The sequence below is a fragment of the Bidens hawaiensis genome, unplaced genomic scaffold (assembly GCF_021521415.1).
Source record: "Bidens hawaiensis isolate Kalapana, Puna unplaced genomic scaffold, B.hawaiensis_p1.1 tig00055775_1, whole genome shotgun sequence".
In the NCBI taxonomy this organism is placed as follows: domain Eukaryota; kingdom Viridiplantae; phylum Streptophyta; class Magnoliopsida; order Asterales; family Asteraceae; genus Bidens; species Bidens hawaiensis.
Genome location: NW_027506345.1, coordinates 505 through 72,593, shown reverse-complemented (window position 1 = coordinate 72,593; position 72,089 = coordinate 505). Strand labels below are relative to the sequence as shown.

At 35.0% G+C, this 72,089-nt stretch overlaps 3 protein-coding genes across 3 annotated transcripts; all 3 read left to right on the top strand.

Annotated features, from left to right (window-relative positions):
* The first annotated feature begins 22,180 nt into the window (after positions 1 to 22,180).
* Positions 22,181 to 27,200, top strand: LOC143617595 (digalactosyldiacylglycerol synthase 1, chloroplastic-like). Its single transcript, XM_077090106.1, has 7 exons — positions 22,181 to 22,268; positions 23,092 to 23,124; positions 23,196 to 23,283; positions 23,710 to 24,155; positions 25,000 to 25,266; positions 25,345 to 25,697; positions 26,612 to 27,200. The coding sequence occupies exons 1-7, from the start codon at positions 22,245 to 22,247 to the stop codon at positions 27,105 to 27,107; spliced, it is 1,707 nt and encodes a 568-aa protein (XP_076946221.1). The 5' UTR covers positions 22,181 to 22,244; the 3' UTR covers positions 27,108 to 27,200.
* A 2,797-nt stretch (positions 27,201 to 29,997) lies between these two features.
* On the top strand, positions 29,998 to 32,280 carry LOC143617596 (aluminum-activated malate transporter 8-like). The gene is made up of 6 exons (XM_077090107.1): positions 29,998 to 30,229; positions 30,719 to 30,859; positions 30,960 to 31,232; positions 31,327 to 31,424; positions 31,547 to 31,690; positions 31,789 to 32,280. The coding sequence occupies exons 1-6, from the start codon at positions 29,998 to 30,000 to the stop codon at positions 32,278 to 32,280; spliced, it is 1,380 nt and encodes a 459-aa protein (XP_076946222.1).
* Positions 32,281 to 42,469: 10,189 nt separating this feature from the next.
* LOC143617594 (aluminum-activated malate transporter 8-like) lies at positions 42,470 to 45,983 on the top strand. The gene is made up of 6 exons (XM_077090105.1): positions 42,470 to 42,701; positions 43,669 to 43,809; positions 43,892 to 44,164; positions 44,239 to 44,336; positions 44,903 to 45,046; positions 45,338 to 45,983. The coding sequence occupies exons 1-6, from the start codon at positions 42,470 to 42,472 to the stop codon at positions 45,794 to 45,796; spliced, it is 1,347 nt and encodes a 448-aa protein (XP_076946220.1). The 3' UTR covers positions 45,797 to 45,983.
* Positions 45,984 to 72,089: the final 26,106 nt, after the last annotated feature.

The following is a 72,089-nucleotide window of genomic DNA, read 5'->3' as shown; positions in this document are numbered from 1 at the left end:
TAAAAACGGATCATTGTAAATAAATTTTGTTATTTCCAAATAAATACAAACAATTAGATTCTCATTGCTTTTAACCACCAGGTAAAGTGAACTTAAGAAAACAGAAAAATATAAACAGCCCACATGAACATATGAGATCCTGGCAAAGTCCCACACTAGCAAAACTTTCCAAATTATCAAAACATTAAAAACGTATTACTAAACATCATAAACATCTTTCACATTGGTCGACAAATCGGTCCAACCAGCGACCTAAAACACCCTTCGACAACTTCATCATAAACACAAAAGTGAAACTCCGCCTTCACACCCTTCTCATTCGCTTGCATGCAATCCCCACACAATGCTCGAGTTTCCAACACGGTTGATAACCTCTCAAACATCGGATACCCCTCGTTAACACTTTGACAATTCGCATCACACGAACCAAACTCATCCTTCAAATTTTCATGCATCATGTTATTATTTTTTTCTGTTTCCATCTCCAACTCATCATGATAGTCAAAACCATAATCAAACAAGTCCCCGGGCGATGATAACTCAACGTAGTTTTGGCGATAACTTTTCCTCCTACGGTCTCTTCTTGACCGCTTTAGTACCACAATGAAGTATGCATTCTTTTGTTGCATTAAAACCATGAAATCAACTTTACTTGTGATGAGAATCTTGCGTGGAGTCTCCAGTCTGCGGTTGTCGACTAAGTACGCGGTGAGATTATTATAGGATACACCAATCTTCTGTTTCAGCATTGTTCGGAACTCTTGAAAGCTAATGGTGGGATTGATCACGATCTTGCCGATGTATACTTGACGCTCGCTGTTGTATAACACGACCGGGAACTCGACTGCATTGTCTTCTTGATCCATGTTTTCGGATGAATATCTTGTGAAGAATTAGGATTGAATGGTTTGTGAACTGTGATGGTTCCTTAGGGGTTTATGATATGATATATATAGACATATAGTGTTTGGGTTGGTTTTAAATTTTAATTTAAGGTTTTAAACTTTTAAATGGTATTGAATTTAGCCTCTGATCCTTGGGGCTCAAGTTTGGTTAATATTATTTTCATTTATTTTGTTAGTTAACTAGTTTTTATCTCCCGTATTACGGGGTTGTTTTATATTGTTTGTTCTAATATTTATTTATTTTTTAAATTTATATTTTTTATTGTATGAAATTTATTAATATACTTATGGTTTGATTATAAATTGTTTCACAAATAAATGAGATGTTATAACACGGTTTAAAAGCTATATGGTTTTGGTGAGACCCGTTTATTTTTTTACTATGAAATTGGTTTTTTAATTATAAATAATATTTATGAAAGTTAATAATATACTTTTGGTTTGATGAGACCCAAGATCCGTTTATTTTTTTTACTATCAAATTGGTTTTTTAATTTAAATAGTATATATATATCTTTTTTAAAATAAATAAGATATTATTTTTTATTATATCCTATTTTATAAGATTTTTACATAAATAATTTGGTAAGAATAATTTTTAATTTAATGAGATGTTATAACCCGTTTAAGGAAAATCTGTGTTTGGTAAGACCCATACCCATGAATTCGGGTCAAATGCATGAGAAGCCTCCATTTAAAAATCAAGCAAATCTGGTGACTCCAAAAAAAAGGGGGAGCGACCACATCACGACACGTAGGATTTTTATGTCTTCGTTTATATACTAGTTTTAATCCCCCGTATTACGGGAGTTGTTTTATATTATTTGTTCTAATATTTATTTATTTTTTGTATTTATATTTTTTTATTGTATGAAAAATAATAATATACTTATGGTTAATTGTTTGACAAATAAATGAGATGTTATAACTCGGTTTAAAAACTATATGGTTTTGACGAGACCCAAGACCCGTTTATTTCTTTTATTATAAAATTGGTTTTTTAATATAAATAATATTTATGAAAGTTAATAATATACTTATGGTTTGATGAGACCTAAGACTCGTTTATTTTTTTACTATCAAATTGGTTTTTTAATTTAAATAATATATATATATATATATATATATATATCTTTTTAAAAATAAATAAGATATTAATTTTAGTATATCATATTTTATAGGATTTTTACATCAATACTTTGGTGAGAGTAATTTTTAATTTAATGAGATGTTATAACTCGTTTAAGGGATATCTGGGTTTGGTAAGACCCATACCCATGAATTCGGGTCAAATGCATGAGAAGCCTCCATTTACAAATCAAGCAAATCTGGTGACTCCAAATAAAGGGGGAGCGACCACATCGCGACACATAGGATTTTTATGTTTTCGTTTATATATATTATAGATATATTAAGTTGCTGCTATATATTTTTTTTTGAACGACCAACTAAGTAACGTTGGGTACTTCATACGCGACCCCTATTGGCTAAATTAAGTTGCTGCTATTAACTTTATATAATCGAACTTGAAATTATTTAAATTTGTTATGGTTATTATTTATCTACAATTTTAATAATATTGTTACCCAAATTCTCGCCTTGTTGCTTTAAAATTACAAAAGTGGATAAAACATGTTTGTTATGCACTTATGTAGTTATGTATCAACTTGATTTACATATTTTTGGTTGGGCCCGGGGATTAGTTGGGCCCAAACACCAGGACTTTTATACTATTAAGTAGAAGTGAAAAAAAACCTGAAATTGGAATCGGACCCGAAAAAACCTTAAACCAGTTTTTTTAATACTCGTACCCGATTCTATCCGTAGGGTATGGATGTGGTATGCATTTCAGTACCAAAACCTGTACCCAGAACGGGGTTTCTCCGACGAAAATAGGGTTTTTTTAATACCTGGAAATACGGTATTCAAATACCCGATTTTAGAATACCCGGTTCTATAACCGACCTGAACCTGATGCATAGGGTATAATTTTTAGTGACAATACCCGGACCCGAACCCGACCCGGGTATTACAACTACCTGATTTTCTAATACCCGGTCATACCCGAACCCGATTCCATACTCGAAATGAGATATTTTAAAACCCAATTTACGCACATCTACTATTAAGAAGTACTTTTACCATAGAACACCCTATAAGCATTACCAACTAACATTTCACGCACAAATCAGTTAAAAAGTAGATGATGAAACTTCCTTTGAGCATAACCATTATTGATTAACAATGTAGCATTTATTAATCACAGTATTTATAAATAATTGATTAACAGTTTTTAACCGTGTTAAATAGCATTATTAATCATAGTATTTTCAATCATAGCAAAAATCATACCAAAGTTTTAACTTATAATAATATATTGATGGGTAAACACAATAGCTAATATTTTATTCGGTTCGATATATAATTCAACTTAAAGTTGAAACTAGTTTAACTCCACTACGTTCAAAATCAACAGTTAACCATATTGTATCGAACTGTTTTCTACGTATAAGGTACAACTTTTTAATGAAGATCATAAGTAGAGTTGTAAATGAGCCGAGCCGAGTCGAGTCGAGTCAGAGTGTGCTCGAGCTCGGCTTGTTTCTTTAACGAGCTGAAAAATCGAGCTTGTTTAAAACTCGAGCCGAGCTCGAGCTTGTTGAGCCGGACTCCTTTAATTATTATAAATCTTTTTATTTTTTATTTATTATTTTTTATTTTATATTTTACAAATTTTGATAAAAATTATAATTTTAACATACATATTATAAAAAATTTATGAACTAGAAAATTTATACATTTATATGTTTTATTTAAATTATTCTTTTATAAGGTTTTAGGTATCGAATGACATAATATATGTATAATTTTTATTTATTTATTTCTTGATACGCTATTATTATATATAGATATCAAAATTTAGGGTTTAATCAAACGAGCCAACGAGCCGAGCTAACGAGTCAACCCAAGACCGAGCAACGAGCCAAGCTGACCCTGTCTCGAGCTTGGCTCATTTAGTAATCGAGCCGAGCTCATTTAGAATCGAGTTTTTTTCGAGCGAGCCGCGAGCTTTTTGAATAACCCTGATTATAAGGCTTTAAATCATAAACAACAAATCAAGTTAATTCCAATATACGATTTAAGCCCAGTTGATCACCAATTATGCCCAGTGAATTAGATTAATTTTCTTGGGACAGGCCCAAAACAACATTAATAAGTCGAAGTTTGTGGGAAAATATTAAGGGTTTCATTCTTTTACGCTTAACTATGATAAAAAATAAATAAACAAATAAAAAAAAACAGAATAACAAAATATAAAGAATTAGTGCATATACTCTGTTAACATATAAGAGCCAAGCCAAGTCCCATAATAACAAAAGTTTCCAAAATCATCAAAACATAGTTAACACAAGTCACCAAAATCACATTTCACATTGGTCGACAAAATCGGTCCAGCTGGTGACCTAAAAACCCCTTTTACAACTTCATCATAAACACACAAGTGAAACTCCGGCTTCACACCTTCCTTACTCGCTTGCATACAATCCTCACACAATGATCGAGTTTCCAATGCGATTTCCGACCTCTCAACCTTCGAATGAGTTTCCAACGGGGTGTTCGACCTCTCAACCTTCGGATGAGTTTCCAACGGGGTTTCTGACCTCTCAACCATCGGATACGCCTCATTAATACTAGGAAAATTCACATCCATCGAACCAAAATCATTGTTCACATTCTCATGCATCATGTAATTATTATTATTATTATTATTATTATTATTATTATTATTATTATTATTATTATGTTTTCCTCTTTCCATCTCCAACTCATACAACCAATATGCAACCTTAGAAGAATGATCATAATAATCAGGAACATGCGTTGTAACCGTTTCATAAGGATAATCATAACCATAATCAAACAAGTCCGCGGGTGATAACTCGACGTAGTTTTGGCGATAACTTTTCCTCCTACGGTCTCTTCTCAACCGCTTGAGTGCCACAAGGAAGTAAGCATTCTTTTCTTGCATCAAAACCATGAAATCAACTTTACTTGTGATGAGAATCTTGCGTGGAGTGTCTGGCCAGCGGCTGTCGACTAAGTACGTGGTGAGATTATTATAGGATATACCGATCATCTATTTCAACGTTGTTCGGAACTCTTGAAAGTTAATGACGGGGTGGATCGCGATCTTGCCGATGTTTACTTGGCGCTCTCCGTTGTATAGAACTACCGGGAACTCGACGGACATCTCTTCTTGATCTTTGTTTTCTGATCGATTACTATTATGTGAATTAGGATTTATTGGTTTGTTGTGATTGATGATTGATTCCTTAAGGGTTTATGATATATTTATAGTGTTTGGGCTTGTTTTAGTTTGGTAAGTTTGAAATTTCAAATGGTAAGATTTGGGTTTAATTAGCCTCTAGGGATCGATCCTTGGGGCTCAAGTTTGGTGGTGTTATTAATATTATTTATTTATTTATTTATTGATATTATTAATATTGTTATTATTCTTTTGGATTTTTGTTATTGTTACCAAAAATACAAAACATTATACAATTCCAATCGTTCCATGTAATAGGATGTGCACAAAATCGAAAAAACGAATCGAAGCCGTAAAAATTAAAAAAATCGAATCGAAAAAACCAAACCGTATTAGAAAGCAACGGCTCGGTTTTGAACTTTAGCAAAAACCGAAATATTGGTTTTGGTTCGGTTTTGTATTTTGTTAAGAACCGAAAAAACCGAACCGAACCGAAATAACCAAAAATTGAAATAATCATAATATCTTAACCGTAAGTCCATAACCTTTAAAGCAAAATCTACTGATAACTATATGTTTAGTTTTAACATATGGTTAATAACAAATATATTTTGTTTCTATATCAGGCTAATAACTAAAGTACTTGGTTTTGTTTTTGAATTTGATTTTAATATTATATTTTATTAGCTTTTAATATTTGAAGTCCAAATATTCAATATTCTATTAATCATTAGTTTAAAAATAAAATATCATGCCCAATTTCAATTATCTTGGGTTTTTTGCCCACAAAGTTTTGGTTCGATTAGCAAAACCCAAAAACCGCAATCAAAACCAAACCGAACCCAAAAACCGAAAATTGAAAAAACCGAAACCGAATGGTTTTAAAAAATCATAAAACCGAAAGTTTGGTTTTTGGTTCGGTTAAGTCAAAAACGCACCGAACCGCACCACGCACGCCCCTACCATGTAATCCCAATCTTTCTTCCCCTGTTATGCAAAGAAAACATAAAACTTTTATCTCTTCCACCAAGCCTGAAATTTGAGCCGGAATTCTCCCATAAACTAGTTCATTCATCCTTTTCCATAAGCATCACGCCGCAATCACACACACCGCATGAAACATCATTGCTTTTTTCATCCCAAACGACACGAACTTGTGGAGCTCCAACACGTACATCACGAAAGCTAAATAAAAATATTGAAGGCAATTTACATCATTGAGTGAGCACACTTCACATAGAATAAGCAAAAAACAACATGAAACCAACACATGTTCCACCGTCTTCACAACCTCCCCACAAACCGGACACACATTCGAGGCGACCCGGATATATTCCTTATTCCCAATGCAACAAGAGTAGGCAGCCGGCCCAACATCACGCTCCATGCCATTAAACTAACTTATTTTGGCACCAACCAGTTCCATTCGTACTTGTGATATGACTTAACCATTACGTTGGTCATATGATTACGTTCATCCAAGTGTTAATTTAAAATGTCTTTGGACACTAAAATTAATGTTTGATTAAGTGAACGGTCGGTGAGTGGTTGTCGTTTCCATGAAAATCTTGTTATTTTTAAAATACTTTATGTACATATAAACACATGTAGGTAGATACTAAGTATGAAAACTTATGGTCATTATATTAGAAGATGTCCCATATGCACCTTTCGTGTGTCAAAACTATAAGCTCCGATCCTCTTCACATTTTTTATTTTTATGCGCCATACAACAAAATTGAGCTTTTGCGGCGACAAAATTCGTCGCTAAAGACCCCAAACGTCGCCGCTAATTCCTGAACTTTTGAAAATAAAATTCAATGCACATGAAGAAAATGCTATAAAAATAACCAAGATGAACTCAAGTCTTGAGTTACTGGAAGTAAATTGACAATAAAGAACAAAAGACAAAAAAATATGTTATTTATTTCATTGTTGTTTTCCATCTTCTATTATGTATTTGAGTTACCCTGTAATTGTAATATGTAACATGTAATGTTTCTTTTAGGTATCCAAATGTAATCAAAGTATCTAGTTGTAGCAAATTCAAAAAAGGTACTAAAGTTACGTAAACAAATCACGAGTATGAAAATGACACTTAGCTCCTAAAAGAAATAAACAAAATTACCAATTTACCCCTAACTTAATGGGAAAAATAGACAGAGTTAGAAAAAAATGTACTAAAATGACAAATTTTAGAAAAGTGAGGTAGTCATTTCAATGAATTCAAAAACGGTACTAAAGTTGCGTAATTGGAAAGACCACATGTATTAAAATGACACTTAAATCAAGAAAGAAAGAAATAAAGAAAGGAACTAGGGGTTGTTTTAAGGATGATAAACATGGACCTTAAAATGAGATGAACGTACAATGTTGCCTATACTTAGTGGTGGAAAATTGAGGAAAGAAGGGCTGAGATGGGGTTCATGTGTTTGTCCAGATTATGGCTATGTTTGCTGTTAATCTTGGCGACTCAAACTAGAGTGTACTTGTGTGTTAATTTGTATCAGGTTGAATGTGTTTGTTTTGGGTTGTGAAAGACAGCTAATCAAGTGCTGGTTATATAAGCTTAAGTTTAAACTAAGGCTATTGGTTAACTAAGTGGGTTAAGGATGTATGTGTGATGAGAAAATCTTTGGGCAGATTTGTAAAGATTTAGCCTAGTGATTATGAGTTGTCATATTACTAATCCTAAGGGTTTTTGGCAGAGATTTATGGCTGGATTTAGGGGAAGAAGAGATTACTAATCTTACATTTAACTACCATGATTAAAAGTTATTAGTTACATAGTGCAAGGGTTAACCATGGAATGTGGTGAAATTTAGCATTTAAGGAGTGTATAATGATGTAATTAGATGATATTTGTTGTGTACTAGGTTGTCATTATTATTTTTCTATAGATTTATATTTATAAAACAAAACCATGATTATATATATGATGGGTGATTTGGGAATGAAAGGCAACATAAAACGAGTTCAAGTTTTATTGAATATCGAGGCATTTCGTGAGGCAAAAATGATCGGTTTATATGGATTTTCGGGGCTGGTTTGGAGTGGGAAATTTACAGGTTTGAGGGTTAATTATAGTAGATATATTGGTCTTGTGTTACGGGTTGTCACACTTAGAATTTGTGCCATGCACGATGGGTTTGCATTGTTGGCTTGGGTTCAACCCACTTTTGAGGCTTCTCTCTATTGTTTTCTTTTTGTATGCTATTGTCGGGGCCTTCTAGCCGTCTATGGCGGCTACGTATGGCTTGAGTCAATTTGGATGATAAATTACATATATGAATCTATTTTATTTATTTCTACTGATGAAACATAGATATTACATCAATATAGCAGGTAGGCGGGCAACAAGCTGCGCCGCCACCCCTTTCTGAATTGCAAACCCTAACCTGCTAAAGACATACCCCTGCCCCTTTGGAGTCGACACATTGCTATGCACAACCTGTTGGACCCTGGTTAGAAAACGGATAGCTTCCGGTGCCAAGGAGCCAAATGTATCAAAAGAAACATGTTGGTTCTCTTCGCAGGCTTTAGCATGTTTCTCCACCTTCTTCGTTTCAGCCCTTTTTATTGCTTGCCCAGCTACAAACCCATTATCCCTCAAACCAGCTAAGGGAGATACCCCTGTGAGGTCAACACAAGCGTGTTTTCCCCCGGCCCAACCAAAGACGAGCAAATCTGCCGGTCGTAGAGTGGATCTCCCTTCCGTGGGGTCTGTAAGGAAGTTTACGGGGGCTTCCTTTTTAGCTGATATCCCAGCTCGCCTTAAGATGTCCCAAAGAACGTCCCGCACCCAATCATGTCGGTATTTGAACCCAGGCATCTCCTTGCAATGAACCGCATGCTCTCCGAATTTATCCAGGCAGGCCTTACGGCAGATCGGACATGTTTCGTCTTCGGGGTACATTGGGACCATCAAACGGTACTTAAGAATGGCCCTATACTCAACCGCAGACATGCTTTGGCCCAAGCCATCAATCGGGATAACGGTCAGAAAATCTTGGGCATGAGGACCTTGTAAGCATTCAAAAACCGCCTTCTGTCGGGGGGACAATCCAAAAACTTCTCCCAGGCTCTGAGCGATTTTTCCAAAAAGGGCAAAAATGTAAATAGAATCTATTTGTGATTCTATTTCTTAAAGTACGGCGACTTTGAGTCAGTTTAGGTGATAAATACTATGATGATTATGTACATGAGCCTATTTGTGATTCTATTTCTTAACATACGACTTTGAATTCGTTTAGATGATAAAGGCTATGGTGGTCGTATTTGAGCCTATATATGTTTCTATTTCTTAACGGCCTTTGATTCTTTGTTGGGTTCTCTTTTGTTTGATGAGTGAATTACATTTGTTGACGGTTTGATGTCCCCGTCGCAATGCAGGAGGCGTCAAACCTAGTGACTTTACAATATACAAGTGTTGATACGTTCTTAAAATGTCAAGCCTTATACAAAAAGAAAAGCCCACCGACCCCACCCAAAGAAAAAAAGAAACAAAAACTTGGTCTCACATGAAAAGAAAAACATATCCAAAAAGAAATGAAGAGTAAAAATTTCGCGTGAGGTTCGAACTAGAGGCGGGCATAAAAAAATTGATTAGTATCGTAAACTTCAATTTTAATTCAATTATTTTCCAGTAGTGAGACCAGATTGTCTTGATCCAGTTCTGGATACGATACGTTGCTTTGGGACTGGTTGATGTAGTCGTTATGCCTAATTTTAGAATCGCCTTGGGAGATACGAGTTGATAAGTCACACCACTTAAAAACAATTTGATAAGTCCTTAAAAACCGAAAGATGCTCTATAATCTATCGAATTGAGAAAAGATCTCAAAATATTGTTAATCACAATCTTTGGCCAATGTTGGATCTTCGTCAACCAACTTAAGGGTTGTTGGCGGTCTCACGGTGCAAAAACTCGCTTATAAAGAACTACAACACAACGTTCTCGATGACTAAACTCCTAAAAACATCATTGCCTATTTCAATTAGAAAAGGTCCGGTTATGTTTTTAAGCTTAACATGTGGTGAAAATTTATTATTTTCCTTTTCCAAAATTTTGAGAAAAAAAAGGTTCTCTTTTTTCACATGGTCCGGTGATTAATCGGATCCAAAGCAGATCTTACCAGTGTGATATGTTATAAACGCAGTCCGATGTTGACTATCGTTGACCAAATTGGCCCACATTTTGATTTGTGCGCCTCTAGTTCATACGCACATACTTTGATTGAGGAGAGACGGGTAAACCAGTCTACACAAGTAAGCATGTATCAACCTATAATCTATCGCACAAATTATTTAAAAGAAGATATTTTGTACAATGTCGACTACATTTCGGTATTATATTCACGCATTAAAAATACATTGGTCATTTTCTAGTGCCGTAGGCCCTAGCCTTAGGCCACCTTCTTTTAATTTCGTCAAATATGGCTTCTTCTAGTTGTTAGAAGATTAACTTTTCAGAACTTGTTAAAGCTTAGAGTTATCTTAGTCTCTTAATGACTCATAAATGATGATATTCTCATGTATTGTACTTTTAATGACTCTTGTAAATATCATATTCAAGTTTTAGTGTCATATTTTGATTGTTATGCTCTATAATCTACAAAAATAAATATAACAAAAAATATAAAAACATTTTTATCTTTCATGATGCAAGTTCTTATTTGGTCAAGAACAATGACTTGTATTATTAAGTTTGAGATTCCTTCATAAATGTCGACCTTGTACATAAAACAACCTCCTAGTATCAGGAAACAATATATGCACCGAGTAGCATTTACCGAACAATTATATATTTCTATTTTTGAATAACAACTCACATATCCATCAACTTACTCTTCTAAATTACACCCAAATAATCATGATATCCATTTCAGGATTTGAAATATAGTCTTCTTTTCAAAAGTTAAGGGTCTTTACCACCCAATCAAAACTATAATGACATCGAAAGTGATTGATAGCCGTTGATCATTCTCTCTCCCGCTGTATATATGATCGACACTACATACAAGTGATATACATATATATATATATATACAAGGCTTCATAATCCGAGTCAATTGATCAAATAATTTTGGAAAAAAAAGTTGATTTTTCCCCTAATTAGATTAATGGAAAAAATTTATGGTTCCAACAGTATATCCAACACGTTATAACAGCCACCCTTAAACCACTTGTAATTAACATTATATAAGTAACTTCGTCTTATAATTATAAAAATGTTTGCTTCACACATTGAATAAGCCTTTTATCGAAACCGGGGCCTATACAAATGAATGTGACAAGAACACGTCAAAGAAGAACATGGTTTGGAACGAATGTTCGGCGATTCCTCTATTAGGAGGTCTAAATCCCCACCAAGTCTTAGGTAAGTGTCAATGCACATGTTTCGTCTTTCCTTAACAATTTTATTTATTTTGCCTTGTCATACAAGATTGTTGTCTTCCAAGCTAACACTAAATCATCCTAAAAAGTTAAAAACCGTATCACTATCTAAAATTCATACATAAATCTCACAAAAAAATATTTGAGGTTCTCATTTACTTGTCACTTTAAAGTATTCATTTTGATAATTAAATTTATTTGTAAGTTTATTTTTTAATCATTATTATATCTACAGTATGTACTTATACTTATTGTTATTGTAATTGTGGTTCATCTATACTTTTACTTTGGGACGGTCATGGAGGTTTTTTTAAAAAAATTTCTATTTAAAGAGATCAGAGGTTCAAGTCATGAAAAAACAATCTTTGCTCTTTATCTATTGTTGAACTTACATCTTTAAGTTAGTTAACTAGCTATTTGCATCATTTAATGTTACTAGGATATAGCTATAGAAGTTCTAGGCTTATATCTTTATCATGTAACCCCTTATTTATTTTGCGTAAACAATTATTAATGCATTTGTAAATGCATCCATTTTTATTATTTTCTTAACCACCAACGAATCATTCAAATTGACTACTAGTTAAAATTTATCACGTTGGGATACACTCGCATTTGGATCCGGAGAAACTCTCACCTTAGGTCAACGCCCGTGAACACTCGCCTGAAGGTATAAAAATGCGGTGAGATAAAACCCGTTCAGTTAAAAGATCCAACTAGTAAACGCCACTTATTCGCCTAACATTCCAAAATCAGGTGTTGCTACCGAAACTAAATAATAGGAATCAAACATGAGTTATATGAACACACCAATCTATTCCTTATCACTCCACCCATACTTATTGACAAATGCATCCAATTATTCCCTTACTTATTTGTTTTACAAAATGGAAAAAGAAAGATAAAAATAAGAAGAGAAAAAGAAAAACTGATATTTTAAACCGAACTCATAGTCAAACTAAGAAACTAGTTAGTTAACTAACTAGTTTTCAAACCGGATACGTCAAAAGAATCCTTTGAAATTGTATGAATCTCGAGACGAAAAAGAACAAAGAAAAATCTCTACATAATCAATAACCAATAAAAATATGTGGATGAATATAATTGGTTAGAAAAACATTTGACCCCATCTTCGCTTGCCCTCACACTTGTCATTGTGGTGGCATTGGCACCTTCCTTGTTGAGGAGTGCAATGATTTTTAACCCCATGAAATGCTGAAGCAAAGTGGAGTTCATCGCTTACGCCCACTACATTCAGCCTTAAGCCATTTGTAATTTAGCATCTTCACCATGTTCTGGCACTTCCATGAAGCCTAAACACCACTACAAAGGTTTTGAGGAGGGGGCATTGCCCACTTGCCCCCTTGACTCCTTGAGTCTTCTTGGTGATTACATTTCATATATTTTTTTTTTGTATATTGTATAACCAAAATACTAATTTATGTATACGAAATAGATGAAATTATCGCGCGTCTTTTTAGTGGTATGTATTTCACCAACATGGCAGCGACATAACTAGAACATATTTCAATCTTTTTATAAAACCACTACAAATGCCCTTACAAACGTACGCAACCCGACAATGAAAACGTGCCACCAATTTTTTATTTTGCACAGTCAAGAAATCCTCTAATGAGCTACTAACTAAATTTACCATATCAGGATAGTTTTCCGACTATAATATAATATCCAATATCCGACCCGTCATAGTTATTGGGTAATTTTAATCAACGAAACTTCACATTTATCGAACTAATAATATTTTATTATTATTTGTTTACTATAGTTATTTGTTTTATATAAATAACTTTCATTTATATGCAATTTACACCATACAATATACTTTAACCCCTTATTGTTTCAACCACCATACTACAAGGACTAAACTGCAAACCATGTTAAATATATTCACCCAACCCTTTAACCCATCAGTCAAACCCGTATCCATGATCCAACATCAAACCCGAAACTCGTTTTGATTAACTTGGCCCTTAATTCTCGCGTTTAACTTGGAATTGATTTAGGGGTTTTAATATAGACGGCCTACCGACACAAATAATTTGGAAACAAAGACCAAAGTGATACGAATTTTGTAATAGATTAAACCGTCTATGATATAATCATCAATATACAAAATCAGCTGGTAATATTACAATTAAACTCTGCCGCACCCTCTTCTCTACCTCGAGACCAGTAACCCTAAGGTTAATTACGTTATAACAGCCCGTCGACGTCAGTTCGTGTACGTGTTCAGGCCGGCGATGTGGATTCGTCGTTCTCCATATAATCGCCTTTTTATCTGGAATCCTTGTCGGTGTATCCCGAAGGGTTCATTCTCGCGTCATCATTTTTAACTCCGTTCATCTTGTCAGGTGAGTAATCACTCCCCTATTTTACTTGTTTTCAAATGTTTTGGGGACACTTGCATACCATTTATCATATTATTTATCTTATTATTTCTCAAACGCAAACTGTGATCTTTGTGTCGTGTATCAATTGAATGATTGCCTGTTACTTGCTATTTTCTTACTTGAATCGCAATCGGAGAGGTCCAACATAATCTCATTATAGTATGATCATACGACCGTCGTAGTGGCCGGAGCCCAATCGCATTGGCAATGGTTTCACCGACACCTCATTTTTGGTAACCAATGCCCATTCGCATGGCAACGGTTTAGCCCTTTCTTTATAGTTGATTGTTTATGTATGTGCTATGGTTTAATTGGTTATACTCACAGATAACAGTTTTGCCTATTTTTATTCACTTATATCATTATATATTATTACCATTTTTGTTTGTGTCAAAACTGGTGATCTACTCACTCAACATGTGTTGTTGACAAAAATTATATTTTGTACGCATTTGCAGGTTATAGATTTGGATTGCTTATCGAACTGAAGCTCACATAGAGATTACTTTAGGATAAAACATATACAAGAATAGTTGGTTTTGTATTTGTAATTTTCTTTATTTTTGTTGTATATGAATGTTGTTTGATAATTAATAAATTAATTAGATATTGTCGCTTTATAATTTCATGATAGTAACCTTGTGAGCTGTGGCAATCAGTTCACGCCCTGCATTTCCGCCGTAGGTTGGGGTGTGTCAGATTGATATCAGAGCCGAAGGTTTAAGATAGGTCGTTAGTGGTGCCTTAATAACATGCTTAGGAACCCCATACGTGCTTATTTGTTTATCTGATGTGTTTTATTTGTTTACAGCTTACGTAATTACTTGCTAGATTAGGTACGTATTCAACTGCTTAGTTAATTATTTATTTTATTGTCATACACACACAACTCCGAAACTATGCTTCACTCTCAAATTATTTTATTACTCTGAGACTGTGTCTCATTATCAAAATATTTTTATAACTCCGACACAATGCCTCATTCCCAAGGTATATATTTACATTTAAATTTTTGTTGATTGCCTTCGTTGACGGGAATTTCTTTTTGGATTTCCTAAGTTTTATTTTTACCTTTTAAGCATTTAACGTAATCAATTAACGATTACATCTTTCCATTGTGTTTTATTGTTATTATTTTATTACTTTTAAATGTCTAGTCGAGTGAAAAATCCATGGGACGCCATGAACACGCCTACTATTCATTTTCACAATTATTATATTTACGATATTTGGTTGGAGCATTATCACGCTTGGTGATTCATCGATAAACTTACGTTATTTTTATTATTTGTTTATGTATTTGATTTTATTTGAAACAAATTATCAACTGACTTAATTACTTAATTGAAACTTTCGTTACTTGTTTGGTTGTTTGTACGTTTGATTTCATTCGAAACAACCTATTACATGATTTAGTTACTCAATTACTTAATTATTCAATTACATTGGATCAAGACTTATTGATTCAATTCATTCACATACTCACAAATATTTTTATTCTCATGATGGAGCACAAATCATTCACTCACTAGGACTCTGTTATCACAAGTCTATCTAAACAATTTACTATTTAATTATTTAATCGGTTATCTTGCACTCATATTATCACATTCACAAATTATCAAGAGCAATTAATGATTATTTTCTCATATGCATATTATAATATTATCAAACTATCAAATATAATAAAAATCATTATTAAATACCTTGCTAATTAAACAATATCCCTCATATTCACGATTATCACGTTATCAATTAACAAACTTATCACAAGTAACTCAATACCCCCAATAACTATCAATTACATCTCATTTATCACCCTCAAATTTTAAGTATTAACATTTTAATTGTTATGCATCGATAAAATCTCATATCAAATCACCTCATTGATTATATCATCTACATAACAAATCATCGTATAGATTATTTCATTTAAATTCTGACTTATCCTTAAGTCATGATTAACGCTAGCACAACTCATGTCGAATTTCATTTTTTTTCCCTTAATAACTAATAAAAAATTTACATTCTTGTGCTAGAACTTTAGCTCGTAAGCATAAAAGTATTGTACGTGCTTTTTTGAAAAGATTCGGTTCGCAATTATTGGAAGAATTCTTTACAGAAGAAGAACAAGTTTTTTCCTTAACCTTTCCAAGAGTTTCTTCTATTTCGCGAAGGTTATCTAGAAGGCGTATTTGGTATTTGGATATTGTTTGTATCAATGATTTGGCCAATCATGCGTTATGATACGTTGTAAATAAAAATTTGATCGCTAAATATTCTAATACTAATAAAGAATTCAATAATGAAATGAAAAGCTAAAAAAATGGATTTTTTTCTATTCTGAAATGTTGCTGTAGTATGTTGTAAGACTTATTATTTATACTCATTTAATCTCATAAACAATATAGATCATATATTATCTACACCCGCTTTATGACCACAAGTACAGTCAAGGAGATAGCTCCTACAATCTCTAGGGTATAAATCCTAACTCAAAACACTAATATAATCAATTTAATATTGTTCACTAATTTCTTTCAGAGAAATTTCGATTCATTTACCGTTACTCACCCTCATAACAATGATAATAACAAACGCAAGCTTAATAATCGAGTTTAGTATTAAGTAAACCAATTATCAATCTCAACGAAATCATAGTGTCCCAAACAAGAAACCTTACACCGGAATATGCTCATTACGTCTTATTCGCGACTTTCGTCATCCAACTCAATTCTTGTGTCATTCTTACACTCACTATAACAGTTATGGTTATCCCGTTAACACTTGTCGTTACGCTGCCTACGACACAAAGACATCCCACAACGGTCTATGCTGTCGACTTAGCTTTATACACCTGCTACCCGTGCCTTCTACAATTATGGAGAACCTAATCACCTACGCAACGCATTGTTCTTTACTCATTCACGCCGAGTTCAAATTATATCGGCACCGTACCATACTGCCCATGCTCATTTAGCTTAAACCAACCAACTCTATGCCTTTAAGGCTTTCTTCATGTAACAAGGTCGTTCTCGCTTACTCGATTCTAGACCCGCAAGACTTAATTTCATCAAGCTTACCTTAGTCAAACCTCGTTTTCACAAACCTATTCGAGGTGCCCCAAATCATTCGATCTCAATTATTTAAGATTTCATAAGGTCAATTAACAAAGGTGTTTTGAATCAAACCAATCGTAGTTAAGTTTTCACAAAGAAGATTTTTATTGTCTTCATCATTTTCGTCTAAACGTATTTTGTATTCAGTTATACCTTAAACGATTAATTGTCTAAATTAGTTATTTTGGAACAAACCCAACTTGGAAAATCCATCATTTTAAGTATCTTTTTCGCATACAATAAAATTTTTCTTATCTTTCCAAAGATCAATATCGTTGGTTGCCGTACTTATATATACGTTTGGTTTTACTTAATCTAAATTATAGGATTTGGTTCATTAACATTTCATCAACGAATCAAAATATTTAGATTCTCATAAATCGAAACAAATTTTTTTTTCTTTTCTCAATTATGAAAGACACAATTTCGACAGTCAGTTATTAGTTGACCATATTATTCAATTTGTCTTTTCTCATCTACCTTATTTGCTTATTAAATTATTGACAATGTGTCAATTTCTACTCTCAACTTTGATTTTTAACATTTGTGTACGCTGTGTACTTATTGATCTCATGCATTACAATTTACCTTTCATCTTATAATTTTTATCGTTGAAATTGAATTGTTATAGTTTTATTATTAAATGAACTTGTCATATAATATTAAACAAAATTATTTCCGCTATGGAATTTTATTTTCCATTATTTAAGTTAATTTTCACTATAAAAAAACGAATTTTATTGAATTCCCATGGTGATTTAATTGGAATTTTATTATTAATTTTCACTATTATGTAATGACGTTTGCACGATTGTTGTCGAAAACCTGCGGTGGTTCGTGGTACCTCAACAATCCATTTTAAAGATTAAATTGAAATAGGATTATCTCGGTGATTCGTGAATATCCGCTTCCCAATCTCATCTATTTACAATTTGTTTGTATACATAAATTTTTGCATTAATATTTTTGCATTCTCAATTACTACTACCGGTACTTTAAAATTTTAATTTACCTCATCTTAAATACACAATTGCGATATTTCAATGTTATATAAAGTTCTCTTTAAATTTCTTGAGTTTTTCATTTAACTAAACTAAATCCCTCAAAGTCTTCGTTTAATCTTGTTCAAATTTGTACTCTCGATCTTATGAATTATACCTCAAATGTTGCAATATTTAAAAATTTCACAGGTTATTATTCGTCTACAATTATCAATTAATTCCTTCATAAACTTTTGTTGATGTTATCCTTGCAATCAAAGAAATTTTGTTAAGTTCACATAAATTTGTTAGTTGGCTCGTATCCCCACTCTCTTTCTTCACAATCGATCTTGTCGACGCATCATCTATCCCAACTTCAATGTTTCTGTTTCTCGTAACTTTTAAGTTACTTTAAAATTTTCACAAATTACATTAATCAAACTCGAAAGTTCACCTAAATTGCGTTATTAGAAATATTTTATATAATCTTCTGATTTTACACTTATAATAAATCAACTCCCAATGGTCTTATAATATGTTAACACATTCCTCATATCAATAATAAATTAATAACTTTTCTCACAAAATCATGTCTTTCAAATATTTTGTAAACAACACGATGGGACGAGTTATGTGGACCATTCGACGACCTAAGTAATTATGGATGCCTACATAATTATCGAAGTCATCGCATGGAAATCATAATGCGTACAATTGTGTGTCATAATATATAATCGAAAAGTAGTTTGGGATAACGGCACAAATGTAAAGATGATAAGTACGTGGTGGATACGTTGTTGTTACATCCTATATATAAGTGTCCTTATCGGATTTTCATTTGGAGCGTTGTTTTGACTATTCGAAGTTCTGTGTTATGATAAATTTTAAAAGCAATCTTTTAAAAACTTATTTTCCTCAAAACTTAAAGATGTTGTTATTGTGTTCTTTAATTTCGGGACGAAATTCCCTAAAGTATGGGAGACTGTAACAACTCGGGTTTTCCGACTATAATATAATATCCAATATCCGACCCGTCATAGTTATTGGGTAATTTTAATCAATGAAACTTCACATTTATCGAACTAATAATATTTTATTATTTATTGTTTACTATAGTTATTTGTTTTATATAAATAACTTTCATTTATATGCAATTTACACCATACAATATACTTTAACCCCTTATTGTTTCCACCACCATACTACAAGGACTAAACTGCAAACCATGTTAAATATATTCACCCAACCCTTTAACCCATCAGTCAAACCCGTATCCATGATCCAACATCAAACCCGAATCTCGTTTTGATTAACTTGGCCCTTAATTCTCGCGTTTAACTTGGAATTGATTTAGGGGTTTTAATATAGACGGCCTACCAACACAAATAATTTGGAAACAAAGACCAAAGTGATACAAATTTTGTAATAGATTAAACCGTCTATGATATAATCAACAATATACAAAATCAACTGGTAATATTACAATTAAACTCTGCCGCACCCTCTTCTCCACCTCGAGACCAATAACCCTAAGGTTAATTACGTTATAACAGCCTGTCAACGTCAGTTCGTGTACGTGTTCAGGCCGGCGATATGGATTCGTCGTTCTCCATCTAATCGCCTTTTTATCTGGAATCCTTGTCGGTGTATGCCGAAGGGTTCATTCTCTCGTCATCATTTTTAACTCTGTTCATCTTGTCAGGTGAGTAATCACTCCCATATTTTACTTGTTTTCAAATGTTTTGGGGACACTTGCGTACCATTTATCATATTATTTATCTTATTATTTCTCAAACGCAAACTGTGATCTTTATGCCGTGTATCAATTGAATGATTGCCTGTTACTTGCTATTTGCTTACTTGAATCGCATTCGGATAGGTACAACATAATCTCATTCGGATAGGTCCAACATAATCTCATACAACTCGGGTTTTCCGACTATAATATAATATCCAATATCCGACCCGTCATAGTTATTGGGTAATTTTAATCAATGAAACTTCACATTTATCGAACAAATAATATTTTATTATTTATTGTTTACTATAGTTATTTGTTTTATATAAATAACTTTCATTTATATGCAATTTACACCATACAATATACTTTAACCCCTTATTGTTTCCACCACCATACTACAAGGACTAAACTGCAAACCATGTTAAATATATTCACCCAACCCTTTAACCCATCAGTCAAACCCGTATCCATGATCCAACATCAAACCAGAATCTCGTTTTGATTAACTTGGCCCTTAATTCTCGCGTTTAACTTGGAATTGATTTAGGGGTTTTAATATAGACGGCCTACCAACACAAATAATTTGGAAACAAAGACCAAAGTGATACAAATTTTGTAATAGATTAAACCGTCTATGAATATACAAAATCAACTGGTAATATTACAATTAAACTCTGCCGCACCCTCTTCTCCACCTCGAGACCAATAACCCTAAGGTTAATTACGTTATAACAGCCCGTCGACGTCAGTTCGTGTACGTGTTCAGGCCGGCGATATGGATTCGTCGTTCTCCATCTAATCGCCTTTTTATCTGGAATCCTTGTCGGTGTATGCCGAAGGGTTCATTCTCGCGTCATCATTTTTAACTCTGTTCATCTTGTCAGGTGAGTAATCACTCCCATATTTTACTTGTTTTCAAATGTTTTGGGGACACTTGCGTACCATTTATCATATTATTTATCTTATTATTTCTCAAACGCAAACTGTGATCTTTGTGCCGTGTATCAATTGAATGATTGCCTGTTACTTGCTATTTGCTTACTTGAATCGCATTCGGATAGGTCCAACATAATCTCATTATAGTATGATCATACAACCGTCATAGTGGCCGGAGCCCGATCGCATTGGCAATGGTTTCACCGACACCTCATTTTTGGTAACCAATGCCCATTCGCATGGCAACGTTTTAGCCCTTTCTTTATGGTTGATTGTTTATGTATGTGCTATGGTTTAATTGGTTATACTCACAGATAACAGTTTTGCCTATTTTTATTCACTTATATCATTATATATTACCATTTTTGTTTGTGTCAAAACTGGTGATCTACTCACTCAACATGTGTTGTTGACAAAAATTATATTTTGTACGCATTTGCAGGTTATAGATTTGGATTGCTTATCGAACTGAAGCTCACATATAGATGACTTTAGGATAAAACATATACAAGAATAGTTGGTTTTGTATTTGTAATTTTCTTTATTTTTGTTGTATATGAATGTTGTTTGATAATAAATAAATTAATTAGATATTGTCGCTTTATAATTTCATGATAGTAACCTTGTGAGCTGTGGCAATCAGTTCACGCCCCGGCATTTCCGCCTTAGGTTGGGGTGTGACACGTACGCAACCCGACAATGAAAACGTGCCACCAATTTTTTATTTTGAACAGTTAAAAAATCCTATAATGAGCTACTAACTAATTTACCATATCAGGATACACTCGCATTCCAATTCGAGGAAAACCCTCACCTAAGGCCAACACCCGTGAACACTCGCTTGAAGCATGACATTCAATTAAAAGATCCAACTAGTGAACGCCACATACTTAAAAACCATTAAAAAGAATCAAACCTAGATCATATAAAACACCAAGTATCTTTTCCATGAGAACTCATACTAGAACCGTTCACGAGTCAAACATGAATCAAGCCAGCTCGAGCTCAAAATTAAACGAGACAGCTTAACTAGGCTCTAGCTCGATGTTGAACTTAAATGGCCTAACTCATACTATTTATATTACAACTAATAAATAAATAATTAATAATAATAATAATAAATAACAAGAATATATATAGACATGTGCGTTACTCTGTTTCAAACCATAAACACAACGTGCCACCAAAAAAACATTAAAAAAACCAGACACACATGAAACCGGAGTCTTGCGGTTCGATGACCGGAGCGATGTCGTTCATATCGAAAGGCTGGCGAGAAGTCAAAGACTCAACGGAAGCCGATATTCGATTAATGAAACACCGAGCCAATTCTTTTCAAACATTAGCCTCTTATTATTTCGTACCAGTTTCCGATTTTACCCCTGGAGTAAACTTACGCGTCGGCGTAAAGAAAGCTTGTGGTCGTGAAGGGTATTTTGGGGATTTTAAGGTGGGGTTAAAGAAGTTGGAGAGGAAGAATAGTGAGTTTATGGTAAAAGTTAAATCTAGCCTGGTAAGTATTTTGAATTTTACTGTCGGTCTGGACCCACTTTTTAAACCGTACTATGTGTAACAATAAATTCAGTATGGTATTTGGTACCCATTTTTTTAGAAATTTGTCAATAAGACGGTTTTATCCTAAAAAACATTACATCGTGTGGTTTTATCATTGTGCCTGTTGAGCTCGGCTTGTTTTGACTTGCAAGAGCTTGAGCTCGGTTCGTTTGAAGTTTTTTTCTTAAAGCTCAAACTTGGCTCGTGAGTCGTTTTTTTCAAGCTCGGACTCGACTCGGGTCGTTTGTTATTTATTAATTAGTTATATACACTTTTAATTATTATTATATATATTTTGAGAATACCTTAAATGAGCCAAAGCTCAACTCGAGCTCCGCTGTGCAGTGTGAAACTCATATATAGAAGTCCAAAAATGGTAAAACTTAAAATACACAAGACTCGAGCCCTGTCTCGATAACTAAACAAGCTTTATTTGAGCCCCGAGCTCGTCTCATTTCTAGCTTTTCATCATATCGAGCAGCTCACAAGTAGCTCGACTTGTTTTCTAGTTCGTGGCTGGAACTAGAAAAACCAGATTATGGTGGGCCCATTGTACTTTTTATATATAAAACATATATACCGAGATAAATGGTTGGTTAAAAGCAAAAATATTGTGATGATATGACAATGTGTTAAGAACTCTCTAGGCTTATTTTGTTGGGTGAGTTTTTGAAGAATTAGTGTTTTTTTATGTGACAGCTGACTATGCACTTTTTTTTTGGTGTTTTTGGGTTTTGTTATCGTCGACAGTCTTATAACTTTTATTTTCCTAATTTTCGCAGAAATCAATTTGCAAGGAACCAGACAACTCAAAGGTACGAATTTAGTTTTAAGTTGTAACATATAAAATCACTTTCATTATAGTCATGATGTTTTTATGTCACAGGACATTCCACCATTGGACTTCCCAGAACTTGTTGCATATTTAGTTAGGCAATCAGGACCACTTTTAGATCAATTAGGTGTCAAGAAAGGTAATTAGTTTTATATATTACAATATTATTTTGATTAATAATATCTAAGCTAATTAATGCGGAAAAATATCGAATATCGGTCGTGGACCGATATATGATATATCGGTTGTCACAGTGGGATATCAGTAATTTTAGTATCATGCAGAATTTATATATATATATATATATATATATATATATATCACTTTAACACTAACATTAGACATTAAAAGTTGAAAATTAAGTCTTAAAACACTGATATCGGGAATAACAGTGAAATATCTGTCAGTATCGCTGATATTATTGTTAGTTTGTTACTGATATTCTGATCGATATTTTGACTGACATTTCACATGAGGACTAATAACAGAGTTACCACCGATATTGACTGCATAGCATAATATTCTGATTTAAATTCTTAAGCATATATTCTGTTGTACAATACAGATGTTTCTGACAAAATAATCCAAAGCTTATACACAAAAAGAAAAAATCAACTTATGTTAACACCTATTCGTTCCCGCGAATCCTACAGTCATGAAAACGATACATTAATCGAAGATTTGGATACACGAATAGCTAGTGTTATTCATAGTACAAGACATGATCATGAAAGTGGTAAAAGGCATGTAGCCATTGTTACAACTGCTAGTCTTCCGTGGATGACTGGGACAGCGGTAAATCCTTTGTTTCGTGCGGCGTATTTGGCAAAGTCTAGGAAACAAAGTATTACATTGTTGGTTCCTTGGCTTACAAGGAAAGATCAAGAGTTGGTTTATCCTAATAATATTACTTTCACTTCACCGGAAGAACAAGAAGTTTATATTCGGAGTTGGCTTGAGGAACGAATCGGTTTCAAAACTGATTTCAAAATTTCATTCTATCCAGGAAAGGTAATTTTCTCTCATGTATTCAAAATATTTCGTTTACATTCACACTTTATGTCGATAGCTTTGACCATGTTGACTTTTTAACGCGGCGTCTAAAACAGGCCAACTTACAAGAGTATCATAAACGATAACTTTTTATCATACTTTGGGACTTTTCATTGTTAAAAACAAACTATGACCCGATATATCATTTAGAATAAATTGACTCGTTATCAGGTCACACTTTGTTTTAGAGTAATCTGACTCGGTTAACTTGTCAAAATAAGGACATGGTAGCAGACATGATGGTAACTTTGACCATGTTGACTTTTTAACGTGGTTTTTAAAAACAGTCAAACTTAAAGGCTGATATAACTGACAGCTTTTTTTGGAGAGTTTCAAAATGTTACATTAAAAATGACCCGCTAAGCCAACCAAAACAAGGACACATGTCGGTAACTTTGACCATGTTGACTTTTTTTAAGGGCGGTCTAAAACCGGCTAACTTACAAGACTATCCTAAATGAAAACTTCTTTCAAAGTTTGAGCCTTTATATGGTTAAAAACAAAGTGTGACCCGATATATCATTTATAGTAAAAGGCCCGTTTTTGGGTCACACTTTGTTTAAACCATAAAAGGCTCAATCTTCCAAATAAAACTTCATTTCTGACCCGCGTGCAGACATGTTGGTACTTTGACCATGTTGACTTTTTTAATGTGGCGTCTAAAAACCGTCAAGCTTACAAGCTAACCTAAATGAAAACCTTTTTTACAAAGTTCGAGTCCTTGCATGGTTAAAAACAAAGTCTGACCCGATATCGAAATCAAACCAGATGTATACTATACATTTATTTGTTTCTATTTCAGTTTCAAAAAGAAAGACGCAGCATTATACCGGCTGGAGATACATCCAGTTTCATTTCATCTAAAGATGCTGACATTGCAATTCTTGAAGAACCCGAACATTTAAACTGGTATCATCATGGTAACCGTTGGACCAACAAGTTCAATCATGTCGTTGGCATCGTTCACACAAATTACCTAGAGTATATAAAGCGGGAAAAGAACGGGACCCTCCAAGCATTTTTCGTGAAACATGTAAACAATTTGGTCACAAGAGCATACTGTGACAAGGTACTTATTATCTACTTATTACAACTTAAAGATTTTTATTATAACTCAAGTATCTGGTATTTAATGTTATATTTTAAGGTGCTTCGACTATCGGCTGCAACCCAAGATTTACCTAAATCTGTAATATGTAACGTGCATGGTGTGAACCTGAAGTTTTTGAAAATCGGGGAGAAAACGGCTGCAGAAAGGGAAAACGGGCACCAGTCGTTTTCGAAAGGAGCTTATTTTTTGGGCAAGATGGTTTGGGCCAAGGGATACCGCGAGTTGCTAGATTTGTTAGATAAGCAAAAGGTTAACCTTAATAGTGCGTTTAAGATTGATGTTTATGGTAACGGTGAGGATGCTAACGAGGTAAAACACGCAGCCAAAAAGTTGAAGTTGAATGTGAACTTCATGAAAGGCATAGACCATGCAGATGATTCACTTCACAGGTAACACTTACAAATTATGATATTCATAAGAGGGGTCTGCATGGGTCTTTTTTGGACGGTTTTGGGCTTGACCGAACAAAAAACCGAAAAGTCATATTTTGAGTTTTTGAAAACTGTTTGGTTTCGGTTATACCATTTGGACTTGAAATATTTGGGCCAAAAAGAATTGGCCCAAAATAAGGAATTGGCCAAAAGGAGGGGGGGGGGGGGGGTAAACGAGCCAAGTCACTCGTGAGCTTGGCCTTGCTAAAAGTTTGAATCAAGTTTAATAAACGAGCTTGAGATAAAAATAATCTTTTTAATAAACGAGCCTTAGCTTCACTAATCGAGCTTGAGCCAGCTCACGAGCCTAAACGAACCTATTGTTTATATGTATTTTTTAATATTATATTTAATTATTATTATTATTATTATATATAAAATTATAATAAATATAAAAATACAAATTTGTTATCTTATATATATATATATAATTAGGATTAAAAATTATATATCAATATGTATAAGTAAATTAATTAAATAATAAACGAGTCAAGCCCGAGCCAAGCTCGAGCTTGAAAAACTACTCACAAGCCGGGCTCGAGCTCTCTGTAGGTTAAATGAGTCAAACTTGAGCCTAGTCGAGCTCGTGCTTGGTTTGGCTCGTTTACACCCATAGGTTACACTACTTACTAAGTTCTTATAAATTACTTAATATTAAAAATTAAAATCCATAAATTCGGTTCGGTTATTTTAGTTTTAATTAGACACAAAACCGAAAATTCGGTTTTGACGAAAACATCAAGCCAAACCATCGGTTTTTGTTTGAGTTCAGTTATCTCAGTTACACCCTTAATTCATAATTTGTTTATACACTCAAATAATAAAAAGAAACACTTAAATATGTTTATAATAATTTGTATATATTTTCGCAGTTATAAAGTGTTCATAAACCCGAGTGTGAGTGACGTGTTATGCACCGCAACAGCCGAAGCACTCGCAATGGGAAAATTTGTAGTGTGTGCAGACCACCCTTCAAATGACTTCTTTAGATCATTTCCCAACTGCTTAACTTACAACTCACCACAAGACTTTGTAGAGAAAGTCAACTTAGCCATGACCAACGAGCCGCACCCTCTTACATCAGACCAACGGTTCAGTCTTTCATGGGAAGCCGCGACCCAACGGTTCATGGAATATTCTGACCTTGACAAGATACTAAACAAGACTAGCCGGTTGACCAGGAAGTCAAACTCGGTTCCTGACTTGATCGATGGAACCTTAGCTTTTGCGCATTATTGTTTTACTGGAAACGAGTTTTTGAGGCTGTGCACCGGTGCAGTACCAGGTACTAGGGATTATAACATGCAGCACTCTAGTGATCTTCGGCTTTTACCGCCATGTGTCGAAAAGCCGATTTATGGTTGGTAAATATAGGTATAGAAGTAAAGAAATAACCATATTCTAAATATTCTTTATGTATAAAGTATGAAATAGTTATTATTATAATTAAGCCTTATATGGTAGTTAAGTTTTGGTTTAGCACATATGACTTGAGTGTTGTGTTGGACTATTGGGTAATTAAATTTTCTTTAAAAAGCTTACTTATATAGAAGATATTTTATATTTTAACCAGAGTACGGTACAAGATATGCAAAATTAATTGCACTCTCTTTTGTAATACACTTGAGTTTATACAAAAGTAAACGAGAGTATACTATGTAACTTTTTTTTTCTTTCGTTTTTACAACCGACAGGTATATGAAAACCAGGATCATATGTTATTTTTTGTTTCTTTCTTTTTAGAAATTACTTTTTTTATTTGCTTATGTCGCTCTTGGTTTGCCTGAAAAGTGAAAACACATTGACATGTTCATGAAATTACATGTACAGTGAGTTCTTTCCAACGGGGTCCTCTTTTTTCGGTGTTAGAAATTTTCACAACCAAATACTATAACTTTTTGGACCGGTCGCCATTCGAGTTGGGTTGGGGGCGAGGAACATAATAAATTACAATATCATATAAATTTTAGGTGTATTACTTAAAGAAGGTGATGACTTATAACTTTCTTTTTAATAGTCCTTGCATAATTATCCGCTTCATCGTCATTTTCATTCTTCTTGGAATCTTTAATGTATTATGAGATTTGGTTCGCCCATGTACATGTGTATCTTTGTCATCATGTTTTCAATGTTTTCGCAGATGTCTAACAACACCATATTCACATTCCCCTATATAAAGTGTTTTTCCTTAGTGTTTTGTAAAATAAAATGTTCAAGTACAACGATTTAAGATTAATAATGTAATTAAACTGTATAGAAAGATACTTTTTTGAAAGGCAAGAGTATACCATATATGGGAAAAAAAATATAGCAAACTGTTTGAAGATATTTTAGATAATAAAATTCTAAAACAACTGACAAACGATTTATTTTGCTGGTTTGATTTTTTTTCCCTTTTACTTTTTATGATACCTTGTAGCAGCTAAATCTTTGTTTTCTGATTAATTTAATTCGAAGTAAATGAAAGTCTTTTTGTAAATAAATAAATAAATAAAAAGCATGTTTACGAAGACTTTCTTAACTTATTTCTGATTTTCAATGTTCCAAAAATGCCCAACATGTTTAGCATCAACTAAACATGGTGAAAGTGTCCCACATTACAACTATTTTCAAGGCTTTACTACTAGAAAATGACCATTCAAAGGTTTGATGGTTTATTTTAGAGATATCTCTTAATATTTATAATACTTACAAATTAAATTCAAGTTTCAATAAAATTCAAGGTTAAATTCACCTTCACCACCACCATCCACCACCCACCGTCGCCACCACCACCCACCCACCGTCCGTCACCACCACTGTCCACCACCACCCATCGTTCACCACCACCCTTCACCGCCTTCTACCACCATCACCAACAACCACCGCCTTCTACCACCACCACCACCAACCGCCCACACTATCACCATCCAGCACCACCATCACCCACTACCACAGTTCGTACACCACCACCATAGCAATCTACATACGTTAAGAAACGAACAGTTTTCTTCTTGCAGACTTCATAAGTTTGGTCCACCTCTTCTTCTACATATGTCTGTAGATATGGTCTGCAGACTGCAGACATTTTACCTATTAAAAAACAAACAACACCTTAGGTCTTCATATTTAACGATTTATTAAAATTCCGAAACTCAGTGATTATCGGTGAACCTAGGAGTAGGACCTACATATGTAGCTAAAACTTGTTGAACGATATTAGAAAAACATCTAAATGTTTAATGCATTAGAAATTATTTTGAAAGATCAATATTTAAGGCAACTTCTGATAGTCAAATGCTCCTAACTTATTTTTGTATCATATTTAGAAGCTTCGTTTTCCGAAATCAAGTACAAAGAGAATTTCCTCCGCAGATAAAACGAAGTCTTTGGTTGTCATGTCACATGTGAAAGTCATCACCATGGAATGAAAGATGAGGTAGTACTTTCTTCTCACAATTATATTATAGGTTATTAGGTTTTGTCGTTTTATATGCTTATATGCGTAAAAATAACATATTTATGTCGCATTATTCGACTACAATAGGAGCATAAATTATTACGTTTTATATGTGTAAAACAACATATTTTATGTCACATTTTTCAACTACAATAATGGCATATGTTATTACGTTTCATATGTGAAACAACATATATTTTATGCCACTTTTTTTGACTATAACAATGACTTACGTTTTACATGCGTAAAGCAAAGTATTTTATTTTATGTCGCGTTTTTCGACATCAATAAATCAATAATGGCATATTTATAATTTTTGCTTATGATATGAAACGATATCCCTAACTAAAATGAAGTTGAGCAAATGTTCATGGATTTAAAATGTCGAACTTTCCATTTCTATAAAGATATAAATAGATATATATGTAAAATTTGCCGTTAAAAAAACATGGCCGGTGATATTCATTTATTTTGTAGTGCTTAGAATGGTTACAATTCCAAAGTCTTCTAATGAGTGTCAATGATGCAATTATGATTTTATTGCCTTGCCTGATGTACTTGAAACATAATCAATGTGAAAACAAGTACAATATCTATTTTTCTACATAGAATGGTTGAAACTAGACATGCATTTTGTTTTAATTTTACATGTAAAAAAAACCTAGCACTTAGTTTTCTGGTTTTATTGGTTTTTTGTTTGTCTGGTATTTCTATTCACAAAATTCAAACTACTTATATAAGACCAACCTCATTTCACCTGCAAGTAAACCGTTACTAACCACCTTTTATATACCTTGCTACCTAGCTGCCATATTAATCATGGTCATGAAGAATGCTTCTTCAACTATCAAACATGCCATAGTCGATTTTGCGATCAATATCAAGAACATTGGGGTGGCGGATCCGAGAAGGATTACACACTCGTTGAAAGTGGCACTAGCCATCACAATGGTCTCTATGATTTACTTTCTACAACTATTTTATAACAACATGGGTGATGCTGGAATATGGGCTATCTTAACTGTTGTCTTGGTTTTTGAGTTCAGTGTTGGTGAGCAACATTTTCATATCATGATGAGAGTATATACATATATATAGTAGTTTAGGGGAAAGTTAATGTAGAAATTAAATTAACATGTTAACTATGAGAATCAAGTAGTGTAATTATATATACGAATAGTGTAATCATGTAATTACATTGTATTGATGGTCTCACCGGAAGCAGTCTCTCTATCCCTATAGGGTAGAGGTAAGGCTGTCTACATCTTACCTTCCTCAGACCCTACCATAGCTTTGCTATTGGTGGGATTTACTGAGTACGATGATGATGATGATGATGATGTAATTACATTGTAGTGTAGTTGCACTATGCTGTAATTACACTACACTATAATTACACTATGTTGTATATATAATTACACTATTTGATTCTCATAGTTAGTACGTTAATTTAATTTGTATTTGATCCAAACCCTAGTAGTTTAATCAAGTAATTATTTTCGTTCTTAAATTAAACTTTTTTTATTTCATTTTGTACTAGGGGCAACTTTAAGTAAAAGTTTGAATAGAGGGTTTGCGACTCTCGTGGCAGGTGTATTAGGTGTTGCGGTTGATTCGTTTGCTAGCATATTCGGATCAACATCTAGACCTGTTATTCTCGGTTTCTTTCTCTTTCTTATAGGTAAAATCCATGATTCTGTCTTCACTAACAAACACTCGTGATACAATCGATGTATTCGTTGGTATGTTGATATTTCTTGATGTATAATTTTTAACCGCAGTTGCTCTTGCTACTTTTACAAGATTCGTGCCCAACATTAAGAAGAGGTACGATTATGGGGCTCTGATATTTATACTTACTTTTGCCATGGTATCTGTATCGGGTTATCGAGTTGATAAAATCATAAAGTTTGCTCATCAACGGTTAACGACCATACTTTTTGCTGCCACAACGTGTGTACTCATCTCCATATTTGTTTGTCCGGTGTGGGCTGGTGAAGATCTTCATAACCTCATTGTTAATAACTTGGAAAAGCTTGCTAGTTTCCTAGAAGGTGCGTTTTAAATTTATTTCACACTCACATATTAATTACTTCACTTAGTTATAAATCATTTTGCATCTAACAAAGATTAACAACCCTTTTATAGGATTTGGAGATGAATACTATAGAATTTCTAACGGTAACAAATCGTGTATTGCCGCTTATAAAAGTGTTCTTAATTCTAAAGGGACAGAAGAATCGTTGGTGAGGATACTCTATTTTTGTTAACTTTTAGATAAATTTTTCTTTGTATTTGCGTGTTCTGTTAATGTACATACGTATATATTACATATTTCCTAATTTCTATTGAATTATATTTGAGACAGGCGAATTTCGCATGGTGGGAAATAGGTCATGGAAGATTTCGGTTTCGTCATCCATGGAAAAAGTACATTGAGATTGGGGTTTATACACGACAATGCGCATCCCATGTCGAAGCTCTTAATGGATATCTCAAAGCAAAAGATGAAGTACTAAATTCATTTTATTTATAATATACATTTGCCTATATGGCTATATACATGTTACCAACTTACCATCATTAGTAAAGTTTCATCTTTTGTTATAGGCACCTTCAGAGTTTCAAAATATAATCAAAGAACCATGCATAAAAATGAGCTCGGAGTTAGGAAAAGCGTTGAACGAATTAGGATTATCGATGAAGCTAATGATTTATCCTTCTAGTTCGACACTTCATATAGAAAATTGCAAAAATGCGGTAGATGAACTCAAGACCACATTAAAAGTCACAATGATAGCTGAATGTGATATACTAGAAGCCATACCGGTTATTGCAGCCACTTCGATACTTGTTGAGATCATAAAATGCGTTGAAGCAATATCCGAAGCCATCAAAGAGCTTTCTAAACAAGCCCACTTTAAAAACCCGACTGATATAACACCGGATAAGGCCGAAGAACATAATTTTCTTAATTGTGGTTCACATTTAAAAGTCGCCGGTGCTGGAGAAGACGAAGAATCCATCATTGTTAGTGTCTTGTCAGATGATAAAATCCCTCAAGAATTGGATCTTGGTAAAAGCAAACGAGAAATCAACTAAGTTTTTTTTTTTTAAATAAATTTCAAAGGAAATGTGTGAAATAGTAATTTTTTTATATAGTTTTATGCATCTTTTTGGTTAAACATGAATAATCATCCATACCAAACAATAAATCAATTGTGGTGTCTAGGGTTTGTTTTATCATATGCATTTATTTTGAAAACTTTAGCATTAAGATCGAAGACAACATATAGCTGCGATAAGATCTGTCGCTTTATTATACGTCAGTTAGGACACCAACAGTTGATAATCTCATTGAAATCAGGTGGAAATTCATTCATATGCAAAGGTTTCACTAGACGGCCGTAGTACTTAAACAACAATATATATGAACTGATCATGAATTCTAAACGACGATAAGTATATAAATCTTCGATGCGGTTATATGAGACTTTGTTTTTCTCTTAGACTTTTTATATAATCATAAAAGTCTAATAAATCTCTTTTTATATGTTTTTGCTAAGACATTTGAATCCCATGTAGGATGTTTATGAATCCTGATATTAAGACAATATTATGTTGTTTGATGAATGATGTACTAAACTAAGTCTTGGATTGTCTTATTGTGATTTAAGAGTACTGATGTTCATGGATGAGTTTTAATTTTTCCTATGCGTAAAAATATGGTATCAGTCGGTCATGTATAACCCGGTCGCAATAGGATGTGACAGTTTTATCATATTAAAGTTGACGACCTCATCATAGTTTGTCAACAACTCCCATCTATGGATGATCAATATTCGAATCTGACTCGAAAAACTTGAATTCCAATTTGAATTCAATAGTCAAACATCAAATCAAATACACATCCAATTTCAAAGTTTTAAAATTCAAATAATTCTATATTCGATTAATTCGAGTATTCAAAATTTGATTTGTTCAACACCCCTACCATCCGTCCCTTCCCTCTCCCCACGCCCACCTTATCATATGATATGGCTTGATTGAACCCATTTGTGTACCCGGATACTACAAAGACCCAAGATCAAAACCGCAATCAAGACCCAGAAAAGAACACGGCAACCTAGTGGAACCTTTATCCGTCACGTCTGTTGTATGCATGCATTTTGTATTTTCCTCAATGTTCCAGTTAAAGTGCCTTTAAAATATAGGTCATATTAGAATTTGCATTTTTATGCATTTAAGCATTTGTATATGTCGATGAAGATTGTGAATGAAAACGATGATTTAAGAATCAAATCTTTATCAAAAGTTTCTATCTTATATTCTTATATCTGGCAGTGGCGAAGTTTGGACGAATACACTGTGGTGGCCGTACTCAATACGTATAAAAATTTTCATAAACTAGCTAGGGTGATCGGGCTCAAAATTTTTGGACGAAAACAAGTAAATTTACACTACTTATAAAAGTTTTAGGACGAACACATAATTTTTACACTATTAATGTTCATCTACATTAATTACATCAACGATGACCTTATTAGCACATTATGTTAGCTCGTATATTCTTTTGGCTTCGTCTTGATAATAACCCCATTAACCTTTCAACTCCCATGTCATCTATGAATGAAGTGCACAATACACTTGCTCTACCTGTGATGCTATAATAAACAGATCATCGGTTCTTATCCTTAACTTGCATTTAAATTTATATTGACTTAACAATGTTATGGCCTATCGTCAAACCATATAAATTTGAAGAGCGCAATGACACAATGACGTCCGACACATTAATACTCCACATATATATAACACCTAATCAGGCAATACATTGTAACATAGTTCTCTAAAGTCATCATCAAAGTATACATGACTGTCTTATTTACACCCCTAAACTCTTCACTTAATCGTTTCTAGCACGTTAATAAGTATTCGCTACTCCATCGTTGGTTATTTTTGTGTTATAGTAATGTGAGCTCTATGAGAACATAAAATAATGTTACCAACAATTTTATACAAAAAATATTGATTGTTCATTGATCTAATTAATTGAATTTGCTGTTATAAACTATTTGGAGTTAAATGGTTATTTAAAATATGCACCTATAAGTCTTCTAAGCGTCAATACTGCAATAGTCATTTTACTGGCATGTACAAGAAACCTAATCAATGTTAAAACAAGCCATAATTATTTCCAAACTTTGATTACATTTTTTTTAACAGCGAATATTTTTTAATCTCGTCGTTTGTGTGATTTGAAACCAAGACATGCTCCTCTCAAACCCAAGTGTTAAAATGCTTTGCCCTTGCCATGACGGACCACCACCCCATTGATCCAAACTTCGATTACATAATTAACATAATTTGGGCTAATATGATATACTAATAATCAGGTTAATAGGTGTTACTTTTCGTTATCAAACGTCCCGACGTAAGACTCATATTTTTCCAATATGCGTTAATATCAATTTGGCAAGTTATAATAGTTTATGTGGCACATTTTAAGATGAAAATCACTTGTTTGCTAACGTGGCGTCACGTAGTCGAAAATCGTTTCCATTTTGTAACCATCCACCACACGTAACCTTAGGGTACATAAATTAAGTAGTGCAAAAGGGTACTGGTACCCAATTAGTAAAGAGGATAGAATGTGTGCTAGTGGGCTCTCAATATTTGCTACTCAATCATCCATTCTCTTTATAATTATTTTCGTGTATTTATTACATTGATGTTAGCTTACATGTTCAATTTGTCACCTTTTAAAAGCAACTATGAACTATCCAGAGTGTCTTAACACTATTGTCCATGCAACTACGTCAAAAGACTTCATATTCAATTTATCTCACTTTTAATTTTTAAAAGAATTTTTGTGTGGATACGAATTTCGACACTGTAACCTACTTGTTATATTCAGTCAAACTAATTTATAAGCTATCTATGATCTTTTTTTACATTTGACAAAATTCTCCAAACCACACACAAAATACATTGTGATAAACTATTTTTACAAGAGAAAACATACAATCAAGAATCAACAACTCAGAATGTATGTAAATATCAAGAACATCACGGTGGTCTCCATGATTTACTTTCTACAATCTTTTTATAAGGGTATAAGTGATGCTAATATGCGGGTTATTTGGTGTAATGAAACAAAAGGTTAAATGAATGTGGAACAAATTAATTATTCAGATTTTTCAAATATGATATTTTTATATTTGATGCCACACTTATGAAGTAGTGGTGGGATTGGAGGTGGCGGTGACGGTGGTGGTGACAGTGAGAGACTGAGAGTGGTGCTCCTTACCAAAAATCCAAGTAGACATCAACTATTCTATCAACTATTTACCCTTATTATTTGAGGTTACATTCTGTAATGGAACACATTTTAAATGGGATAATGATTAATATGGTCATTTTTATCAACACCATTACTTGATTAACCCACTCAAACCAAAAATACTCAAAATGACCAATTTCTAAACTTCCGATCCAACATATTATAATTGGCATCTGACAAATCTATTTCACACCCTTTCGTTTTTTAAACAACCACATCTAGACACATATACACTTAAACGGTCGGACATAAATCTATTCAGTCGGGCTTCGTATCTATTATGCCGGGCCTCTATATCTATTCCGTCGGACTTCATTTTCGTATGTAATATTATTCCGTTGGTTCCGACAAAATAGATATGAAGCCCAAGAGAATAGATATGAGACCCGACATGATTGATATGAAGCCCGATGGAATAGATTTATGGCCGACCGTTTAAGTGTATATGTGTCTAGATGTGGTTGGTTCAAAAACGAAATTGTGTCAAATAGATTTTACGGATATCTGTTCTAACATGTTGGATCTGACAGTTAGAAAGTTGTCATTTTGGGTATTTTATTGTTTTAGTGGGTTAGTCAATAAATGTTGTTGATAAAAAATGTTCATTTTTGTCATTCTCTCATTTTAGAACGAGTCCATTTACACTGTTCAGTTCTAAGTTTAAACGTTTTAAAACATATTCACACATAAAATATTCATATAAAAATTATGAAAATTGGGTTTCAATAATCATAATTATTAATTGTTGGCAAATTTCAGTCTCAACTAATGACATGGCTGACGACAGTTTCATCTTTTAACATATTTATTCCCAATATTTCGTGACTAACAGAATCTTAACAGCGTTAATTGTAGGTTTCCGAAAAAACGTTTTTGGTTGGAAAAATCACATTTGTCACCAGAAATCTCAATCTTTTTGTCCAAAACCTCTTTGTAACATTAAAAGAGACCTTAAGGAACCTTTTTTCTAGTAAACCTCCGGTTATTGAGGTCTTCGGAACTCTAGAATCACCGTCAAAGCCAGTTTGCGGTACTCAAGTGGTGGTGATTGGTTGGTGGTGAGTCATTGGTGGTGGCGGTGTTCATTTTGAGTTTTACGACAAAAAATGTGAATTTTCCAGCAAAAAAATGGTTTTTGTAGCGACATGCAACTAACGTCATTAAGATTTCATTAGTTGCGGACCATTTGGGAACAAATATGCCAAAAGATAGAACTGTCATTAGCATGTTATTAGTTCAAACTTTTATATGCTAATAGTGAATAGTCATGATTATTTAAGATCAATTTTTTAAAAAATTATTCCACATTAAACCTTCATCGGACTAAGTAACCTTGTAACCTAAAGATTCCAAATTAATGCCAACACAAATTCCTAAACCAAAGAACTATTGCCTGAGAGGTTAATATTCGGCACCACAAAGAGATCGAGTCAATGCATATTTAAGCATACTCTAAATGTACACTAATAATCTCCTTAAAAGGCCTTAATAATTTGAACTTTATACAGTTGGCTTTCTGGTCGAACGGCATAAAGGTATGGTTAAGACTGCGGATCTTAAGGTCTCAAGTTCTAAACCAGACTCAAAGGGGTTTTTCTTACATCGATGAGTTTCCTACTTGATAATGTTATTTGGGTGAGTCAGACCTAGAACGTCAAATTAGTATGGACGACTGACATCTCATTTCAAGAAGACTTACACATATATTGAGAGTGGTTTCAAACGATGTTTAAAAAAGAAAAAAGAGAGGAACTTAAAGAAAAATGTTTCACATATAAATAAGATGTTATAACTCGGTAAGTTATCTGGGTTTGGTAAGACCCAAAACCTGTTTATTTTTTTTATCATAAAACTGTTTATTAATTATAAATAATATTTTTTTTAAAAATCGTATATTAATTTTTAGTATATCTATATTTTATAGGATTTACACATCAAATATTTGATGATATTAATTTTAATTTAATGTGATGTTATAACCCGTTTAAGGGATATCTGGGTTTGGTGAGATCCATACCCATAAATTAAGGTCAAATGCATAAGAAACCCTCATTTACAAATAAAACAACCTGATGACTTGAGAAAAGATAGGGAACAATCAGAGGGCTTTTAAAAGTTTCGTTTATATATATTTAAGATAAAATTTAAGATTAAGATATTTTGATATATAAAGTGTATATATCATACTGCAACTTTTTACAAACAAAATGTAAGGTTTCCAAAATTAATCATGCAATAAAAGTATAAAACTATTTATAAGATGTACTATAAAATAAAATATAACATGAATTCATGAAATACTTTTTATAAAACAATATTTGGTTTCAAGTGCTTTCATTCCCAAACTTTCATCCTATCATAAAAACTCATGTTCCTAGCTTTACCCTCTACATCTCTTCTAATCATGTGCATTGGAGGGTGGTCAAAACTCTTTTAGTTTTCTTTTTTCGTTTAAAACGTTTTTTAACATCTTCACAATAAATGTGACTTGGATGGATAATTGGTTTGGTTCACGTTCGGGTTGTTTTATAGTTCTCCTTTTCGGGTTTCTAATAAATTTTGCCTTTAGAAAAATATAACTATTTTGGAAGGTAAGGCAAACTCAAATACTCCAAACTTACACATGTTAAGTACGCAATACTGCCAATACACCATATTATTTATTTGCCAACTCCTTTTGCCGAGTACAATGATGCCTTTTATAATTATATAGTTGTTTTAAACTCGCATATTGTGAGGGATTGACGGTGACATTATGGGAACTCAAGTACTTAATTAGTATAGGTTCAGTTTGTTATGGTATTATAGAAATCAGTTGTTATTGTTGTCTCTTGTGTGTTGCGGTGGGGACCTGTATATGTAGAGTGAATGAATTGAAATACGCCCATTTTGGCGGCGATGTTGCGGGACTTCGTACGTACCAAATTAAAATCTTGGATTACCATATCAAAACCTTGTGGGTTGTTTGTGTAATTCAATGCAATTTGAGGGTCACCGTATTAAAAAAGTTTTGGACTTAACCGTGTAACTTAAGGAAAGTATAGAGGTAGGGTAGCAAAAGCCTCAGAACCCCATGGAATTACACCCACGGGTCACTTAGGATCTATTGAGGAATCACTCGCGGGTCACTTAGGATCCATTCAGTGCGGCCAATTAGGAGAGGACAACTGGACATTCTGTTATAACCGTGCATATGGCTAGCCGTCACCTCCTATCAAATCTCGACACGTGTCCATTTAGGTGGAGAGAAGCATCTTCTAGACATCGACAATTCCACCAATCACATTCCCTTGACCACCGGCCATAAATACCCAACATATCGTTATGAGGTATTCATTCATTCTCCACATATTATATCAAATTTAGAGTTAAGTGCCATTTTAGTACATGTGGTTTGGCTAACTACGCAACTTTAGTACCTATTCTTTATTTTGTGCAAATGGTTACCTCAGTTTCAAAAAACTTGCATTTTTAGTACTTTTTTCTAACCCCGTCTATTTTTTCCGTTAAGTTAGGGATAATTGGCAACTTCGATATTTTCTTTGTTTCTTTCTTTTCTTCTAAACGCTTATATCTTGTAACGAACTCCACAAATCATAACATCAAAATCCAAATCCTAAATCCCCAAACCCTTTCTCCATATCATCATAGAGTTTGAATTTTGACGATATTTGGGGATTTAGGATTTTGATTTTGATGTTATGATTTGGGGATTTAGGGTTTACAAGATATAAGCGTTAAAAAGAAAAGAAAAAAACAAAGAAAATAACGAAGTTATCAAATTATCCCTAACTTAACGGAAAAAATAGACGGAGTTAGAAAAAAAGTACTAAAAATGCAAGTTTTTTAAAGTTGAGGTAGTCATTTGCACAAAATAAAGAATAGGTACTAAAGTTGCGTAGTTGGCCAAACCACAGATACTAAAATAGCACTTAACTCTCATATCAATCACTTTTAGTACTTTATCTTTCTACAAGAACTTTACTTATTCTCACGCCGGAGGTGGTTACGGGAAGACACCCCCCCCCCCACCCACCTTTTCTTTCCGTAATGAGCTCACGGTAATCTCACAACCCATACCCGCTGGAAATATAAATCTAACCTAAGAAAAAAAAATATTATGGATATCTTGTGTATCGGAAACTTGTGGTTTGTGAGTTTAATTGTGCATTTTTTTTTGTAACCTATGGATACCTCGTGTAATTTATTAAAACTTGTGGGTATCATATGTAAATTGTGTTAGCACGAGATTTAAAATAGCATTTTTAATATCTAAGAGCATTCACATCACCAACATGGCTCCGTTGTATTTTATCCTATAAAGTAACTAAAAAGTATATTTTTTTTTTAAACTTGTCTATTATTGACTTGATAGGTCTCATTTTCTATTTTTATTTTTATCTTGATCACAAACATGTTTTGAAACAATTCTTTTCTAAAATTTGTTACTCTTTAAAAACATCTTACATCACATTCTCTATCTCTATGTTTATCATACTCACAAAACTTATTTTATAATTTTTCTTTTTTAATACACTCATAATAATTTATAGAGGTTTGACCCGTCTAGCAACAAGTTTGAAGAAAAACCCACGAACCCGTTTATATTTCTAATCAATTATACAACATAGTTAGATTTATTTTTTGATTTTGTTATTTTCTTTATGATCAACTTGATTTATTTTACTTGTTTGAATTGTGACACACCCTTATATATGTATAATAAATAGAAGCTTTGGGTTGGACGTAATATATGTTGGTTGATGCTAATTAGCAAGGTTTATAATTCTTATGTTGTTAGTTATGTTTCGGTTATATATTGTTTCCTAAGAATTACGACGCAAGCCCAGTAATTTTCCAATGAAAAACTGGTCAATAATAACAATCAGTTCTAAGACCCGAGAAACCCGTTTAGGACCAAACCAATTATTAACATTAAGGTAGTTTTTCGAGTATCGTCTTTACTAATAATTGGGTCCGCGATTGACAATAAAACCCGCTTGATCACCCCTTAAAAAATGAATGAAAAATACTTAAATTTATAGATTGAAAAAATGGAAAAATATTTATTTTATTTAATGGCAAAGGGTCAAAATGATCATTGCCAACATTCATATTTTATCACCTAGCTCTGAGTTTCACAACCCGAAAACCAAACTCGTATCCTCTACTCAAATGAGGCACAACGGTGCGCTAAGCAAACTCGCTAGCTCGCGTGGCTGGTGGAGTAGAACCATCTGCCCACCCTAGCATCCGGGTTAGATTAATTGGGGACTAATTGATTGTATTATATTAATTTTCAATCCAGATATCTCAAAATAAAACCCCACTGATTTTCTAGATTGTTTTAACACGTATTAAGGTGGATGGAGTGGTGTTCTTGAAAGGTGGATTGGGAAGTACTTTGTGTCCGCACCGACCACCACGAGGTCATGTTCATGCCCACCTGTCACCATTCTTTTCGATCTTCAACCCATCGGGACCCATTTTCTTCTTTGTTTTTTTATGGATTTAGCACAACCAACCTAGTCGAGATGTTTTTTTTTTCTCGTACAACGGGGTGATGTTCCCATCGATACGGCCCCATGTAGCACAATCCGTACACCCTTTTTAACATCAACATCCTTCTCATACTTATTTTAGAAAAAAGATGTTTTGACTTTTGACTTTTGAGTAAAAACTTGGAACCCGCTTTATTTTATTATTAGAACTAACCAATTAGATGACTCACCGGAATAGTATTAGCTTCTTTCACACTCGTGATGGAAGCTTTTCTTGACTGTGATAATGTCAGAAGGTGCAACGAAGCAAACATATGTGACGTCATCTACTTATATGTAATGTTTATTCGGTGGTTATTATAATATACACCCATAAGTCTTTATAATATTTTTTGTTGCACACTATTAATATTTGCTCGTTATTAAGTGCTGGATTTAGTCTAAATAAATACTTTTGGATTAGTTTGTGGTTGAACACGTTTAGATAAACAAGTCATGCACTCATGTTGGTATCAATCCCGTGGATTCACGGATTAATTAACCTTTTAACCATTTTGTTTGATTTTTTAGATTTTTAAAAATGTGTTTTATATAATAGTTTAAACTATTTGGCCATTTTTATGTCAAAACTTAGAAGATTTAAAACAAGTCGTATCGACTAAGCATCACATAATAATAATAATAATAATAATAATATTTAATATTTGAGTTTTAAAGAATTACTCGTAATATGTAAAAAATTAAATACAAAGTTTTCAGATTAAACTTATTTTGGTCACACACCATAATAGTATTTTCTTTCCACATATATAGTATTATTATTATAATTATTATTCTTATTATTAATTTTTATTATTATTATTGTTGTTGTTTTTATTATTAATTTTTATTATTAATTTTATTATTATTATTATTATTATTATTGTTATTATTATTACTTCCTTTCCTTTATATTGTCTCATACATATGTATTTTAGAGCTGATGGTTTCTCTGGAAGCCACATCTTTATCCAGTTGGATAGAGATACGGTGTGCCTACATTGCACCGTCCCCAGACCCTACTTATAACTTTGTTGTTGATGGGACTTCACTAGGTATGATTGATTGATTCATGTCAAGTTCAACCCCAACAACACACGTGCACCGTCCATTTAGCCACCCTATGTATTTCTTTATGTGTGTGTGTGGTTGTGCATTGTGACACCTATTTTTCAAGACACTTTGGGAATTAACTCCGTAATTAATTGAATTAAATGTCTTAATCAATTAAGTAAATGGTTATTAAAAAAAATTTGTACTTACAAGTCTTCTAATTAGTCAGTTATATGAACGGGAAACTTTATAAATGGGAAAACAACTTCTCTATATGTCTATATAAAGGAAGCATAGAATGACTAAAACCAAACATATATTCTCTAGCTATAACTAGTTTGCTACTATATTAACCATGGTCATGGAGAATGTTTCTTCAAAGATCAAACATGCCATATTCGAGTTTGCCATCGATATCAAGAACATCGGGATGGCGGATCCAAGAAGGATTACACACTCGTTGAAAGTTGCATTAGCCATCACAATGGTCTCTATGATCTACTTTCTACAATTATTTTATAATAGCATGGGTAATGCTGGAATATGGGCTATCTTAACTGTTGTCTTGGTTCTTGAGTACACTGTTGGTGAGTAACTTTTTGATGTAATTAAAAGAATTTTAAAGTTTAGACAAAGGGAAAACATATAATAGATCATTTAGAGTATTAGATGCGACGGTAAAACATATAACGTATAATAGTATACATACCAATTACTCCGTATATGTTAGGATCAAATACAAATATATTTAGCATGCTAAATGTGCAAATATTAGTGAGTAAAATTGCGTATGGAAGGCAAGAAATGATATTTTTTTTAAAACAAAGGATATCCATTAACCGAAAAAAGGAAGACAACAAAATGCTTAGTATCCTTGGCCCTTGGGTGAAAAATAGGGAGAAACTAGTGGGGATAGATTAGGAGAAATGGTGTTGGTTTTTCTTATTGTGATCTATTTGTAAACGAGTGTCCTTGTACCAGGGCCGGCTCCGGAAGGCGAAAATATTTTTGGGCCTAAGTTGAAATTTTTTTTGGGCCTTAGGTAAAAGAAACATTTTGTTTGGTTTAAAAAATTTAATTTTAAATGTCTTATTTGATTATGATTTGAGTTGTTCAAAAAATCTTTTGTATAAAAAAAAACTTAAAAATTTCTCGAACAAGACTATAACCCACAACCTTTTGGTATGTAATTGTGTTGAAACATTGACTATACTTATTTTTTTCATAAAAATACATATAATTTTAAAAAAATATAATAAAATTTTGGGCCTAACGGGGTGTCGGACCTGAGACCATCGACTACTCTGCCACCCTCCATGGCCGGGCCTGCCTTGTACTTGTGTGTGTTGTAATTATGCTAGCATCTTGATAGCATATATAGTTGTTTATTTCAACCACATTGACCGTTTAAAAAAGAAGTTAAGTGTACGTTGAGTATGTTAATTTCATTTATATATATCGGATATCAGCCTTACTAATTAAATATGTAGTTGATTAATTTTGTAAGTGTATTATATCCTAAATGATTTTTTTTTTAAATTTATTTTGCATTAGGTGCAACTTTAAGTAAAGGCCTGAATAGAGGCTTTGCAACTCTACTAGCTGGTGTATTAGGTGTTGGGGCTGAATCATTTGCTGGCCTGTTTGGGTCAACTATTAAACCCATTGTCCTTGGTTTGCTTCTCTTTATCATAGGTAATTAAATACCATGTTTTTTTCTCTTTATTTATGCACATGCATACACAACTCTATAATACTTATGAATTTTATATTGTAGTTGCTATTGCCACATTTTCAAGATTCATACCCAATATTAAGAAGAGGTATGACTATGGGGTTCTCATATTTATACTCACGTTTGCGCTGGTAGCTGTATCAGGCTACCGAGTTGATAAAATCATAATGTTGGCTCACCAACGGTTAACAACAATAGTTTTTGCTTGCATAACTTGTGTACTCATCTCAATGTGTGTTTGCCCGGTGTGGGCTGGCGAAGAACTTCATAAACTCATTGTTAATAACTTGGAAAAGCTCGCAAAATTCCTAGAAGGTTCGTTTTATATAAAGTTTATTATTGTTTATAAATTTATTTTCATCTAATGAAAATTAACAACCATTTTATAGGATGTGGAGATGAATCCTATAGAACTCCTGATGGTGACACGTCATATATAGCTGCTTATAAAAGTATCCTCAATTCTAAAGGAATCGAAGAATCATTGGTGAAAACACTATATTTGCTTTAACTTTTGAACTAATAATTTTTTTTATTTTTTTATACGTACATGCATGCATACATACGTACATACGTGCGTGTGCATAGGTTGGGATTCATTTTGAGTTTTTAAGAAAAAAACGAAACAATATTAAATCATCAATTTTTTTGTTATCAGTAACTTATATCTATAAAAAAATTTATTTTTTAAATACAAATATGTAAGTTACGTACATAAATAAAATAACTCATTAAACTAATTTCTTCATATGTTATATAATTTTTAAACATTTATCTACAAATGTGTATGTTATGTGTAGGTAAAATAATTCAAGCATAACTTGCACATGCGTAGGTTTAATAAATAAATGAAACTTTATCATATGAATGCTTATTGCATTTCAACATTCTTCTTATATTTTAGAAATGTTAAGATTGAAGAAATAAGTAATTTTTTCTTCGCTTCATGGAAAAAATGTGTATGTATAACAAACTACAATGTTTATATTCTTTTAATATACATAACTTTGTTACTTTTTGCTCCATTTCTAATGAAAGTATTTTTGTATGCAGGAAAATTTGGCATGGTGGGAAATAGGGCATGGAAAATTTCGGTTTCGTCATCCTTGGAAAAAGTACTTGGAGATTGGGGTTTATACGCGGCAATGTGCATACCATGTCGAAGCTCTCAGCCGACATTTAGAAGCAAAACATAAGGTATTAATTTCATTTCTTTACACGTGCGCGCACACACATGTAGGGTCTGGATCAAATACAAATGAAATTAACGCGTTAAACGTGAGAATCAAGTAGAGTAATTATATAATTAAATCATAGGGTAATTATGATTTATGTAATTACTCTATGATTTATTTATATAATTACTCTAATTGATTCTTACATTTAACATGTTAATTTCATTTATACGTTAGCATTCCCCCACACATGTATATGTATATATGTAAACACAAATTGACATCATTATTAAAATTTCTTATTTTGTTACAGGCACCTTCAGAGTTTCAAAAAACAGTTAAAGAATCGTGCATGAAAATGAGCATAGAAGTTGGAAACGCTTTGAACGAATTAGGATCATCGATGAAGATGATGATTTATCCATCTAGTTCTACCATTGATATAGAAAATTGTAGAAAATTATTAGACGAACTCAAGGGCACATTAAAAGTTTCAATGGTAGCTGAATGTGACATACTAGAAACCATATCGATTATTACAGCCGCGTCGATACTAGTTGAGATCATAAAGTGTGTTGAAACAATATCTAAGGTCATAGAAGAACTTTCTAAACAAGCACATTTTAAAAGACTGAAAGACATAGCATCGGATAAAACTGAAGAACCACACTTGCATAATCGTGATTCGCCTAAAAAACCTGTTGGAGGTGGAAAGAATCATGGAGAATTGATCACTATCACCGTCTTATTAGATGATGGAATAGTATCTTGATCAAACAAACGAGAAATTAGTGTAGGTATCGGTTTATACTAATCGATGAAATTATCGTGGTATCTAGTGTTTCATCACATGCTTGAGTTATTTAGGGTTTTTTTTAGTACAAAGCAAAAAAATGTATTCATCGCTTAATAATATGTTAGTGAAGACGCCACCAGTCGATAATCCATTAGTAATCTGTCAGTAGTAGTTGCTATTAATATAAATAAGTTTCCAAAATATTTATATACAACCTACAACTAGTTAAACAACAATACCAAGTTATAACCATAAATTCGGACGAGTAACAAAATAAATAAATAATGTGTACAACCCAAATTGTAACCAACTAAGCTCATTAGAAATTTAATTGTTTAAACCCAGTAAAGCACCCTTTTACTTAAGACAAAAAAAAAATCGCCTTTGACCTAAAATTTTTTAACGATTTTCGGAAGAGGCCCTGTTAATGAAGAAGATGAAGGATTCATCATTGCCAGTTTGTGACTCTTTTATCAGATTAACGTGTTGTGCTTTGATTTAAGGACATCTAAATATCGTGCAAGTGATTTTGTAAAAACTGAATGCTTTAAGTTAGAGGAGCAAAAACTGGACCCGAAATAAAAACTTGGAACTGGTTTTTTTAATACCTGAACCCGTACCCGACCCTACCAGTAGGGTACGGATTGGGTATGCATTTCGGTACTAAAACCCGAACCCGAACCGGACCCGATTTGTACCCGGTAATATACCTGAAAAGCCGAACCGGTTCCATACCCGGAACCGGGTTTTTACAATACCCGAAACCGAGTATTTCAAATACCCGATGTATAACTTAAAAATACCGAAAAATACCCCTAAAAAGCGCAACATTTTAAAAAATCCAATCTATACCCGAAAAATAAACGAAAAAAAGCCGAAAAAACCCACAATAGGATTTTTTTCAATACCCGAAAATAGGGTATTCAAATACCCGGTTCTATACCGACCCGAACCCGGTGCATAGGGTATGGTTTTTAGAGGCAGCACCGGGACCCGAACCCGACCCGGTTTTTACCAATACCTGATTTTCCAATACCCGTTCATACCCGAACCCGATTCCATACCCGAACCCGAGTATTTGAAAAACCCAATTTGTGCACCTCTACTTTTAAGTTGGTGTCAATTCAATGATATGAAAAAACACATATTGGGTTTGGTATGATTTGGGTTGGGCTTTGGATAAAAAATGTTGATTCTAAAATTTGACTATTACTAAAGTTGAAATGTTGAATCCACAAGCTATTGGGTTTCCGTTGTTATTCGGGCTGGGCTTTCAATTTATCAAAACAATAATAGTTTAGACTTAAGACTGATTTTATTAATTTGTACTTTCCAAAACATGTTCTATATTAGGCCCCAAAGTTTATTTTCCAATTTTCTATATGAATTTATAGGCAAAGAGCCCAATAAACTTTTCGATAACAAGTTCTTATAGTTATTAAGAAAAATGAATAACAAGCAAACAAGTTATGATTTCAATAGAGAGTTTAGGTTATAACCAAACTGTATTGTAATACATGAACACGTATAAGAACTAATAGAACTATAAGACTATCGATATAGAACAAATTGACGTTAATTTAGAAAGAAAAAATAAACTAAGAAATCCGATAAATATAATCGAATGACATTGTCGTGTAATGAATACATGTTGGGTCCGGAAAGAAAAAATCAAAAGGGTTTATGAAGACATGTAGGATACCACCACATCTTCAAGCTTTAATGGCGTGGAGGAGATATCCACTTTGCTCAAAATTTGAATGTATAATATCCTCTCAGTCTCAAAATTGTAATATAGCATTATTGTTATTACTGAATACAAGTACGAATATTTATCCCTATTCGTGTTTGTTCTGTTCATCATGTTCGGTGTTGGTTCTTTGATTCATATCATGTTAAATTTTGCATATTTGGTGTATTTTGCGTGTCGTTTAATTCAATCCTTTTGTTTTGTCATATATGCAATAATTAGCATTAGTGATCTTTTGAGAATTTGTTTATCACATGTTATGTTCCTTAGGATATTGATTTGATATTTTGAAATCCATGCGTTTATTTGATTTGAAAGTTCATGTGATAGACTTATCGAACCTTATCTTCCATTATTTGATAAGACGTTCTTGGATATAACGTAGTTGTTACATTAACGAGCACATTTTGGTGCTCTCTATTCTCGGAACTAACCACCTTCAAATGTAACACAAAGCACATAGTTGCAGCACTAATAATGGACACCATCCATGTATGTAGAATCGACCTGTCTACGACATCCCCTTTTGTGTGCATTGGGAGCATTCTGATAAGTAACTTCGAAAGAAGATCGGGGGGGGGGGGGGAGGGTGTCGTAGGATATTTTATTTTTATGTATGGTAGGTTTGTTTAGTATACATGTAACCACATCACTTCTTATCAATGCTTCCAAAAACCCCAAACAAGACTTACTAGGAGTTTGCCTTGTTTTATTCTAGCACATCATATCTTTATTTCAGTTGGCTGAAAACATTCATTGTCATAAATGATAGAAATTGTGTCCTCGCACGAGAAGTGCATCCGAACAGTCTCTCAGAGATGATCTAGACGTCTAAAACGTTTATTATATATATGCTCACGTTTCTTATTTTATCTTGCTGTGAAATGATTACTTTTTATTGAATCAATTTATCATATGGAGAACACACAAGAACACAATTTCTATTGTCTCGTAAATATCTTCACAAGTTATTGTCAACCCCATTAGAGACCTTTTAGTACTAAAAAATATGATTCAAGCAACTAAAGCAACTATATATGCATGAAACTTTAAATCTCTTTCATGGCAATAACATGTCACTTTATGCTAATTAGAGTGGAATCAATATTTATATTATGAAAACAATGTCTAATGATTTTGATTACATATTAAAAGCAAATTAATAATTTAATTAGTGTATTCAAAAGCAACAAACATTGCATGATGATAATGATAGTGAAGGGCTAATTAAATCAATGTAATTAGAATCTATAGCATTTGTCCATGATTTGTGAGGCACAAATTAAACCACCAAAACTCAAGCATGAAAATCACATAAGAGATCATGAAATATAAACAAAAAGCAACAAAAACTTAGTTTTGAGATTGGTGCTACTTTTGAGCTTTAAACCAGTTTCATCAGTTCTTTTAAATATATTTTTTGATGGTGTTCATTACAATCTTTTCAATACACCTAACGATTAGTGCATATTTTAATCAAAAATATTTTGTTTTATAACATATACTTTTGACAATGATTAACTTTCATTCATGATTCAGTTATTATATTTTAATTTATATTCATATTCACTCGATCGTTCATATATTCACCGGGCGACAATAGATGTAAAGATAATATTTACTCGGCTATTTTTTCCTTAAAAAGGGTCTAAAAGGAAATCAAAACATATATTTTTCATAAATATAAATACATAAAAATAGGTTATGGTATTGAATCAATTGATGATTTGTTATTCACAATAAACCCCTTTAATACCAAGTACATAATGGACACTATCAATGACACAACATACCTTTCATTGGAATATGCAAATTCCTCCAATGATAAACTCATTGCTAAAGCATTCGTGTGTGTCATTCTTTCTACGTCTACTTTTTTCGTTTTGAAAAGCATGATGATCAATTTCAGGGCCGGATTTATATACCTCGGTCAAGCCGAAATAAAAAGACCCATACATTAACAATGAACTATATAAGCTATTTTTTTTAAATGACGCTTAATGTTATTACAATAAACATAGAATAATACATTATTAAAACCAAATACTGTAATAACTAATGATTTGTGAAACTCTACTAACATTGGATAAAAGAATAGATTTGTCCTTGGTGGCTCGCAGTGGCGTAGTTTAGTTGGGGCCAGGGGTGGCCCTGGCTCCCTCTATTTTTTCGTTCGGTGGTGTAAATATATCCTTTTCCGGTCGAAAATCTTTATACATAGTGAAAATTTACCCGTTTTCGACCGAAATTTTGAGCCCAAACCCCTCTGTTTTTTGCTCGGTAGTGTAAATTTATCATTTTTCGGCCTAAACTTTTTATACATAGTGTAAATTTACCCATTTTAGGCCGAAATTTTGAGCCCGGGCCCTCCGTTTTTTCGCTTGGTAGCATAAATGTATCCTTTTTCGGCCAAAAATTTGTATACATAATGTAAATTTACCCGTTTCCAAATGAAACTTTGAGCTCGCCCCCCTCTAGTTAATTTTTTCTTATACATATTGAGTCCGCCCCCTCGACGTGTATATCCAATCTTCGCCATTGGTGGCTGGCTTGGTCAACCGCAGAAGAGCCTGGTAGTCAACAATGAACCAATAGTGGTGGTCGGCTTGGTTAGTCATTGTTCAGGTTTTGTTCAACATTCGCAAAGAATTAAGGAAGCAAAACAGGAATTTCATTCAACAGCTATTTCTTTTATTTTGCATTGGAAGTTTATTTAATTTTTTTAGTTTTTAGTTCTAGCTTGGGCCAAATAATTTAAACTTGATTAAATGGATTATGAATAAAAAAGAATTTTGGGTCCAGTAATTATAAGATGGTAAAGATCAAATTATATTTTATAAGTTTTATATTTTTAAATGTATATATAAAAAATATAGATACAAAAAATTTTGCCCCCAAAAATTACATGCCTCGGCCGACGGTCCGACCGACACTACCCTCCAGTCGGCCCTGATCAATTTCTCCAACAAAATTCATTTATACATTATCTCACCTTGTCAACTTCTATAACATATACTTAACAATACAATTTACATACACATTCCCACAAATACAACCAAAAGTTGAAAGAAAAATGGGTAAGCAAGCTATTATTAAGCGGCCGTGGTCAGTCAACAGCTGAATCAACCAGACGGATGAATTGATCAAGAAGAAAATGACATGTCGAAAACGAAAATAAGTTGTTAGCATGGAATGCTCTTTTGACCTACACTTTCTGAACACATCGTCTATAGCATGTCTTCTCGCCATCCCTTGGTAATCCATCGGTGATCATAGATGAAATAGCAATGGATCTTATGATATAAAGTAATGTTAAGCCTTAATGGGTCTTGACATTAGTTAATGGGTTTTATATAGCTAGATAAATTCACATCAAGTAATAGCATGTCATCTGGTGTTAAAGGCATGTGTATGATTAATTGTACATTTTTCGGCTATAATGGGCATTTAAGTTATATAAAGGTAAATTAGGTCATAACATGTCATTCTAGTGTTAAAAACATTCGTGTGATCACTACAATTATGTTACACAAAGCCACATAAGCATATAACAAGTAATTTTGGTATTAAAGATATGTGTTTAATTAATAGTGTATCCTTTAGCCCTAAATGGTTCATGTTTTGTGTTAGTGGGTTCGTTTTGGTTACACAAAGCTACATTATATCATAGCCAATCATTTTGGTGTTAAAGCCGTGTGTGATCAAGGGCCTTATTAGCTTGCCATGTTATTTTGACCCTGCCATGTGTATGGTTAACGGTAATGAGCCTTGCTACAAACTAACGAACTACCTCGTTGGAAAATTGCCTTCAACAATAGACTACTGAAAAACATGGGCATGAATCCAATTTGAAGTCTTATCCTCTAACTAATAACGAGTTGCAGAAGATCGTCTATCAACAGTGAGTTTCCATGAACGGATAGAGTCGAATTTACCCTTGTCATGTTATCTTGGTTCTTCGTCAATATCGGTTTTTATCATGGGTTATGGTGTCCATCCATAATCAGTGATGATCAATTATTGAGTTATAAATGCTTTTTTAAGCTTTTGGTATATTTATTGACCTACATACTTCAGTGATTCGTCAATAATTACTAAACAATCTCATCTATGAGTGAGAAACTCGTTATAGTTCATACTCATTTTTCTTCTAGCAATTATAAGATTTTGTGTTATTAGTATTCTTAAAATACGACACCAATAATTATTGATAATATTAATCCATTTGTAACAGTAACATCTTTAAAATCAAATGACATCATAAAGGTTATTTTATAAAAGTTTCACTTGGAATGACATCAACATTCAACGCATGAAGAAAATAAAAGGAAAAAGTCTTTTCCATTGTTTCATGATATACATCTTGACAAATAGGCTCCGTTAGTTTTGAGTTGGTTGCTTTTTTCTTTTCTTTTTCAAAGTTATTTGATTTTCATAACTACTTCACATATATCTTGACAAATAGGCTCCGCTAGTTTTGAGTAGGTGTTATGTTTTCTAACGGGTTTATAAGAGTTAAATCTAAACAGATTTTAGCTTAAACACTTATTATATTCACACATTTGTAAGTCCCGAATCTGGATCACTACAATATGATATCAACAAGCACACGTCAAATAGGCGGAATCTAGTTAACGTGGTGATTCAAGAACAACGATTATCACAATGAATGTTTGAAAATCATAAAAGATGAATACGATGTAATATGGTTTCAATGCATACGATTCTATTATCAAATAAATCGTCAGATACATAAACCACTTAGCCAAAAAATATAATGCTCTCTAGAATTATGGTGGCTCTCTCTGATTAACAACTGCTAACCCGAAATGATTACTAAACATTAACTATATATAGGGTTATCATACAAAGCCCAAAGGCCAAGCCCAAATAAGCTCAAATAAGCCCAAACCAGCCTAACCGAAATCCATAGGGATTTTGGTGTTACTAGACAACCAAAATCCAATCCTTAGGGATTTCGGTATTACACCATCACAACCATAATGCAATTCTTCAACTCCTACTCGTTTATTTCACTTTGGTCTTGATCACATCGTGGCCTTTTGATATACGTCAGTCTAACCAATTTATGACCCAACAATCTCCCCCTTAGACTAATGCTTTCAGACCTTCAGAACCTTTACTTGATCATGATCAGCAACTTCAACATCTGCATCCAATACTCTACCATCTCTCCCTTATTGACAGCATCATCCAATTTGAATCTCAGATCCTTCATTTACTTCCGTTGCAAGAAATCAGTCTTGAAAGAACAATCAACTTTGATAAAAAGATCAACCAAAATATTTTGAAAACAATTAAATAAAAGAAAATAAGACAGACATAATTTTTGTAATTTTTAATTTTCTAATTTTTATGATTTTCTTGAAAAGACTTGAGATGAGATCATACCAGCTAAACCAACTATAACACAATAACCGACATCAGATTTCATGAGCTGAAGAGAAAAACTAAAACAAGCTTTAAAACGATTTCTTAACACATTTGTTTCGACAAGAGTAATCAAGAAGTAAAAAATAAATGAAATAAAATCAAATAAAAAACAACAAATAAAACAAATTTAATCACCCGGACTTCTTGTAATTTAGCAAAAATTTGGATCACATTTCAGTTTTTGAAAAAAACCTGCCGCCTTTATGAAAAGATACGAACGTGGAATCTTATTGATTAAGGTGTTTTCACAAAGATTCATGTTCAGCGTTATTATGACATAAAGAAACAGGTTGATAGCAGGTATGACAAACTTATAATGATTTCCATTGCATCAGTGATATGGATTAGGTTCAGTTAGGCATAAATCTTAGATGGATCACTTATGGACCTGTGATGCCTCCTGTCTTTTCTCAAAGCGTATTTGGCTTTCCCTAATCACCCCAATTTGACTTCAACCCCCTGGTGCTTGATCAAAAATTTATAAAAAACAATAAAACTTTTAAGCATTAAGGTTGAACGTTGGACTTACAAGCCGTCCGGACTTACAAGCCTTTCATTCAGAGTGTTTAGGACTTATTTGAATGCCCCACCCTTGTAGTTCTAGTTTGACCCTTTAAGCTTTTGAAATACGAATTTTTAATAACACAATAATCCCTTTTTATAATTTTTATTTATTTATTTTTTAATAATAAACATAATAGCACAATATTTTTTATACCAATTGTAAATCCCAAATCTTGATCATTGATATCAACAAGCACACGTCAAATAGACGGAATCTAGTTAACGTGGTGATTCAAGAACAACGATGATCCAATGAATGTTCGGAAATCATAAAAGATGAACACGATGTAATATGGTTTCAATGCATACGATTCTGTTATCAAATAAATCGTCAGATACATTAACCACTTAGCCAAACAATATAATGCTCTCTAGAATTATGGTAACTCTCTCTGATTAACAACTGCTATCCCTAAATTATAGGGTTACCATACAAAGCCCAAAGGCCAAGCCTAAATAAGCCAAACCAGCCTAACCGAAATCCGTAGGGATTTCGGTGTTACTAGACAACCGAAATCCTTAGGAATTTCGGTATTACACCATCACAACCATAATGCAATTCTTCAACACGTCATCGTTTATTTCACTTTAGTCTTGATCACGTCGTGGACTTTTGATATGAGTCAATCTAACCAATTTATGACCCAACAACATTAATATTATTTAAATAATAATTATTATTATTAATAAATACAAATTATTATATGTACTTAATATAATTAATTAAAAATGCACCAAATAATGCATACTAATTTTAGTGGTTACAAAAAAACAATTTTACCCTTTGAACGCATTACTATTACTTATAATGAAAGCATCAAGTATGTTTCACCGCTTCATTAATTTGTTTTCAATTATAAGTTAAACGTTTAAACATTCAAGTGTTCTGATGTCTTAATCTGCTGAATGTACATTAGGTGAATTGATTGATTGGGTTATTAATTTAACTTTTAAGGTGAAATACTCATCTTATTGGTTGCTAGCAAATTTAGTCACATAATAGAAAACTTAATATGATCCGACCAGACCTAAAATTTAACTTTCGGGTTGTTAGAAAAAACCGAATTCATAGAAAAATATTTCTGATTTCGCAACTGACAAACGTTTGAATGTCAGTATACCAGGAGGGGTCGTTACTATCATATCAATTAACGAATCAGCGGTTGAAACGTGTCTAATAATCGAAGCCGTAACGGATAAGAAGATTCTTTCCCCAGTTAAATATCGACACACTGCTCGCACCTGATTGGACAATTTGCTTGACTTATTATTAATGTGGGACCCACCAATCTTTCTTAATCGTGGAGTTGCGTATATCACGGCTTTTGTAAAATAAAGTCAAAAATGTTTTTGTTTAAATTGGAAAAAGAAAATCATTTCTTCATGAACATTAATTGTGGATTCCAGAAAAACATTGCAATATTAACTTGTACAAACTAAATTAAATTAAATATTATATTTGAACTTGTAGATTTTAGATCTGGAAAGAGAGTTATCCGTTTGATTGTTTATTGGTGGAGTGGGCCCCTGTGGGTCCCAAATTGATCGATTCCATTTTGCGGCAAAAGCAGGTCACCTCTGTGTAGTGTTCGGTGATTGACACGTGTACAGTGGCCATTGGCCTACTGGTGGCTTACTATTGTTGTATGAATGTATAAATTTAAATTTTAACATCTAACATTCTTTGAAACACCATTGAAAAAATAACTGAGAGATATTTTATTTTAAATAAAAGAATTTAATTATAATAAAGAGCCAGGTAAACGTGTAATAAGCTGCATCACCATCTTCTTTTGAACGGCAAAATCGTTTCTACCAAAAACAAAAATTAAAAAAATTATATATAAACAATTTTGTAACCCTAAAAATTTCCATACGAAATGAAAATCGGATTTTTAGTTCACTTAGATACGACAACTAAATATTAGGGGTGACAATCTTAACCTAAACCCTTTCAAATGAATCAATTTGAGTTGTTTTAAAAATTAAATGAGTTGGTTTGGGTAAAAAAAGTTTTAACTAAATAGGTCAAAATGAGTCATATGAAATTCTATCATTTTTATTTTCGGGTCAAATGGGTTGACAAGTTCAAAAATGGGTCGATGTGGGTTAGTGTCCTAAGGAAATAGACAAGTTTCGAATCGGAACGGGTTTTCATACAACAAAGGTTTCGAAACGAAACAGGTTTAAGATTGGAACGGGTTCGGTTTAGGTTTCAAGCCAACACGAGTTTTCACACGGGACGGGTTGGGTTTTGGTTTCTTTTTGTCGATTCCGGACTCGTTTTTTTCCATTTTTTCAGTTTCGTTTTTGTTCGGCTTGAATTCTTTTTGTTTCGTTTTAATTGATTTTTTCGATTTCGATTGATGTGGGTTTGGCTATTTATTTCATTTTCGTCGATTTTTTTTGTTTTTGGTTCGATTCTCGTTTTTTTTCCTTTTTTTTTGAATAAAGACAACGTAGAAAACATTTTAGCGTTTTTACTTTTTTTGTTTATGATTTATATTTGAAGTTATAATTTTTTTATTATTATTTTTAAATATTTTTTTAAGGTTTTTGATCTTAATAGTACCTATAATATTATAAGCTATATTATAAATAAAAATTGTTCTCAAAGATAACAATATGAAGTCTTCCCTTGTGTCGTCTTGATAACTTAACCAACTAATATAAAATGATGCAAGGGTTGGTTGGTTGAGGATTTTATAGTTAAAACTATATATTGTATATCACCACTTGTGTCAGTCGCTAGCTATATTACATCTAAATGATATGACAAAAGGATCTTGATATATTCAAACATTTATTCGTTATCTACGATGGGTTTTATGTTATTGTTATACATAATGTTTGTTTCTATGGTTAAATCGATAATATAAAACAAACATGGTTAAATAATAACCAAACAAAAATGGTTAACCAAACAAAAATGGTTAAACAAACAAACATGGATAGTAACATAAAACAAACAAGCAAGTTTCCAAGTAACCCTAGCACCCCGCCCTGGGCGGATCAATATTGTCGATGTCATGGGTCGCGAGATACCATCAATGATCTAATGAGTTGTCACAATCTACTATTTGGTTAAACATTTGTGACACTTGTCATACCTGGATTGGTACTTAGGAAAGGTACCGTTCCATTGACTAGATATCAGCGAAATGAAGACAGACCCGCGAAAGAATCGGAAAGTTAACAATGATCCACTGATGCACCATGATGAACCAACATATTCATTGGACCGAAAAAGAAGCTATGAGTTTTGTGCTTGCCGGTTATGATTAGTTGCAGTACGGTTCACGGTTCACAATGTTAGTTATTGAATTATTTTAAGACAATATATACGTTTAATCCTTTTTTTATGTTATGGTTTTTAATTAATAAGATAATTACATCTTATTAATGTTTAATATTATTTTTTGCCTTGATTTAAATTTAAATTAAAACGGCTTGGGAGCTAGGTGATTGATGTGGTTCTATGATTCAAAGCAATAATATAAGAAATATAGAGAGGAAGCCAAAGAAAATAGATAGAAGTATTAGAACAATTTCAATCATGCTTAATAAAAGTAAAGGCAATGTCTTTTAAAGGGAAACAAACTTGAATGATTCAAAACTAACTCCTAACTAAATGGAAATAAACGTTACAGGAAATATGGGCATCCCCATTATCTCCATTATTCTAGCACATAATAAACAACAGGAAATATGGTCTGTTTGGATTCTTTTGGTTACCATGCGGTGCATTGCAAAGAATTGCCTGGCTTTAAATACAGACATGATCTGGTTAGGGATGTTCTGTGTGATGTTCTTAAACGGGCAGGGATTTCTGCTAAAAAGGAGGCCCCTGTTAACTTTCTCACGGATCCTATTGAAGGGAGGTCTACTTTACGACCAGCTGATATTCTTGTGTTCGGGTGGGCAGGGGGGAAACACGCCTGTGTGGATCTTACAGGAGTGTCTCCTCTTGTTGGGCTCAGGGACCGTGGGTTTGTTGTGGGTCAGGCTGCGTTGAAGGCTGAATCGGGCAAAATTGTTAAACACGAGAAAGCTTGTTTAGATAATCAACATGTCTTTCTACCATTTGCCTTTGATACATTTGGTTTTCTGGCTCCAGAGGCTGTGAAATTTTTGAGTAGGGTTCAGCGCGTCGTACACGGAACCTCTTCAGCTTCTAGGTCCCAAAGCTTCGTTTTTAGCAGGATTGGCTTTGCTGTTCAAAAGGGGGTTGCGGCGCAGCTTGTTGCCTGTTTGCCTGCCACTTTATTGTAATCGTTTTATAGTAAATTATATAAAACAATAAAGTATATTTATTTATTACTTTTTTAAAAAAAAAAAAAAAATTAAATAAACGTGGGGATTTGCATGAACTTTATGGTTTGTTAAGGTGCTTAGTGGGTTCTTTCTTGTGCATGGGTTGCACGGGTTTAGGCACGTAACAGTGATAGAGTTGGAAATTTTAACATGTTCAATCTACTGACGTATCATGTTGAACTGACTTATTGACTAGATCGAAGAAGAAGTTATGAACTTTACGCTCATCGATTATAGCTGCATTACGGTTCACAACTGTTAATTGCTAATTTATTTCAAGACAATATATATATATATATATATATATATATATATATATATATATATATATATATATATATATATAATCTGCTTAAGGTTTTATGGAGTTTTTAGAAAATAATTATCTCTTACAAATTTGGTCAAACGTCTAATATCATTGTTTACCTTATTTGTAACTTTTCAGTCATTAATGTGCATATTGTTGTCACATCGTTCTCTAGCTAGCTACGGATAAACTTTCAATAAAATGATAACATAAAAGTTTGTTTACTTACATTTGATACAGTTTATATATCCGGCAAAGAAAATGTTAACCTTCTTACTTTTAAAAATATACATCTATATATATGTATGTATGCATGCATGAATGTAGTTATATATGTACTATGTGTCTATGTGCAGTGGTGAGTGGTGGACCCATGAATTTTCGTTAATGGGCTCACCTTTTTTCGGTTTTTAAATTTCTCAAAACTGACTATTAAAACTTCTGGTTCCATTGAGCCGGATCAGGTTATAAACACAATACAATACTATATCCTAACAAAATATAACAAGAAAACACGATTCTAATATAAGAATCAACTATTCAAGTATAAAAAGTACAAAATAAACAAAAGGTTTAAGCCTTTTAGGATTTGTTGAAGGATTGAGATAAAATTAGGACTTTTGAAGGACTACTGGAGATGAACAGATGTTACAGGGTGGTCACGTGGTGGTCGCCGGATTTATGGTGACAGAGGATGGAATATGAGGATGATGGTATGATTTTGGGGAAGACTTGAAGAAACGAGGCCGATGAATGAGTAAAGTTGTAAAAGGGGTATTTTTTTAAGAATAAAACCCTAGTAAAAGTGAAAAAGAAAAAAAAATGTAACAGGAAAAAGATGGAAGAAACCGTTGGGTGACCGTGCACCCAAGGGTTCCTTAGTAGGTCCGCCGCTGTATATGTATCATAATGTATGTACGTGTGTGGGTATGAATTGATGATATATGATACGAAAAAAAAAGTATATGTTAAAGGAAAAAGATGGAAGAAAAATCTTTGAAGGATGTTACTTTTAAGGCAATGTGTAGTGGGGAGGTGATTTGGGCAAAAAGGGGCGACATCTTGGTGGAACACCCCCCTCCCCCCCCCCCCCCCCCCCCGCGATTTTTGGGCGAAAAGGGGCGGGATGTTTTTATTGCCTGGAAGAAGAAGAAAATTATTATTATTTTATTAATATGTGTGTTATACATACATATATATATATATATATATTATATTACTATTGTAGCCCCTACACCATTACACCCCAAAAACAAATTCTCACCCCTTGCTGACTGGGCGTCACACGGCGCAAAACGCTCCAATTTGTAGCTCATCCACTACGCATAGCCTAACTGACTCAGTTTTCCAGTTATTCCGATTGTTTTTGTTCAAGTTATATCCTACAGAATCTCTTTTATCATTCCCTATCTGTTTCTTTTCTTTATGTATTTAGCAACATATATAATGAATTGTATGGTGTCACATTACAAATGCATTCATTTTCAGAAAGTTATTACGTTGTTGAAGAGGGAGGTACCAGCAGAGCCCAGTTGGACCTGCAAGACTCACCTTGAAAAGGGACGTCTGCGCATAAACCAACTGGATCCGCAGGACCCACCATGCTCAGAGACGTGACGTCCTTACGCGCAGTACGCAAGCTGTTCCCGCAGGAAAAGCCTCCCATGGTGAAGTACTCTGCCTGTTCCCGCAGCTGCGGATACAAGCCATCAGGGAAGGCTACCTGCGCAGCAAAGCTACACGCACAAGGCACTTAGCTCTCATAATAATTCAGTAATGTCACCTGAAGAAGGAATGAGCAAAGCCGGGAACTCTCCCGCACAAAGCCGGGAGAACTCCCGCCCAAATGAGCCAGTCCGTACGATACTGGAAGATCTTTTGTACTGTACCTGACGAGGTATGGACAAAAGATCTGACCAAAGATACGACAGCTCACTGACAACAGTATGACGAGCAGCACGCTCTTGTACTGTATGTCACTATTAGCCGCTGCCTACTCACCAACCTGTCGGAGGACGTGCATAGCCTGCAGTTGGTGGAACAGGAATAGTACACAGCCGGCCTGGTCACTATCAGCCGCTGCCTACCCACCAACTACCAGCATGGCATGTGCGTAGCCCACAGTTGGCAGAACAGGAACACTATTCAGCCGGCCGTACCTTCTTGCAAACCTACCTTCGGCTATAAATACTCCAACACCTTGGAATGGTATATGATCTTATCATCTCATCTTATATCTTATATCTTATACCTGATATCTGCTCTAGCAATCTCTTAATATACACTTATATTCAAGAGCAATCTAGTCTGATTCTCACGCCCGAGGGTGGTCACAAGGAGGTACCCCCCCTTCCCAGTGACGAGCTCACGGTGTCTGTTTTGCAGGTTATCAGAAGAACCATCTTTGCCGGGTCTAACCCCTCGTGGGAAACATCTATTTAACCCCCAGATTATCCGTAATCTGCCCGGGGTCGATTAGTGTTTCTTCATTGGCGCCATCCGTGCATAAAAGCTAGAACTTCATTTCTTTTCAGTTTTTTCAAACTTCTGGAAAGATGGTTAAAGAAACTCCGGTAACCACAACCCCATCTACTGGGGGAATACCAGCGACTACACAGTTTTTACGAACACTACCCCAGTTACCCAAGCTGGGGCAAGTGCAGTAAATAATCTCTCACTAGGATTCACCGATACCCAGTTAGAGAGACAAAGAACGAGGCTCCCCCGCCAAACACTCGATGAAGTTAAAGCGTGGGCGGAAGCACGTCAAAAAGAATTCCAAGCTGAGTTGGATGAACGCTTACGTTCACTCCAACACCAACAGCCTGAGGAATTCGGAGAGTACTTGGACGATGATTCGGAGGAATCCGATAGTGACGCAAACCCTCGTCATAGGGCGAAAGGGAAGCGTAAGGAAACGGACTCTCAACCGAGAAGGCGTTTTGGAGAAACCTTCAAACCAAAAAACGCGGGTGGAAACCCACGTGACTTCTCCAAAACATTTACACCAACTGCTGCAAAGGCGGGAACGTCCAAATTTGCAAGGGACATTGCGGAAGCAATCGTCCCAAAAAGTGCCAAACAGATGTCCAACATCGGCACTTACGATGGTATATCTGATCCAGACGATCATTTGAACAGGTTCATAGCGGGGGCAACCGTCAGTAGTTGGACGGAACCTACGTGGTGTTACATGTTCCAAATGACGCTTGTTGGGGCAGCTAGAGCGTGGTTCGATCGTCTACCGGTCCACCACATCTACGATTGGGAAGACTTCCAGCAGAAGTTTAGCCAACACTTCAGCCAACAAAGAAAGTATACCGAGGAGCAATGGACAATCCTCAATTGCATTCGAGAAAAAGATGAATCTTTGCCAGACTTCATCACTCGCTTCAACTCAAAGAAGCTAAGTCTGGGTAATATTAGCGAAGATCTTGTTCGCGCTGCTTTCATCCAGGGCGCGAACGACCCAGAGCTCATCCGCACCTTAACGGGTAGAGATGGCATGCCATCCACATGGGATGCCATCATGACAGCAGCTAAACGCTTTGCGGAAACGGAAAAGCAACTGGTTAGAGATCTCCCCCAGAGCACAAACCTCTACACCCAGAAAACAAGAGAAGACAACATCCTTACCGCCCGACTAAACAAAAAGCGGAAGCTAGGCATTTGGCAGTCAAGGGTAAACTTTGACACCACATCCGGCTTGCAACATCGGTTAGGCGGAAGGGATAACGTACAGTCGAACCAGAACTCCAGATGGACGCCACTCACCAAAAGCGTCATCGAGATATTCGCCACTGAGGAGCTCCCATGGCCAAAGGCTCCAGTAATCCGACATCGTCACAATGCTGATCGGAGCAAATACTGTGACTTTCACAGGACAAAAGGCCACAACACTGAAGAATGCACAGACGTGAAGGACATCGTCGAAGCATTTGTCAGAGATGGGACGCTCGCGCACCTCGTGGCGTAACGAACGCTGAGAAGGCCGATGCGTGTAGAACCCCAGCTGGGGAAAACACTAATAAAATTGCAGCTTCAATGTTGGAGACTACATACTGCGTAAACAACGAGATCCCGAACCAGGTGCATATCGGCTCGATGGCACTCCCATCCCAACAACATGGAAGGGAGCTCAATTACACAGTTTGCATGTAGATCAATTCCAAACTTGTAAAGAAAAGGCCCAGAGCCACTTCTAATGGAAATGATTCTCCTTAGAACATTGATGCTGATAATCTTACATTTATACTTATGAACTTTCCACACTGATATGCCGGTCTTAACCGCATACATAAGTGGGAAAGAAGTCGTTACTTGTGGAAGGCGGCAAAACCCGCATAAACACAAAAAACGACAAACCTTCACGCATGTCAGTCATAGGTAAAGTTTGGTGATCCCACTAAGTGAAAGTGCCGGTCCTAACCGCACAAATCATGATAAACTGAACCCATTGACAACCGCGCGTCGAACGGTTAATTTATTCAACATTGATGCCGGCTTTCACCGCATAAATAAGTATAAAGAAATTGTTGCTTGTGGAAGGCGGCAAAACCCGCATAAACACAAAAAACGACAAACCTTCACGCAGGTCAGTCATAGGTAAAGTTTGGTGATCCCACTAAATGAAAGTGCCGGTCCTAACCGCACAAATCATGATAGAAGAAACCGAACTAAACCTATTGACAACCACGCGTCGAACGGTTAACTTATTCAAAATACTTAGAAAATTTCTAACAGAACGATGAGGAAAACCTACACGCAGGTCAGATGTAGGTAAAGGTTAGCCATCCTACTAAGTGCAAGTGACGGTCTTACCCGCACAATCACGAACGAGGAAGCAAAACTTCAGCCTATTATCTACCACGTTCAAAGGTTAACTTATTCTAAACACTTAGAAAATTTCAAAGGAAAAGATGAGGAAAAACTTCCACGCAGTCAGATATAGGTAAAGCTTAGCCATCCTACTAAGTGCAAGTGACGGTCTTATCCGCACAATCACGAAAGAGGACGCAAAACTTTAACTTATTATCTGCCACGTTGAAAAGTTAACTTATCTAAGTACTAAAGAAATTGCTAAGTTAAATCAAAATATGCGTGAAATAAACAAGGCAAGGAATTGGCAAATAATCTTTATTCCATCGAAATTCAAATATTACAGATTGCTGGGTTACATACCCGCATACAAAAGAAGCTATACAAAAATAAAAATCTATAATGGTGGAAAGGGATCTTCAGGATCAAGCTTCGGGACCACTCTTCCACTTGGACCCGCACCATCAGTAGAGCGTGGCGGTTCAAGGAAAGCTTTAAGGATAGCTAGCCCATCATCAGCAACAGCAACTTCGTTCACCTTCTCCACCACCGGATGCGGGAAGGCGGCATACTGATTCACTGCTTGGTCATATACAGCTTCAGTATCAACGTCATATAAAGGGAAGTTTGGAAGGCGGGATGCCTTTCTCAACGAACCCTAGACCAAGCAGGAAGCCGGCCTTTTCCCCCATCCTCATGAGAAGCGTTGAGGGCTGCGCTGATAGCATCGTCATAAGATGTATCCGTGAAGACCCGATGCACAACCTACAAAAAGAAAAAATACAAGTATCAAAACCTTTTCTATTTACAAAGAAAAGCGTAAAGATATAATGAAATTAAACATACCTGAGACAACGCTTCTCGAAGAAGCCATTCCTTGGCAACCAGAGCCTCCTGGAGGGCGGCTTGAGCTTGGTTACGGGCGCGTTCGGCTTCACTTTTGTTGAGGTTGGCAAGCAACACTTCTTTAGCCGCAGCCTCTTCAACGCCCTTTAGCTTCCGCTCAGTGTGGTCAAGCACCCCCCCTCTGGTCCAAGATCTCTTGGAGCTTCTTGGCGTCTTCCATCGCCAAGGCTTCATGAGCCTGTTGGAGCACCTCTAGTTTGGCTTTAAGTTCCTCATTCTCGAGGCGTAGAGGCTCAGCAACAGCTTCAGCCTTGGTGGCCCCTCTCAGTTGCGTTCCGTGCAGTTTCCTTAGCCAGCCGAAGCTGTTCGTTAACAGCTTGGGCAGCCTTGGAACGGGCCTCGAGCCGGGCCTGAACTTCAACCTTGAGGGCCTTGAAGGCCTTCTCCTTTTTCGCAGCCACTGCGGTAAGCCTCTTGTTCTCCTCCCGGACAGCCCGCGCCTGAGCTACTTCTTGAATACGAGCTGCTTTTAACTTGTCGTTTTCCACGACAGAGCAGCTCGACGCGCGGCTGCATCCGGGCCAGGAGAATCCGATGCTCGTTGATTAGCCTACCCTCCTGGTAGCTAGCCATTGCTTCCCCCAACGCACCACTGGGAGCTGCGTGACGAGCCCACTCCACGCACTCCACAGGCGTGCGAAAGGGTTGTTCCTCGGTGGATGTTCCATTGTGGAACATAGACTTCATTGGAATCCGACACTGCAAAAAACAAAAAGCAGTTAGGAAAGATGATATATATAAAAAAAAAGGCCAAAAGAACCCTACGCACCTGTAGGGTCGACAACAGGCCGATAGCCGCCAAACCCATCACCTGAACCCAAGGGAAATCCATCCAAGAGGTCAGGCAGATGGGAAGGAGGCAGAGGTTGGCGAGAAGCCCCAAGCATACCTGAAGGATCGGCCGTAGCTGCCGACGTCGGAGGAGGCATAGAGGCCGCCGCGGTAGAAACCAACGGAGGTGAACTCACCGGAGGTGAACTCACAGCCGTGGTCGCCGCCTGCGGAAGAGCCCGCAGAAATAGTCACCCGCCGGCTCAGTGAAAAATTCAGTAAATATGGCACTGACAGCCGGCGGGAGATGTCATCACAGTTGGAACAGTTGGCTCAACTGGGTGAGCAACTGAACCAACTGAAGCAGGCGCAGTCGCCTGGGTCACCCGCCTCAGGTAGGTTGACCAAGCCTACCGTCATGGGTCCGGAGGTGCTCCTCCCCCGCTCCACCCTGGAATGCGGTAGCATCCACGCCTGCACAAAGAAGATATAAGTATAATGGCGGAAAGATATGAAGTTAAAAGTAAAGAGTTTGTACTTACGGGTTTTCTTGAGCCTAAAAGTGCGAACAGGCGGGGACGAACCCGATGGAGCCGGCCTCTTCACGCCGCTCACCGTCGACGTCCTGGGCTGCTCGGAGGTGACAGTCGTCTCAGCCTCCGGAGCAGTGGTCCTTTTCACCACCTGGGTTCCCTGCCCGCGTCCTCGCTCTCGGTCTCTGAATCAGACCGATGCACCGGATCGGCAGTGGAGGCAACCTTCGCCTTCCCCCTTCCCGCCGGCAGCCTTCTTCTTCCGCACAAACGGAGGACCATCTGCGGATTCCTCATCAGAAGATGACAAGATTAGAGGAATTCCAGCAGAGGTTTCAGCATTGAGAGGTCGAGGGTTGAATAACGCCTTACCTGGCCGCGTGGCGCTCAGAATAGGGTGGCCTGGCGGGTAGACCTCCACAAACTGATCCCTCGTTTTGCTCCAAGATGGGCAACTCGTTCTCATCGAGAGCACGAGTACCCATTCGAGCGGGACCATCACTCTCCCGCGGCTGCAGGAGAGACTGCAACTCGTTTCCCCTCTGAAATAAAATAAACAAACAGTTAGAAGACAAACCTATATAAACAAAGAAGACAGAGCATACCGTAAGGGACAGAGTTCAAACCGTATTCGAGGACGATGGGAACCTGTGACGCCTCCTTCCACACCCGGCTCATCCCAAGCATCACCATCCCAGACTCCGCAAAGCGGTACACCGGAGTCTGGATCCGAGAGATCTTGGCGAACCATTCCGCCTCCTGGTAGTTTGGGGCGTGAAGGGCGGGGAGTGCTATCCCATTCTTAAACGTCATCGCTATCGGGACGACGCGAGCGGAGATATAAAAAAAACTCCCTCTTCCACGACCGAAGACTGCACTCGGTTACGCAGATCTTCAGCCCCTTGATCCGGTTGACCAAGGTGTACCACCCCTGGATGCACCTCCAAGAATAGAAGGTCATCAACCGGTCAACATGGGGCTCCACGCCCAGAATGAGGCACACCCACTCAAAGTGGCGGATCTTGGCGATCGCCATCGGGTGTACCTCCGTCAGATGCACACTGTGCCTCTCCAAGACACGGTATACAAACTTCGTCAATGGGAACCTGAGATTCCCATAAACGAAGAATGCAGCGTACACCCCTATCTTGCCCTTGGGGGCATCGTACACCGTCTGGTGTGGCCCCGGAAACTCAGGCTCGAACGACTCGAGCATGAACTTCCGGACGATGTACTGAAAAAGCTCGGCCAGAAGAGCACACTGGCACTCGCCAGCAGTGCTCTTGTCGTCCTTTTCGGACGTCGACGTCGGGTTCTCGACGAACAACTCCGACTCCTCGGCAGTGGCCTCAAAATCACGGGTAGAAGACATGTTTCGGATGAACAGAAGCGATTTCAGAAGAATGCTCGACGGAATAGTGAGTATTCGCCGGAAATCGTTTAGAAGATGAAGAGAGAAGTGAAAGTGTGGATTACAAAGGACCCTCTCCCCCTTTATATACTCATCGCAATTAATGCGATGAATTTAATGCGGAAGAGAGAGAAATTGTAGGTGCAATGAAACTATGACACGTGGCAAAGTGCAAGCTGGCAACAGCTGTTGAAAAGACGCGTGCCATTAATTTCGCGGCCACGCGCCCGAAAAATCGCGCCCACGCGCCTGAAAAAGCGCCTGGAATGACCATATACCGTCACGTCGCCATAACTTCCTGCACGTCCTGACACTGTCAGAAGAAACCGTCGGACGACGTTTCAACAGTTTGGACTGTTCTTATCCTTTCACCAACTCTTCGAATTTCAAAAAGATTCAAAATTAAGCGGGAAAATACCCCTTACCTTGGCAACAAAGAAACTATAAGACAGGTGCGAGTACAGTGTTAAGGCAAAACCCTTCACATACTTAGCACCTACAGGGAATTGAAGCCAAGAACACCTCGGCAACCAAGTAACCATAAGACGGGTGCGAGTACAGTGTCAAGGCAAAACCCTTCACATACTTAGCACCCGCAGGGAATTGAAGCCAGGAATACCTTGGAAGTAAAGTAACTATAAGACGAGTGCGGGTACAGTGTCAAGGCAAAACCCTTCACATACCTAGCACTCCGCAGGGAATTGAAACCAAGAAGGATCTTCTGGGCAGTGCTTGCGGAAACGGGAATAACATCCCGCATAGCGGGAACGTCGAGAACTAGATTGTTTGAACCTCCAAGATGGAATTGGTTGTTTAAACATAATTGATCACTATGTTCAAAACTACCAAAACCTCATGGAGAATCTACACAAGTGGAACTCAACGCTCCTGACTTGCGAGGAGGTTACAGACCTACCAGCATCACACCCAAAGATCAAGCAGAAAAGTCGGGAATTTCTGCACGTGACATTAGGACTTCTGCGGGAAGAATCCCCATGGAAAACCTTAAAACTAAAACCTTTTCAAAACCCCTTGTTTAAGTCCAAAAGTTCACCTCACTTATTAACAATTCATGAGAAGAACATTGGACTGGGGAGACTTGAAGAGGGAGGTGCCAGCAGAGCCCAGTTGGACCCGCAAGACTCACCTTGAAAAGGGACGTCTGCGCAGAGACCAACTGGATCCGCAGGACCCACCATGCTCAGAGACGTGACGTCCTTACGCGCAGTACGCAAGCTGTTCCCGCAAGAAAAGCCTCCCAATGGTGAAGTACTCTGCCTGTTCCCGCAGCTGCGGATACAAGCCATCAGGGAAGGCTACCTGCGCAGCAAAGCTACACGCACAAGGCACTTAGCTCTCATAATAATTCAGTAATGTCACCTGAAGAAGGAATGAGCAAAGCCGGGAACTCTCCCGCACAAAGCCGGGAGAACTCCCGCCCAAATGAGCCAGTCCGTACGATACTGGAAGATCTTTTGTACTGTACCTGACGAGGTATGGACAAAAGATCTGACCAAAGATACGACAGCTCACTGACAACAGTATGACGAGCAGCACGCTCTTGTACTGTATGTCACTATTAGCCGCTGCCTACTCACCAACCTGTCGGAGGACGTGCATAGCCTGCAGTTGGTGGAACAGGAATAGTACACAGCCGGCCTGGTCACTATCAGCCGCTGCCTACCCACCAACTACCAGCATGGCATGTGCGTAGCCCACAGTTGGCAGAACAGGAACACTATTCAGCCGGCCGTACCTTCTTGCAAACCTACCTTCGGCTATAAATACTCCAACACCTTGGAATGGTATATGATCTTATCATCTCATCTTATATCTTATATCTTATACCTGATATCTGCTCTAGCAATCTCTTAATATACACTTATATTCAAGAGCAATCTAGTCTGATTCTCACGCCCGAGGGTGGTCACAAGGAGGTACCCCCCCTTCCCAGTGACGAGCTCACGGTGTCTGTTTTGCAGGTTATCAGAAGAACCATCTTTGCCGGGTCTAACCCCTCGTGGGAAACATCTATTTAACCCCCAGATTATCCGTAATCTGCCCGGGGTCGATTAGTGTTTCTTCAGTTGTACTTTAACGACCTTGACGTAATATAAAGGACAGTTACTTATAAGTGTATTTCAATAAATAAGTTGTTAATAGTTAGATCTGTTTATTTTATTTTCAAATATTAGGTAAACCATTAGTTTATGTTAGGAAGATTCAGTATTTTTATGGGGCAATTTCATAAAATAGTAACCAAGTTTCAAAAGTGTTTCAATTAGGTCATTCAACTTTAAAAAGTGTTCCAATTAGGTCACTCAACTTTCATATTTTATTAAATTAAAGGTTTTAACATGTTTTTTTAATGCTTTTTAATTTTTGTTTCACATAGAAAATCTTTTTATCTTTTTTTTATGTTGACGTTGAGTGGCGGCGTGGATTTTATTTTTTATTTTTGAATTTTAATAAATTTTACGTTTTTTATTTTTTTTTAAATATAACTACCTATATTGCAAATTCCGACCCCCCACATCTTATTCTCCATTTCTTTCTTATCAAACAAAAAAAATCGGTGAGACTCGATTTGAAGATTTAGTGACCCGATTTAAGAAAAATATGCATGAGTGACCTAATTGAAACATTTTTGAAACTTTGTTACTATTCTATGAGATATTCCCTATTTTTTTATTTAACATAGTTCATGTTGGGTAATTAACATTCAAATTGATGTCTTTAAGTTTTTTTTAGTGTTAGAAAAATAAAATGAAAAGAAACTGAATTGAGAAGAGGTTTGTGTCCCACCGCCCACGTAATAAAAGAAAACCCGTCAAGGCAAGGCGGTCCTGGTGGAGCCGAAATAAAAAACGTCTGTATATTTTAATGAATAACGAAATATATAAGCTAAAATTTTAAACAAGGATTAAAGTTATGTATAAAAAAAACGTTTTGTACCGAATATGTTTAAAATGACTAAGATTCATGCCTAATTTATAAATAAATATTAAAAAGATGTATGAATTTTGGTCCCAGAAAATCGAAAATTACAGGTGTCATGCCGGTTCGGCTCACACTACCCTAGGAATGGCCATGCATGAAGGTTTTATAAAGATAAATAAAACGAAACAAAACTTAATTCCTTAGCAATAGGGAACGAACGGGTTGCCACACAAGGTTATTGTAACCTATAGAGTACTAAATAATCTTACGAAAACAATATAATAAAAATACATGAGCATAAATGGCATAACTCAAATAAAATAAAAAACCAAAAAATATATGAATTAGTTTGTATAAACTTAAAATTATTAATAAGTTATAAACAAATGATAGCTTATCGCTATTATAATATTATTTGTCAATTTATGTTTTTATGATTTCATCTAAGCATAATTAAGAGATTTTTTTATTTTTTTTTACAAATTTTACATGTTAAATAACTTTTATGATAAAAAAAACAAAATAAAATAAAATCATGTTGCCTTTTTATGTGCAAAACAGTGTTAAGAGGACTTTTACAAGAAACACATAGGTTAGTTTTTTTATAGCATTGTCCTTAAGTTTGAAGATAAGTATATAAACTTGTTATTCTATGTTGATAATAAATAAATGAATGTCATTCGTAGGTTAATTACCTAATTAGATAAAAGTCAAATAGACTTCTAGGGGTTTGGTATTGAATAAAAGATTTCACTTTCTAATCTTTCTCATTTCCATATAACACTATTTATGGAATTGTGACAGAAAGAAGCGGTAGTTTGTTGCAAGGGCAAAGCTTCATTGAGGTCCGGGGTGGCCTCGGCCCTCCCTGTTTTTTTGCGTAGTAGTGTAAATTTACCTGTTTTCTCGGCCGAAAATTTATATGCGTATTGTAAGTTTAGCTTTTTTCGGCCGAAAAATTTGAGCCCCCCCCCTCGTTTGTAAAGTTTTGTATACATTTTGAGCTCAGCCCCCCGGTGCCTCAGTCCAAGCTTCGCCACTTAGTTTATTGTATTTGAACGCTTTTAAGTCAAACATAATTAATCTTGATGACTGCTTTGTGATCTTAGACTAATTTAGACTGCATCTTTAAGTGACTAGGGCGTCTTACATCATAGTTCTACAAGCCTAATTGGAATCTAGCTCATTTCTAACACTCTATTATAGTAGATATGAAATAAGATCATATACATTTTATTCTTAATATGAAAAAAGGGAGAAACCAATTTTTTGTTATTATTAGGTTTAATTTTTATAGGTTTTTGTTGTTATTTTTTGTTCGAATTTGCTAATTTTCGATTATGAGGCGTTATAAGTATTTACTTATTTATATTTTGTTGTTATTAGTAGATTTTTTTCTTTTACTGTTATAAGTATGTGTTGGTATTTACTGTTATTATTTTTTTCTTAATTTTGATTCTTTTGTTGTAATTTTTTAGGTTTTTTTCTTTGTTATTACAAATCATTGTTTATGAATATTGGTATTGTAGCAGGTATTGTTTCTTACATTCTTATTTTTTTATAAATTAGTATTATTTCCTATGTTCTCATGTTAAGATTATAATGTACATGAACCTTCCCTAGCTAGTAGATGTTGGTTCTACATTGCAATGAACTTTATGGTAGCCATGCATCATGTTCTAATGTTCCAAAGTATTAGCACGCTTCAAACTCGGCTTTCATCGAAATATCCCTCATATATTCAATCAACCATATACGTTATAGATGTCAAATTGATTCGCTAGTCTAACTCCTAAGTGATATCCTTTCCTCATTTAATTTCAAACTACATATTTAGAATAGTTAATTTAGTTCAAGTTATGTTATTACTTTCAAGGCCCGTCTTTGAGGCATGGCAGGGTAATCGACGGCCACAAGGCCCAACACCTTGCTAGGTCCAAAATTTTTTTTTTTCAAAATAAATTATATGTATTTTTATAAAAAAAATAAGTATAAACAATGTTTCAACACAATTACATAACTACTAGCTTGGTCTAGTGGTAAAGGGCTATGACATCTAACCAAAAGGTTGTGAGTTATAGTCTTATTTAAGACAATTTTTAGATTATTTTTATACAAAAGTTTTTTAACACAACTCAAATCATAATCAAATAAGCCCATTTAAAAATTAAATTGTTTAAATCCAACAAAATATTTTTTTACTTAAGGGCCAAAAAAAATTTCGCCTTTGGCCCAAAAATTTTTTTCGCCTTCTCGGAGCCCGGCCCTGATTACTTTACATAAATCATTTTAATTAAGCTTCTAGATTAAATAATGATAAGGGTTGATTATTAGTAGTTGCACGCACAGTACCTATAATTTTTTTATTTTTTATTTATTGTTAATTTTTGGCTCCATATATTAAATAAAAATGATTCAATTACAATAGAGAGGTGGATAAGCGGGCAACAAGCTGCACCACCACCCCCCTTTTAAATAGCACAGTATCTATGAATCGAATC

Excerpts from the sequence above, each read along its gene's own strand:
- LOC143617594 (XM_077090105.1), top strand. The coding sequence starts at position 42,470 with ATGGTCATGGAGAATGTTTCTTCAAAGATCAAACATGCCATATTCGAG. Across the intron at positions 43,810-43,891 it reads TTTGCTTCTCTTTATCATAG|TTGCTATTGCCACATTTTCA; the intron begins GTAATTAAATAC and ends TTTATATTGTAG. Across the intron at positions 45,047-45,337 it reads ATTTAGAAGCAAAACATAAG|GCACCTTCAGAGTTTCAAAA; the intron begins GTATTAATTTCA and ends ATTTTGTTACAG.
- LOC143617595 (XM_077090106.1), top strand. The coding sequence starts at position 22,245 with ATGGTAAAAGTTAAATCTAGCCTG. Across the intron at positions 22,269-23,091 it reads TAAAAGTTAAATCTAGCCTG|AAATCAATTTGCAAGGAACC; the intron begins GTAAGTATTTTG and ends TAATTTTCGCAG. Across the intron at positions 23,284-23,709 it reads TCAATTAGGTGTCAAGAAAG|ATGTTTCTGACAAAATAATC; the intron begins GTAATTAGTTTT and ends TGTACAATACAG.
- LOC143617596 (XM_077090107.1), top strand. The coding sequence starts at position 29,998 with ATGGTCATGAAGAATGCTTCTTCAACTATCAAACATGCCATAGTCGAT. Across the intron at positions 30,230-30,718 it reads GGTTTTTGAGTTCAGTGTTG|GGGCAACTTTAAGTAAAAGT; the intron begins GTGAGCAACATT and ends ATTTTGTACTAG. Across the intron at positions 31,691-31,788 it reads ATCTCAAAGCAAAAGATGAA|GCACCTTCAGAGTTTCAAAA; the intron begins GTACTAAATTCA and ends CTTTTGTTATAG.